Source organism: Beta vulgaris, chromosome 2, assembly GCF_026745355.1.
Source record: "Beta vulgaris subsp. vulgaris cultivar EL10 chromosome 2, EL10.2, whole genome shotgun sequence".
NCBI lineage: Eukaryota > Viridiplantae > Streptophyta > Magnoliopsida > Caryophyllales > Amaranthaceae > Beta > Beta vulgaris.
This window is the reverse complement of record NC_079203.1, coordinates 29925335-29997423: the sequence shown is the minus strand read 5'-3', so window position 1 is coordinate 29997423 and position 72089 is coordinate 29925335. Positions and strand designations below refer to the sequence as shown.

Below are 72089 nucleotides of genomic sequence, written 5' to 3'. Positions count from 1 at the left end.
TTAAGGGCTGCAAACATGTGTATATGCGCACACGAAGGCTCCTCAGCCGCGACCATCCCTATCGGTTTAAGAAGAAGGCATTCGATGGGACGGTTGAAGAAGAAGTTGCTCATAGACCATTAACTGGTACTGAAGTTTATAATCAGGTGAAGGGCATTGAAACAGTCTTTGGTAAACCTGCTAGTGAGGTTGATGACCTACAGGATTATGGAAAAAACAGTCCATTTTTTGGAAACTCCCATATTGGAAAGATCTAAAGGTCAGACATTGTTTGGATGTCATGCACATAGAGAAGAATGTTTGTGAAGCTATTATCGCGACACTTATGAATATTCCGGGCAAGACAAAAGATGTTAAGGCGTCACGACTTTACTTGGAAAAAGAGGGTTCGACCAGAGTTGTGGGCTCAGAAAAGGGACGGAAGGAAGAAGAAAAGGGGAGGAAAGGGTTGATGATGAAACTCAGAAAAGTAAAAAGGTGGAGGATTCGGAGAAGAATTATTTGCCACCAGCTTGCTACAGATGTCGCGTGCAGAGAAACGGATTTTTTGCGAGTCATTGTATGGCATTAAGGTCCCTACTGGCTACTCATCGAATATGAAGCGCTTTGTTACCTTAAATGGTGAGTTGAAGTTATCGAGTATGAAATCGCACGATTGTCATGTCATGATGCAAGTATTCTTACCGATTGCAATTCGTGGGATACTTCCAAAGCATGTGAGGCACACCATTACAGAACTGTGTTCATTTTTTATCATATCAGCAAAGTCCTAGACCCGTCGACCCTCGATTCCTTGCAGCGAGTAGTTGAAACTCTATGCAAATTTGAGATGTATTCCTCCCCCCCCGCATTCTTTGACATTATGGTCCATCTCATTGTCCATCTAGTTCGAGAAATTAAGCTGTGTGGTCCAGTGTTTTTGAGGTGGTGCTATCCTTTTGAGAGATATATGGGAACTTTGAAGGATAAAGTTCGGAATCCTGCACAACCAGAAGGTAGTATAATTCAAGGGATTGTGGGTGAAGAGATCAGTAATTTTGTGGCTGAGTATTTTGCTAGTGTTGATCCTGTTGGACTTCCGACATCCCGACACGAGGGCAGACTTGAGGGCAAGGGTACAATTGGTTCAAAATTGATCACACCTTCCGTAGAAAAGCGTAAACAAGCTCACTTATTTGTATTGCACACGTACCAGATGTCCATCCTTATTTAAGTGAACATATGGAGGAATTACGTGTTAGCAATCCTGGAAAAGGAGTGAGGGCATTGACGCAAATGCATAACAAGACTTTCATTGATTGGTTTCATAAACGAGTACTCAATGATTTGGATGAAAGTGTTCCTGAAACAGTCAAGTGGTTAGCATTTGGTCCTCGTGAAGCTGTACGCTCTTATGAGGGTTATGATATTAATGGGTATACGTTTTGGACTGAACGTCAAGATCTGAAGTCAAGATCGCAACAAAATAGTGGTGTTTCACTTGTGGCGTCGTCTACACAATACAAGCTCGAAAGATAAGTCGCTGTACATGCTGAAAGCAACTATTATGGGCGAATACAAGAAATATGGGAGCTGGACTACTGTACTTTTAATATTTGCCTCTTGTGTTGCAGTGGGTTGACAATAATCGACGTTGTGTAAGAAAGATGATCCTTGCGGTTTCACTCTTGTTGACCTTAGTCGTTCTACGTGAAACTGAGGAGCCATTTGTAATTGCATCACAAGACTGATCCTGCTGATCATAAGTGGTCAATTGTTGTACCTGGTAAAAGGAGTATCCTCGGTATTGGTGATGTTGATAATGAGGAAGAATATGATGCATTTGAGGACCTCCCCCCTTTTACCTATCCTAAAATAGTGTGGAAGATGATGTGAATATGTCGGAGAACTATATGCGTGTAGATCACACGGAAGGGATACATGTACTTGAGGATCCTAAGAAAACGGCGGAAGTCAATAAACATGAGACATAAACTCAGGTCTGTGTAATTTCTCCAATTTGTAACTATTGTGTAGATTTTAGGCTATTTTCGCCTTTTCGTCCAAATGTACTTATCGAGTCATTTAACCCCAAATTTCTTTGAACATTTATATGAGGTATAATGTAACTAGTGTGTAGAGTTATTAGGCTTTATTTGTTGTTGGTTGCATTTCGGGAACGAAAAGGCATTTCGGCTATTTTGGCCTTTTCGCTCCCAAATCGTACTTATCGAGTATTTAACCCCAAATTTTCTTTGAACATGATCTATATGAGGTATAATGTAACTAGTGTGTAGAGTTTATAGGCTTTCATTTGTTGTTGGTTGCATTTCGGGAACGAAAAGGGCATTTCGGCTATTTTTGCCTTTTCGCTCCCAAATCGTACTTATCGAGTCATTTAACCCCAAATTTTCTTTGAACATGCTTATATGAGGTATAATGTAACTAGTGTGTAGAGTTATAGTCTTTTCATTTAACCCCAAATTTTCTTTGAACATGCCATTTCGGGCCTATTTTCGCCTTTTCTAGTGTTATAGTCTTTCATTTTTGCACATCCCTCCCCCCACTGCCCCCCCTCCCCTGCACACCCCTCCCCCCCCCCTTCCCACTGCCCCACCCTCTGTTGCACCCCTCCCTCCATTGCTGCCCCTCCCTGCTGCACCCTTCCCACACTGCCCCACCCCCCGTTGCACTACACCCCTCCCTGCTGCCCCCTCCCCTGCTGGCTTGCTGTCCCCTCCCCCACTGCCTTGCTGCCCCCCTCCCCTTCCTGCCTGCAAAACCTCCCCACTGTAGCCCTCCCATTCCCCCCTGTTGCACACAGCCCGCCCCCACTGCACCCTCACCTCCCTCCCCCCACTGCACCCCTCCCTCCACTCCCCCATTGCCTTGCTGCCCCCTCCCTCCCTGCCCTGCACACACCTCCTACTGCACCCCTCCACTGCCCCCTCCCCTACTGCCCCACCTCCTTGCACCCACCTCCCTGCCCACACCACCTGCTGCCCTCCCCTCCCCACACCACCCTGCACACTCCCTCCCACCCCTGCTGCATACCCTCCCCTCACCCACTGCCCTGCCTGCACATCTCCCCTCCCCTACACCCTCCACTGCCCCCTCCCTTGCTGCTCTCCACTGCCCCTCCCACTGCCTTGCCTGCACAGCTCCCTCCCCTACACAGCCCTCTCCCCACTGCACAGCCCCTCCCCTGCCCCCTCCCACAGCCCCCTCCCACAGCCCCTTCCCACTGCACAGCCCCTCCCTACTGCTGCCCCCTCCCTCCCCCCACTGCCTTGTTGCACAGCCCCCTCCCTAAATGTGAATTTTTATTTATTTTTATTAATGCGTAAATTTGTACAATTTCAGGGACATGGCGGAAGTGCATACGGATACGAGTGCGGAACACACTACCGAGGATGAGTCTTTCGATATGAGAAAGGAACGGGGTAAATTGGTTCGAGCTTGTCGTGAAGAAAAAAAGATGCACAAAGCTCTAGGAAGTCATTGGCGACGAAAAAGAGAAAAGGAAGGGGACCTACAAAGTCACTAGGGAAACCCACCCTAGTGACTTTGGAGTTCGATCATTTGGGGCAACCTTGTGGAAAATGGCATCAAAAGTATGCCATGCAAGTTGGGATTTGCATGCGTAAGCTCTCCATTCTCCACTCATGGAAAGAGGTGCCCGAGACATTGAAGAAGTGTATTTGGGAAGATATTATGGTAAGCTTCACGTACAATAACATTTAGAATCTTAATTATTTTGTTAAATATATGCGTAATATTTACTAATTTGTGAACTGCGTTATTTGTAGAATCAATTCAATATTGAAGATGATGAAGCCAAGAAGAATGTGTTTCTATCCGCGGTTGCCTAGAGATTCAGAGATTTCAAGGCTAAGTTAGTGTCTGGGTGGATCACCAAGCGGAGATAAGTAGTGGGTACAAAGAAGAAGAACATCTACGGCGGAGAAACACAAACCGGTTTTGAGGCTTCACCGGACACAACATCTGCACCCTCCAAGTTACCATATCAGATATGGAGGAATATCAAACCTGAAGAGTTGGAAGCATTTGTTGAAAAAAAACAACCCCAGAAGCTATTGTAAGAATATTTTACTAAGATTTAATACACTTAGATCCAATATTATTGTATAACACCATACCTAACCTTTGTTTATACTTGTGTGTTTCAGGCAACTTGTGAGAGAACTAGCGCGAGTGCAAAAGCTAGGAAGTATTATCATCGTCTCGGTGCTCATTCGTACGGTCAGGCGAGAGATACGTGGATGTATAGCCATTACCCCATGATAGGGTCGACAACGGCAACGGGGACTAAGACGACAGTTGCACAGCCTCGGCAACCATATAAAGTCTTCGATTGGTGGTGTTCGATGCATGGGGTTAATACAAAGGGACAGAGAGTCTTGCTTGATCCCAGAACACAACATATAGCTAACGCCATTGTAAGTACAGATTATATGATTATATAACGTATATATAATATAACTTGTGCGCTCACGAGCATTTCTCTCTTATCCTTATGTAGATTGGCTTGAAGGAAAAGGAGGCAACTGGTGAGTTCAATCCTAAAGGACACATTGATGCATTGCACGAGACTTTAGGATGGGACCATTATGGATGCATGAGGGGCGTAGGAGGTGTCCGCTTCGGGTTGAGAAAGGTGTATGGTGATCAACTACTACGTCAAAATCTAGCGCAAGTAGTGTGAATTCGGCAGCTTCAGTAGATGTGGAGGCTATGAAACCTGCAATTCGGGAGGAGCTCAGAGAGGAGATGACACAGAATTTCAACGCCATTTTGGCGCAAATGGGCTTACCGACTTTTGGTGATTTTAAGCAGGGCAGTGTTATTACACCTACGCAGCCTGATCCAGTTCCGGAGTGACGGTAATCACTTAATCCCTTTGTTTTGTTAAACAACTATTGTTCTTAAATGCATGAAATTCTTACTATATAGTTGTTTCATAGACTAATCATAAATAGAATTTTTTTTTAAAGGAAGAGACACCATTTGAACTATTAGCTTGAGGAGATGGTCATGTTAGTTTCATTCTCGTTGCTTATGGCACTGCACAACCCCCTAGGGACCGAGTACGATTGCACAACCAGCCAGTGGATGATATTCACTATGTGGTCAAAGTTTCAGAGATTGTGTCTGGTTTCGAAGAATTACCTCTTCCGCTGCCGAAGCCAGAAGTTGGTCTACATTCAGTGACTGATGCCCTTGGCAGTTATGTTATATGGCCGCGTGCATTGGTGCGGTTTTTAGATGAGGTACAATAAATTAACATATATAACATACATATATATATATATATATATATATATATATATATATATTATATATTATATATATATTATATATAATATATATTATATATATATATATATATATATATATTGTTGTTTTCTTTTATAGTTCCTATGATTGTCAGTAATATCTTTTTAATAGAACTACTTACTAGGTTTCGGGGAAGGCCGACAAGAAGGGAAAGAAGGCATGTTCACCTCAGGAAGGCCGACGTGGTGAAGGTACACGAAATGTGGAGAAAGAAAATGTTTCTATGGCAAAGTGTCCACTCGTTACGGAGATCGAGGTGGTGCAAGGCCTTAGTTCTCTATGCTTTTGGTTACATGAGTGCGCTAGCGATGTAGCCGATGATGCAATCATTGACGCACCAACAATTCCACTACTTTGAGGATTCATCGACCTTCATTTCGAAGCTTGATATTATAGAATTCTTATGTGGGATAGAGTTGAATGTTTCCATGATACAAACATTCATGAGGTAATTAATACTTTAGTATATATATTCATAAACATATGTCTTAAGTAGTTTTCAATTCAACTTTCATAATAATTAAGTTTTCTTTTAATTAATATGATTTCTCAGGTTATTATACAATGAATTGATTGCATCTAGTGAGCCATTATTTGGTTGGTTATGTCCAAGCATAGTACGAGATGCTAGTTGCTTACAAAACAAAAACGAGTTGAAAGAGTATCTCAGTTCATCTTTGAAAGCATCTTCTCGTCTTGGATATAAGATCATTCTTGTTCCTTATATTGAAAAGCAGGCTTCTTAAACTCACTTTACTTTAATTATTCGATAATTAAATTGACCTATTAGTTGTTCTATGATTAATAATAACAATATTTTATTGTTGTAGGGCTCATTGGACACTGATTGTGATATGTTTGTCAAGTAACGAAGTCTACCACTTTGATTCTTTGCGTAAACGACCAACACGATCCTTACTAGTCAAATCATTGTTAAATAGGTAGCCTAATCAAAACTCAATATATGCGCACTTATTAATATTAATATACATCTAATCTTATAATAATGTATTGATGTAGTGTGATGAAGGATGCTAGTGCAACAGGACTTCGAGCATCAAAATCTCCTGTTTGGAATTCAGTCGAGGTAACATGACTAATTTTTTTGTCCTTATATAGAAACAAATAACATCTAACATGAATGTCATTTATTGCATCCTTTGGTGAACATTTAGTGTCCGCAACAACAAGATGGACTTGCATGTGGGTATTACGTCATGAGGTACATGTTCGATATCGTCAACCGTTGCACTAAAGTTGATTATCTTCAAAAGGTATGTAACTTATTAGTATATGTTAGAATCTGCCTATTTTTGCCTTTTACGCTTCCAAATCGTATTTATTGATTCATTTAACCCCAAATTCATTTTGAACATGATTATATGAGGCATAATGTAACTATTGTGTAGATTTTTAAGTTTGCAATTGTTGTTTGTTGCATTTCAGGAACGAAAAGGTCAATTTAGGCCTATTTTTGCCTTTTCGCTCCCAAATCGTACTTATCGAGTCATTTAACCCCAAATCATCTTTGAACATGTTTATATGAGGTATGATGTAACTATTGTGTAGAGTTATAAGCTTGCATTTGTTGTTTGTTGCATATCTGGAACGAAAAGGTCAATTTAGGCCTATTTTCGCCTTTTCGCTCCCAAATCGTACTTATCGAGTTATTTGACCCCAAATTTTCTTTGAACATGATTATATGAGGTATAATGTAATTATTATTTAGATTCTTAGGCTTGTATTTGTTGTGGGTTGTATATCGGGAACATAAATGTGATTTTAGGCCTATTTATGCCTTTTTGCGTCCAATTCCTATTTCTCGAGTCATTTAACTCCATTTTCTTTTTGAATATGATAAAATGAGATATAATATAACTAGTGTGTAGAGTTTTAGGCTTGCATTTTTTTTTTGATTGAATTTCGGGAAGGTATATGTCATTTTTAGAACTACTAATTAACTACGGTAAATGATTGAATTCTTATATTATGTGTTTATTCCTTACTTGGTTGTTTTGCAAGGTTTATAAGAATAACACACCAAGGTTTAAGGCCTTCACCAAAGAAGAAATAGATGAAGTTCGAGATAAGTTGGTGTCCCACATTACTGATGATTGCTTATGATACATTTTAACCCGAATCTACTAGTTTGTATCAATTCTATGTACACTTTTTACATTATTGAACATACAATTGAAGTTAATTATTACCTTTTTCCACTTGTCATATATTATTGCATTTTCATTGGCTTTTTTTTGTGTCGAAGGGAGGTTTTGGGTGGAGGTGGGGGTGGGGTGGTGGGGCTGCTGGGTGGAGGGGTTGGTAGAGGGTGGGATGGGATGGGGGTGCAAGGGTGTGGCAGGTTAGTAGGGGGTATGCTGAGAGTGGGAAGGCTGGCAGGGGGTGTGCAAGGGGTGGGAAGGCTGGCAGGGGTGTGGCTGGGTGTGGCAGGCTGGTAGGGGGGTGTGCAGGGGGTGGGAAGGCTGGCAGGGGGTGTGCAGGGGGTGGGAAGGCTGGCAGGGGTGTGGCAGGCTGGCAGGGGGTGTACAGGGGGTGGGAAGGCTGGCAGGGGGGGTATGCAGGGGGGGGTAGGCTAGCAGCAGGGGTGGGCAGGGTATGGGGGTGGGAAAGGCTGGGTGTGGTGGGAAGGGGGTGGGCTGCGGCTGTGGGGGGATCAGATTTTATTTTTTAAAAAAAAAAATTAAAACATAGGGCTGCGTTTTTTTTTCAACAAATGCGACCCTTGTAACCTTAAAGGTTGATTGAACATAATATAGGATTATTTAGAAGTTCAACTGAATTATATATTGATTGAAATAGTAATTTAGAGATCATTTGACTAATTTTTGGTTAATGTGTACAATTAATTTTTGATTGAAATAGTTCATATTTTTATTTAAAAGGTTCCTCGATATCGTAGGTCATGGGAATACGAAGTTGCGCCCGTATTTCGTCTACCAAAGGGGATGTTGGTTTTGTCTGTGTATGTTGATTATGGTTATGCTTTATTGATCCTTTGATGATCCATTTTGGTGAACAGACTTTCTAGAGCAATAGTGCATTGTCATCTACAGGTTTGGAGATGATGCATCATTGAGTTCGAGATTGGAGAGATTGTGTAGTTTATTATTTAAATATCGTACTTTGGTTTACATACTTTATAGTTGGTTTGATGAATTAACATTGACATTGTTGGTTGATTGTTTGAGTTGACTTTGTTGTTAATGAAATTCCAATTCTAAAGTTATTTATTATGTTTTCTGCTGCAAAATTCTGAATAAGCCGATACGTTATCACACGGGCGATAATGCTATGATGATTCACTAAGGTTTATATTGAAAAGGTGTTTTGAAAAAGAGAGAATTATCAGGGTGTTACATTTTTACTGCTTCCGTACAATAGTGTTTTTTTTCCTTAGTTTCTTTTCTCGATGGCGAGCAAAGGTTAAGTGTGGGGGAATTTGATAACACGTATATATACTCATTTTTATGTGATTTATTTGTGTGTTTCCATCATATTTTCCCCATATTTAATCTTTTAGAGCTGTTACTCTTTGTTTTTCGCTATTGCTCTTCTCGTGTGTGTTTCGTTTTGTTTTTGTAGGATTATGGCGTTTTTAGCTAGGATTATTAGAGTTGATTGGAATCAGCACAAAAGCTTCGATGATTGCAGAGCATTCAGATTGATTGATAGCTTTATTTTGCGATGCTTTTGAAGACCTATTGCAACGAATTGGACTTTTGATAGCAAGAAAGTACAAAATAAAAGCAGCACAAATCACCACCCTTTGGCGGTCCTTTCAAGCTTACCACAAGACTGCGGCGGTGTCCAATTTCAAGATTACGTAATCCTAGTTTTGGAGTATTATAGAAATCCAAATCCTAGTCGAACTCCTTGTATTTTCATAGCATAAAAATAGGTTTTAGATAGATTATTATGGGCGATTGATAAAAACATATCACGTAATATTATGGATGAGAGAGAGTTTTGAGTTTCTTCGTTATTCACTGCTCATCAACGCCATTCTTCATTTTTCTCAAGTCCTTGAGTTCGACATTGAAGTTTTCAATTTCATCAATTAATTCAAGTGCTATTTTCTCTTCTTCACTAGTGGAAAAAACATCAAGTGCTCCGGTTAGAAACGCTACAAGTGCTCCGTATTTCACCCGTAACAGACCCCATACGTGTAACACCCCGATAATTCTCTTTTTCTAGAAAATACTTTTATAATAAACCTTAAAGAATTACCCAGGCATTATCGCCCGTGTGATAATGTTTCGGCTTACTCAAAATTTTGCAGCGGAAAACAACTTACTAAAACAACTTTATTAAAACTTCCGAACCAAACAATGTCAGAACTAAAAACGCACCAACTTAACTATTGTCTGAAAACATAAGTCCCTACGAAAACAACTTAAATGATACTAGTAATACAAGAGTCTCTCCATTCCAGATTCCCAATGAGATGCATCTGCAAACCTGCAATGTCAATGCCGTCTTGACTCTGCTCCCCAGAAGGATCACCACAGGATTAATAGGCAAAGCCATGATCACACACACAACAAGCACGTAATCAGCAAAGCTGAGTACTACATATTAGGCATAAATAATCCTAAACATGATACTACAAAATAACAACATGCAGGAATAAATAATAACATATGCATATAATAATCTGCAGACAACTTTTACTGAACTAAACTTAAACCAACTTTTTATCACTTAAATGAAATAGTTATTAGGACGAGTTAAATAATACATAATTAATAATCACACAATCATAACAGAATTCCTTTTTATCTTTGGATTAACAAGTGATCACAACTTATCAACAAATCGGTAGGCCACTTTTACTCGCTAAAAGTCTCCTACTACGAAATCTCCGCCTAGAAAATAAAATAATGAAATAAATATCTCGAACTAAAAATTTACAGCAACTTTAAAACGATTAAAACCCCCTTAAACGTGTTTTAAAATCGTTTTTACATACCAAACTTTCGTTATTTTTAATCCCTAGTATAGTACAACTATTCTAGTGATTAAAAATCATTTAAAACTCTTAAAATACTTATTTTTGAAATTACAGCATTTATAAAATTTAATAAATCTTCTGAAAATATATTCAATATATATAAAATTATGTACTAACCAAATCTCATGATTTATACTTTATATATATAGTTTCTTGTAATTAAAACCTAAAAACTATAAATTTCATGATAAAACTAAAAGGAAAAATTGACAAAAATAAGCCAACCTTTGGCCGATCTGCCACAATTAAGCCAACCTTTTGAAAATCCAGATTTAAGCCAACTTTGTAATCATTTAAACCAAATTTAGGTCATTAACTTTAGTTTACCTGCTAACACGGGTTCCAACAAGTTAATTATGATTAGTGTTAATTAACAATGATTAGTTTTAATTATTTACTTTGTATATTTAATTTTAACGTACATATGGTAATTTCTTTTTTAATTGATAATGATTAATTTAATTTTTCTAATTACACAAACCAATTTCTTTCTCTTGCCTGACCCTCAATCCCTCTCTCTTCCTATTGCCCGCCACCAACGAACCTCACCCAACCACCACTGCCACCAGCAAACCCATCCAGCCACCTCTCCCACCAACGACCTCCACAACCATCCCTACCAACGAACCCACAACAACAAAGCCCTAATAATACAACCATCACTGTGACCACCGCCGCCACACCATGACCACCACCATATCAGCCACGACCATCCCCCTAACCACAATCCCGCCCTACCCCATCCAACCACATACATACTCATCTCCATAAATCGCCACCCGAAATCCCCACCACCCCTTAACTCGTTGCGGACGAAACCCACCACAACGAAACTCCCTAATCGAACCACCCAGACCCACCCAAACCCTCGAACCACCCAGCCAACCACCATCCAAAACCTTAACCACCAAAAAAAACCTACCCAACCACCACGAAAAACCCCCATAACCAAGCTACACCAGCCACCATCACAAATCCCCACAACTCATCTACTACTAATCGAACAACACCCTATCAAAGGATCTCGTCCAAAAAAAAGAGAAGAAAACAAAGAGAAGAGAAAGCAGATTCGATGGTGGCGTTGGCACTTCGCGGCAGCAGTTAGGCGAGTAGTGGTTGCGGTGGTAGTAGGCGGGTATTGGTTGTGGTGGTGGTAGGCAATTAGTGGTTGCGGTGGTGGTAGGTGATTAGTGGTGGCGGTGGTGCTGAAGAGAGTGAGAAGGTGGAGAGAGAAAGAGAGGAGATTAGAATAAAGAGGGGAGAGAGAAATCAGAATTAAGGGGAAAAAAAACAAAAACAAAAAAATCAAAATAGATTACCTGTGAATCCGGTTTTAAGTCATCTGACTTAAAATTGGCAAAACTGATAACAAGGTTGTATTATATCCGGATTTTCAATAGGTTGACTTAAATGTGGAAGATGTGCCAAAGGTTGGCTTATTTTTGTCAATTTTTCCAAACTAAAATAACTTAACATATTAAATCTGAAATTTATTATAATAATAAACATAATAACCGAAATATGTTTAGGCATATAAAACAGTAATTTAAATCATAAACATGCTAATTATTAATAAAATAACATAAAACTAGTACTTTAATGGAATCTTAGAGAGGAAGAAAGAAAAACAACCACAACAATGATGAGGAAGGGCGCCGAACAGTAGCAGCCACAGCAGGGTCGGCGGTCAGTCGGTTCTTGGCTCAAAAAAAAGACTTGTGACGTTTCTTGTTGAACAAGAAACGTCAACAAGAAACGTTACTTGAAGAAGAAGAAGAAATAAACTTTTGAGAGAAAACTTGAAGAAACGACGCACAAGGAGGAGAGAGAGTAAATGCCGAGTGGAGAGAGGAAGAATGACGTGAGAAGAGGAGAGAAATAAGTGTGTAGGGTAAAATAATTGGGTTTTTAGGATATTTATATAAAGGCTTGTACTTGTGGGCTTAGGAAAAGAGATTTTAATTAATGAACCTTGATGACTAATAAGATGGGCTATCTAAAACTTTAGCCATCAAATTACTCTTTCCCTTTTTATCACTTTTGGGCTTCCGATTCCATTAACCACCTTTTCAATATACTTTTAATATTTAAAACTCTTATTAAAACATGCTTAATTAAAATATTTCAAATTTTATTAAGCTATGAAAAATAATTTCAGTTGACTTTTAAAATAGTCAACCCTTTTTAAAAGTCAAATCATTTTCCAAACTCATTATTTGGATTTAAATATAACTACATAAATACTTTAATATATTGGAAAAATGGATCAGAATACCCCCAACTTTGGCCCGTCCGCTTTTAATACCCCCAACTTTGGATTATTTTTAAATACTCCCAACTTTGGGGTGGTCCGCCAAAAATGCACCCAGATGACTTGTAACCTGTTAACAAGGTAATTTTTTTATTTCTCTTTTATTTTTAATTTTGACTCCTACCCACCACCACTTCAACCACCCCTCCCCCACCCCAGACCCTCCCTCTCCCCTCCCCGGCTGCAAACCCTCATGCTAGCCCAACATCCCCCTACTCCCACCACCCCAGAACCCCCCCACTCCCATCCCTAGCAGTCCCCCCATCCCTCCACCCCCGCACCCCTCGCCACTCCCAACCCAGCATCCCCGATCCCCCACCCCACCCCCCCCCCCACAGTAGCAGCCCCCCACTGCCCTAACACCCTTCGGAAACCCCCCTCCCCTAACCCCGTCGAAATCTCCCTCCCCCTCGATTTTCGCCACCTCCTCGCTACTCCTAACCCAGCAGCCCCCAATCCCCCAACCCCCACCCCCCACAGCAGCATTCCCCCCCCCCCCCACTGCCCTAACAACCTTCGGAACCCCCTCCCCTAATCCTCGTCGAAATCTCCCTCCCCTCCCCCTCGATTTTCTCGGTTTCTGACCTCTTCCTTCGTCACAGTACTGAAGTCTTTCGGTGGGGGTTTGCTGGAAATCGAGGGGGTGCAGGTAGTGGGTTTCGAAGGGGTTAGGAAAGGGGGGAATTCGATGAGGTGGTGGTGGTCAGGAAAGGTGGCAGTGGGGGTGGGGGTGGGGGGATGACGAGAGAGAGAGAGATGAGCAGAGGGGGAGGTTTTTTGGTTTACCAGTTCATCCGGTCATAACAGGTAAATGGTGCATTTTGGCGGACCACCCCCAAAGTTGGGGGTATTTAAAAATAATCCAAAGTTGGGGGTATTAAAAGCGGACCGCCCAAAGTTGGGGGTATTCTGATCCATTTTTCCTAATATATTTATGAAAATCCTTTAAAATTGTGGGGGATTACAGTCTACCCCCCTTAAAAGAAGTTTCGTCCCGAAACTTAACACAAAACCCTCGTACTTTCAAAAGTTTGAAGTCAACATTTCGAAAACTTTTGAAAAAGGTAGTGCCTCTCGTGCACTTTCCCATTTTTAAAACACTTGTGTTACTTATGAACACTTTTCTTATGCGGAGACTCTACTTCTTTTGCACTAACATGTGCAAATTGCCCAACATAGGCATACATATGCATGAAAATCTCATAAAAATAGACAAAAAGCGCGAAATTTATCGCATTCTACCCCCCTTAAAGAAAACGAGTTACGCCCTCGTAACTCACCTCAAGGAATAGGTCTGGATACTTTTTCTTCATATCCTCTTCGGCTTCCCACGTTGCCTCTTCTGACTCGTGGTTAGACCAAAGAACTTTGACAATATGAACATCCTTGTTACGCGTACTACGCACTTTCCTGTCGAGAATCTTGACAGGTCTTTCCTCATAAGTGAGGCTACTATCTATCTAACTCTTTCAGGCTCTAACACATGGCGCTCATCAGGGATATAGCGCTTAAGTTGGGATATATGAAACATCATGCATCTTTTCAAACTCCATTGGCAATGCCAATCTATAAGCTACTTTCCCAATGCGCTCCAAAATCTCATATGGGCCTACATATTTAGCACTCAGCTTGCCCTTTTTCCCAAATCTCATAACGCCTTTGGTGGGTGATACTTTCAGGAATACTTTATCACCTACAGCAAACTCGTCTTCGCGCCGTTTTAATCTGCATAACTCTTCTGCCTATCTTGCGCAGCTTGAATTCGAGCCTGAATCAATCTAACTTCTTGACGGTCTCCTCAATAAATTCGTCCCCAAAACTATATTTCACTAAAGTCATTCCAGCAAATGGGACTTCTACACTTCCGTCCATATAAGCCTCAAAAGGTGCCATCTTTATACTCGCATGGTAACTATTGTTGTAAGAAAACTCAATCAAATCTAATTGGTCCTCCCAACTTCCTTGAAAATCATTAGCACAAGCTCGCAACATATCTCCATAGTTTGTTAGTCCTCTCAGTCTGACCATCGGTCGCAGGGTGAAAGGCGGTACTCATTTTAATGTTGTCCCAAGGTTTATTGGACCTTTTTCCAAAACTTAGATAGAAATCTAGAGTCACGATCCGAGATAATGTCCTTTGGAACTCCATGCAATCTCACTACATGCTTGATATAGGTTTAGCGAGTTGCTTCTTTTCCATGTCTCCTTAATAGGTATGAAACAGCGGACTTGGTCAGTCTATCCACATAACCCAAATGGTATCATTTCCACTCCTCGACTTGGGTAAGGCAGTCACAAAGTCCATAGAAATAGAATCCCACTTCCATCCAGGAACCTCTAGATTGGATTTCCCCATGGGTCTCTTATGGTCTATCTTCACTTTCTGACAGGTTAGACACTTAGACACATACTCAGCTACCTCTCGCTTCATGTTGGCCACCAATAGATCACCTTAAGTCCTTATACAACTTGTCACCCCCAGGGTGCACAGAATATGGAGTATTATCCCCTCATCCATAAGACGTCTCTTAAGGTCATTGCACTTCTGTGGTACACACCACCTCCCTTTAAACCTTAGACTCCCATCATCATGAATCTTGAAGTCTACTTCCTTCCTTGCTTCATTTTCTCTTTATCTTGTCTAGTGCTCATCCCCGACTTGACCCTCATAATCTCATCGAAAACTGATACTCCCAAAGAAAGATTACTAAGTCTAGCCTCACTTTCCCCAGGATTTAAAATTTCCAGATTCAACCTTTGCATATCTCGACATAACTCCTCAAGGACTATCAAAACACTCAAGCTATGACTCGATTTCCTACTCAAGGCGTCAGCCACCACATTGCTTTCCCCTCATGATACTGGATGTCTAGATCTAATCCTTAATCAACTCTAGCCATCTTCTTTGCCTCATATTCAAGTCTTTTTGGTAAATATGTACTTCAAACTCTTATGGTCTGTAAATATCTTGCAAGTTGCTCCATAAAGATAATGTCTCCAAATCTTCAATGCAAACACTATGGCAGCTAACTCTAGATCATGGGTAGGGTAATTAGCCTCATAAGGTTTCAATTGACGCGAGCATAAGCTATTACCTTACCATTCTGTTGCAACACACAACCCAAACCATTTTCGAAGCATCACTATAGACCTCAAATCCCTCATTCCCATCAGGTAGGGTTAAACAGGTGAGTGGTTAAACGATCCTTCAAGATCTGAAAAGCTTCCTCACACTTCTCATTCCACTCAAACTTGGACTCCTTTTTCATCAAATTAGTCATAGGTCTTGCTATCTTCGAGAAATCTCGCACGAATCTCCTATAATAGCCAGCTAAACCCAAGAAACTCCTAATGTCTAACACACTCTTTGGAGTTGGCCACTCACTCACAGCTTGAATCTTAGCAGTATCTACTAAGACTCCTTCCTTAGACACAAAATGACCCAAAAATGCTACTTTCTCCAAACGAAACTCACACTTAGAGAATTGGCATATATTGGTTCTTCTCAAAGTTCTCCAAAATAATCCTCAAATGTTCATCATGCTCGTTTCATTCCTCGAATATATCAAAATGTCATCAATGAAAACCACTACGAACTTATCCAAAAACTCATGAAAGATCTTTATTCATCAAGTCCATAAATATAGCAGGAGCATTGGTTAACCCAAATGGCATTACAGTGAACTCGTAGTGACCATAACGCGTTCTAAAGGCAGTCTTAGGTACATCCTTATCGCTACCCTCAATTGATGATATCCTGAACGTAAGTCAATCTTCGAGAACACACTCGCTCCATTCAGTTGATCGAATAGGTCATCTATTCTAGGCAAAGGGTACTTGTTCTTGATGGTAACATTGTTCAACTCCCTATAGTCGATACATAACCTCATACTCCCATCCTTTTTCTTTACGAACAATACAGGAGCTCCCTAAGGTGATGCACTAGGTCTGATATAACCTTTATCCAAAAGTTCTTGCAATTGCGTCTCCAACTCACTCATCTCAGGAGGTGCCATTCTATAAGGTGCCTTAGATATAGGTGCAGTTCCAGGAACTAAGTCTATGGTAAACTCAACGGCTCTTGCAGGCGGCATACCTGAAATTTCACTCGGAAATACATCCATAAACTCATTCACTATTGGAACATCCTCAAGTTTTAGTTCAGCTTCCTTACTAACATCTTGCACGCTATAGAAAAATAGCTCACACCCCTTTCTCATCAACTTCTGCACTTGCATAGCAGAGATCACTCCAAACTTCTTGGGTTTCCCAAATCGTCTATATGAGGTCAATTTTCCCGAAGGGTTTCTCAACACAACTTTTTGGACTTCACAATCAATGTTGGCCTTGTAAAGACTCAACCAGTTCATCCCAAGAATCACGTCTAAGTCTCCTAAGTTAAACTCGATTAAATCGGAGGGAAAGACACTCTCTCCTATCTTCAAAGGCAAGTTCTTGAACAACTTAGTACACTTTACGACTTCCCTAGTAGGCAAAATCAAACACTTCGAAATCTACTAAACCTAATTGAATTTTCCTCAGTCAAACCTTGCTCAAATCACTGAGCATTTAACTCCTCAGTGGCTATTACCTCAAATGCAAACCTAGCTATGAACTTTCTATAATACTCAGAGATGGTCATGCTCTCCATCCTAAGATTGATAAACTCTTAGGCCTTTAGCTTCCTCATAAAAGCACGGTAAAATTTTCCTCTAAAGCAGCAATTAGACCTGGTTATTGGACGGGTCGTGTCAGGGTCAGTGCGGGTCGGAAACGGGTTGGGTCATAAGAGGGTCACCTCATAAAGGGTCGGTAGCGGGTCGGGCCAAATGGGTAGAGGGCTTATAGCGGGCCGATAATGGACGGGTCGGTAAACGAGCAAGAAAAACAAGGAGCAAAAAGAGCCAAAAGTAAATAGAAATGAATGCGATTCCAAATATGTAATTGTTTTTACAAAACTTATTTTATTTTTTAAAATTATTGGGTTTCTTTGTTGACCCTATAATGACCCTATCCAATAATGACCCTGTCCAATAAAACCCTGTCAAATAAAAGCCCTGTAAAATTGACCCTAACCCTTTAACCATTGGGCTATCCTGTCCAATAACCACCTCTAGCAGCAATAAAGGATTCCCAAATAAACTCTTTCATAATACTGAGTCTAGTCTCATTCTCTTTCTACTATAAGTCAGTCTCATCTTTCAGATACAGTATAACTTGACCTACTTTCACACTCTCAGGACAGTTCACTGCCCCAAAAATCTTTTTAAATGCCCTAATCTGACTCTCCAAGAGGATAGGGTCGGCTTAACCCTTAAGGTACGACGGTTTGATCTTAGCGAGTCTCTCAAACATGTCCCAGCAGAACCGGGACGCTCAACTCTTTCGAGTCCAATTATCTGCCAATAGGGGAATAGCATAGTCTAAGGCATCATCATCGTTTGACACTCTACTTCGCAACTGAAACTTAATGTAACTATACTTTAGGTTCCAGCAGAACTTACATGCCCATCTAAGAAGGCAACATTTGATTTGATCATTAAAGATCGCATCAACAAACAATTCCACTAAGTTCCAACGTGAAGTGTTCTCTAGTAGTCACGTAATCATCCATGTAAAATATATTCACATCAACGTGCAAGTAGAAACAAGCAAGCACGAATATAATCACATGATGAAAAGAATAATAAAATAAAAAAAATATTCCCATCACGTGCCCAGAATAAATTCTTACTCACTCATATAAATAAATAATAGATTTTATTCCTCAATCGATAATAAGAATATTTTCTCAATCCAAAATAACCAACTTATTCCTCAACAATAATAAGATGCTAAAGGAGGAAATTTAAGCCATTGTAGCTCAGCTACTTAGTCAACTACTAGTCTTAAAGCATAAATAAATACTCTATGGAATTACACCATCATTCTCATCCTTATCTCCTTTATACCTTTATGGAGTAAATATTTCATCTTCAAAGTCTCCAAAGTCTTCACTATAATAATAGTAGTAACAATAATAACTTGAGTTGCTAGATCTAGTAGATCTTCAAATACTTTTGGATTGATGTCCATTTCGTCCATCTCTAAAACACTTACATCGCTCAGATAAAGTCTCCAAATAACATTGTAGATGTCCTTTCAAGTTTGCACTCTAGTACAATCAAACTCTTGAATTACTTCATATATCACTAACAAGGATGCCTACTTTTAACACATAATGCATAATGCTCTCTAAGCTAGTGTAACTATAACTTCAAGGCTCATAACATCGAACATTCTCATCATCACTCAATACAATTGGGTTATGATAGCTTCCTACTCTACTATCTTCTCTACCTGACATGACTAGAAATCTATAGCAAATAAACCATATTGGTTTAGCACCCTCTCTAACATGTTCCCACAAAATAATTAGGGTAAACAAAAACAAAGGCATGAAAAATATAACACCTTAGCAGGCAAGAAGGATATAACAGTTAGCAGGGAAGAAAAAATATTCATGCATCAATAGCAGGCACTAGTAGAGAAAACGCAATTTGCGTCGGACCTGAGGCGCCCATTTGCGTCGGACTTTGGTGCGACGCCAAAGCCCTCGACGCAAATGACAAGGAAACGATCTGCGTCGCTCGGGAAACGACGCAAATGGATGAGCATGTGCGTCGCACCTATATACGGTGCGACGCACATTCCCTTCCAACCAGGCCACCATGAGAAGACAATGTGCGTCGCACCTTGGCCATGTGCGACGCACATTGCCCTGCTGCCATGCTGCTGAGAAGGCCATGTGCGTCGCACCTTGGCCATGTGCGACGCACATGGCCTTCTCAGCAGCATGGCAGCAGGGCAATGTGCGTCGCACATGGCCAAGGTGCGACGCACATTGTGTGTAATTTGCGTCGCACTTAGTGCCATGTGCGACGCAAATTGCTCATATTAATTTTTTTTTTTTCGATTTTTTCAGATTTTCTGTTGGTTTGTTTACATATTACTAATATTCGATGATTCAAACTAAACAAACATTCATATTAATAATTGTGAGGGGAAAATTCGGCAGAGTCTCCTTTGTAATATGGATAACCCAAGAAATCGTTGGGAATATATATATATATATCAAAACCTGTTTCAATACATCTCAAATAATCCCAAGCAAGCAAACCAATGTTGCCATATACTCAACCAAAGTTGCAATTATGTACATCTACTACACTTACTACACTAACACTACTTGGCCTTTCTTCTCTCACGAGATGTTGAAAGAATCGCGCAAAATTATCTTTGATTTCGTTGATATCTTCTATGGTGTATGGTTCAACGCTTTTAGGAAAATCCTATAAATATGTTAACTTAGTTAATAAACTTTAAAATCATATTAAGTAACCAATTTACAACATATACATACCTTCTTCAAATCATTTGCCTGATAGAGGAAGCGGACGATTTGAAACATGTATTTCATAACGAAATAGCCGCATTCATCTCCTCCCGTTTGTTGAGCACACTACACCACATTGAAATACACATATTAGAATCAAAAAATTAAGAAATATTAAATAGAACTATAAAATGCATATCAAATACAAAACCATAAGAGTTTTACCTTCATAGATACCCAAGACAATTTTGTTGCCTTGATACCTTCAAGGAGCAGGAATGATGTATATGCACTACAACAACAACAACAACAACAACAACGACGTATATGCGCTAAGTACTATAAAAGAATTACTAGTTATAAAGTATTTAAAATACATGTAAGAATTATAAGAATTATTAACTTACGTATGCAGCGGTTCCTTGATAGCTAAGGATCTATCTGATCTCCTAAGCGAATCAAATACATATACCGTTCTTTTGTTTAGAGAAAGGACGAGAAGAATCCAATGTTGACTAAAGCATGCAACAAAATGTGATAAGTTCATATATAAAGATAAAAGGGAAGCATACTTTTCAATGTACGAAAGTTGGAAAATATATAAAGCATACTTTTCAATGTATGGAAGCATGATGTATTTCATATTTCGATTGGCTCTCAATGTCCTTTGCATGTAGTTGATCGAGGCAACTGGTTCATGGTGTAGCATGGTCGCCGAAATCATACTAGGACACATGAAACCAATTTGCGTCTCCATTCACATCACTATCATCTGACAAAAGCCTACATCCCAAATATTTATAGTTAGATGCGAATAATAATAATAAATATCAAATTTGATTAGTTTAGAGTTTGAGAAATCGCACATCATAAATACTTGCAAAACGGATACATTAAGCCATCTCCCGTCAGAAGTTGGAAAACATCTTGTCGGGAGAGAATGATCATCTCATCAGAAGGATAGTTGAAGCAGGAACCCCTTCTAACTTCGATAGTAAAAGGCTCATCTGCAGGTTTTTGGCAAAACAAACGATGCATCTCCTTGACCGCATCAGACATATCCTCAAGTGACAGGCTAATCAATGGATCGATGTGCCTATGTGCAGACTCATCGGTGCAAGGATCATTACCAACTACTGTATTCTTTTCTTCTTCTTTGCACCTTCTTTAGGTATATGTTCCTAATTCAAATCAACTTCTTTTTAATTATATTATATATAAAATAAAGATTGTTTGGTTATTTATATAAATCAAATTTCTAAGTATATACATTTAGATTTCTTATTATATATTAAATCATAATACTAAACATAAGTTACCTGATTATCTGAAACTAGAAATATCAACTCTTTAGGCCATTCTATGACAGAACCCTCGGCTTGACTGAGTTTCGTGATGAATGGAGTAGAGAGTGGAACTGGAACATCTGCGTAATCCACATAATACTCATCAACACTCACTCTCATGGCCGTCGTAGCGTGTGATGATGACTCCTGTCGTGGATGAACGGTACCCACAGCTACAATGATCGGTCCCGAGACATCCGCTATTGCCAAGCGACATGGAACTTGACTCTTAACATCCAATAAGAGAAAAATGACATCAATTAAGTGTTTTAGAAGCATAATATAATAATTAGAAATATAAAATGACAATATACCTGCAAATCCGCAAATGGATCATTGCCCCCGATTGACAGCTACTAGGAACGACTGGAGTGGAAGGAGTCGGTAATGGAAAACCCATTTGCGTCGCATAAGCCATAAACCTTTGCGTCACCAAATCATCTATCTTCGAGTTCATCTCTTCAATAGTCTGCTCTCTAACTCTTTGACTCACTCTAGCCTCCAATGCCTGAATCTCCTCATCATCTAGAATGTTAGGATCAATCACCTTGTTAGAGATAGTTCTGAAGAAGAAACACAATTTTGTGATTGTATATCTTACTTGGGAAGGCAAAATTCCTCGTATTGCAACAGGTAATATATGCTGCATCAAGATATGACAATCATGAGATTTCAAACCAATAAGTTTCAAGTCCTTCAGTGAAACAAGGTTTCGGAAATTTGACGAGTATCCAGCAGGAACCTTTAACCTATGCAGGGACTCACAAAAACTAGTTTTCTCCTTCTTAGACAAAGTGTAGCAAGCTGGTGGAAGATAATAGCGTTGTCCCCGCTCCTGAGGTGCTAGTTCAGGTCTGCCCATCTCAGCCATGTCTTTCCTAGCTTTAACTCCATCCTTTGTCTTCCCGGGCATATTCAACAATGTCCCGACAATGGCATCACAAACATTTTTCTCAATGTGCATTAAATCAAGACAATGTCTGACTTCCAAACATTCCCAATACGGAAGGTCCCAAAACTTAGATCTTTTCTTGTATAAGTTCTTTGAGACACATTTGAAGGGCTTGCCAAAAATTGTTTCAATATCCTTTACCCTATTAGAAACCTCTTTTCCACGTAAAGGTACAGGGGCTTCTCTCATCTCCACTTTTCCATTGAACAACTTTTTCTTCCTACGGAATGGATGATCTAAAGGAAGCCATGTACGATAATGCAGGTACACATTCTTTCCACAGTGATGTAACCGCTTATCAATCATATTCTCATCACAAATAGGGCATGCCTTTGCTCCTTTAACCGTATACCCTGACAAATTCCCATAAGCCGGGAAATCATTAATCGTGCAAAATATCATGGCACGCAATGTGAAGTCAGTTTTCGCATACGCATCGAACATGGAAACACCTTCATCCCACAACAATTTCAGATCTTGAAGAAGCGGGTCAAGATACACATCTATATCGTTTCCGGGTTGCTTAGGACCAGAAATAAGAAGCGATAGCATAATAAATTTACGCTTCATACATAACCAGGAGGGAGATTATAAATTGTCAGTAGAACCGGCCAAGTGCTATGTTGGGTACCTAGTGTGCCAAATGGGTTCATCCCATCTGTACAAAGTCCAAGCCTAAGATTTCGAGGTTCTTTACCAAAATCGGAAACTTTCGGTCGATATTTCTCCATTGCGGAGAATCGGCCGGATGTCTAAGCATCCCATCTTTCTTCCTCTCGTCCGCATGCCATCTTAGTAATCTAGCATTATTTTCATCCGAAAATAAACGCCTAAATCTCGGAATGATTGGTAGATACCAAAGAACTTTCGCCGGAGTTTCTTTCTTTCTCATCCCCTCATCATTATTCTTTTTTAATTTGTATCGAGACTTTCCACACCTAGGACACTCACGCAAATCCTGGTACTCGTTTCGATACAACACACAATCATTTTGACATGCATGTATCTTCTCATATTCCATACCTAATGGACACAACAATTTCTTTGCCTCGTAGGTAGAGTTGGGCATTTCATTCCCTTCAGGTAGCAATTCTTGTAAAAAAGTGAACAACTCACTTAGACTTTTATCTGTCCAACTATGCTTCGATTTCATATTGAACAATGTAAGGATTCCAGAAAGTTTAGTGAAATTCTCACACCCCGGATACATAGGTTTTTCCGCTGCACTTAAAATACTATCATACATATGTGGACGATCGGTTCTTTCATCCTCCAAATTGTGCAACATCTCATCTACTCTATCATTTCATCATCTACCATGTCATTTTCATCATCTACCCTTTCATTCTCATTATAACCATCTCCTTCAATCTCAACCTCAACCTCATCAACATGCAAATCATCACACAAGCTAGTGGAGCTCATACCCACATCATAAAACTCTCCATGCCATGTCCACCTAGTATAGTTACTCTTAAACCCACGACGAATCAAATGATCTTTAATTTGATCCATATCACGATACCCCCTTGAGTTATTGCAATCACAACAAGGACACAAGACTAACTTTGACCCATTCTCCGATTGATGTTCTAACGCAACTCTGATAAATTCATTAACCCCTTGTAGAAATGTCGTCGAAATTCGATTACCATACATCCAGTTTCGATCCATATTCATACACTAGAGACACCAAACAAGAATACAATCGATCACATCATTCAAAGTAGTTTATCAAATGCAGTCATGACCATTTGGGTCCTTATCACTCCAACCTAACCCATCCTTGAGTTTCTCATCTCACTAGTGAATGAACATTTGGTTTTCAATTCTAAGAAAAATTCGGCAGCACTTCCCTACAGTTCTCCAAGTACACGATGAAGATAGTAGTTAAACTATCAACATATGTACCCAGAGAACGCTTAGGGAAATGAGCCGGATCTTTCTTAGAATCAAAAACCAAACATTCATTCACATCCTAAGTGAGATAAGAAACTCAAAGACAGTCCCAAACCGGGACTATTCAAGACTTACTCCTAATGAGTAAGCCTCGAACGGGTATCTAGGCAAATGATGCACATTGCAATAAAACAACACAAACCAATCCATTCCTTAGATTTCCCTCCTCACCCCATTAAGGTATGTCCAATAGGTTTGGTTATGCATGATCAACATATATTTTCCCAATCACATAATAATCAAACAATTCACATATATACATCCTAAATCCAAATAATGGTTACATTAACATACATAAAAAAAATAACAAAAAATATAATACATACCTCTGCTCTCAAGGAGCAGCGAAGACGAGCACAAGTGCACAACGACGCGAGCTTGGAGAACCGGCAAACCCACGAGGACTAAGGTGGCAACTAGAATACAATGTAAAGGAATGACATAAGTTCCAAATTCAAGAATTCCAACTCATAATCAAAACACATAATTCTAAATTGATTATTCAAGAAACTACATACTACACAAATTAAACTATAGAAATGCAATTAGACAGAGAAAGTAAACATTTGATTCTATATTATCCTAGAGAGCTCTTATTCTTCCCACCCCCCCCTCCCCTCTCTCTCTCTCTCTCTCTCTCTCTCTCTAACACCAATCCTTTTTTGTTGAAAAGAGGCCCGGCCCCATTATTGTATCACATCATATCATATCTTCAATAAAAAAGAGTGACAATAATCTTAATTCATCTTCAAGCCAATCCAAGCTAGGTTGAATTAACATGAGGTATGTTATATCAATAATAGATCCTACTTTAGCAGTATATTGTGGTCTGATTTTCATATTAACATACATCTCTTGTATATATGCATCTTTTACATCTAAAATCCATATGAATTAACCATCTCCAACCATTTATGATACATTTTTTTTTTGAATGATCGAAAAATGATTGAGAATACTTGAAGCTAAGCTAGTGTACGTTTATATATATGCATCTGATTTGTTACATCTAAAGTTCATGTTAATTCATAGTTTTCATTTTCCATCAGTCCATTATTTACTAAATTAAGGATTGAAAGTGCATGAGACAAAAAGAAAACAGAAGTTTTTGTGTTCAATAGCATAAATCAAGAATTCCATACATTATCGGCGGCGGGACCGACGGCAGCAACTCAGTCCACAGTGGCGGCGGCACGAATGCGTAGGATGGCAGCAACCGAGAAGAAAGATGAAGTTTGGGGAAGGGCAGGGCACGCAACTGAGGGTGAGTTCACAGTGACAAGGCACGTACGCACCGAGGGCGAGTTCGCCGGAGAAGTGAGGCGAAGATGGTGAGTTCGCCGGAGAAAGCCCTTGAAGCCGCGAAGGATGGCGGAGAATACCGAGAGTGAGAGATGAGAAAGAGTTAGCCGAGAGTGAGAGTGAGAGAAGAGAGATGGTTAGCCAGTGGGAGAAGCGACGGTCGCCGGCAAGATAATGCCGTTGGGAGAAGCGACGACCGCCGGCGAGCGTGAGGGCGAGAGTGATGAACGAGGGTGTCGCAGGAGAGAGAGAGAGAGAGAGAGAGAGTAGAGCAGCAGTTGTAGAGTTAGGGCTCGAAAAAAAAAGGCCGTTGGGAAAATACTGAGTTTTACAAAAAAAAAAACCTAATCTGCGTCGCACCCTAGCAACGTGCGACGCACATTAGTCTTGCTTAGCCCACTACACGCGCCTATTTGCGTCGAGCTAGAGTCGCATGCGACGCAAAACTCTTATATGCGTCGCACAAATGTACCATGCGACGCATATTGCTCGTGTTCTAGTATTGTTTTCGATGTTTTGCGTCATTCGCTATTTCACATGCGACGCAAATAAGTGTTTTGCGTCGCTTCCGTGTCTATGCGACGCAAATAAGGAGATGCAAATCGTCCTTTTTCTAGTAGTGAGGGAAGTATAATAATAATGCATCATTACAGAAAGGAATGATAATGTGCAGATTTGCAGGGAAGAAAAATAATAATGATGCTGAACTAACTTTTTAATGCAGGCATATAATATTTCTATCCTATATGCCCTTCTTAGGGTGCGTTCTGTTCAACTTAAAAAATTAAGTTTCAGGTCCAATAAGTTCAGATAAGTTCAGATAAGTTGCAATAAGGTCTAATAAGTGCAATAAGTTCCAATAAGGTCTAATAAGGTCCAATAAGTTCCAATCAGGTGCAATAAGTTCCAATCAGGTGTAATAAGTTCCAATCAGGTCTAATAAGGTCCAATAAGTTCCAATCAGGTCTAATAAGGTCCAATAAGGTCCAAATAGTCAATGTTTAATAAACATTTGTATTATTGTCCACTATTTTGTTATTCATAAATTTCATATCACTATTAGCGGATTATGTTATTATTAGAATTTTAATTAAAGTACCACAATGATTATATAGTATTATACTTGTATCAGTGTCTATTATTTTATTATTTATTTGTATTATGTCTATTATTTTATTATTTATTTGTATTATGTCTATTATTTTATTATTCATATTACTATTAGCTGATTATGTTATTATTAGAATTTTTTATTAAAGTATCACAATGTATAGTATTATACTTGTATTATTGTCTATTATTTGATTATTCATATTGCTATTGAATAATATTTTAATCATGGTCAAATAATTAAGGTTAACAATAATAATAATAATAATTATCATTACAAATATTTGAGAGGTGTTGAAGCTACTGTGTTGAGAAGAAAGGAGAAGAAAGGAGAAGTAATAAGAAGAAATCTGAGAGGTGTTGAAGCTACTGTGACTTTGAACATTTTTTTCTCTTTCTTCTAGTAACATTCAAATAAATGAAAGGTGAAGAAAGCTGAAGAAATGAATGAAGGAGTTGTTGTTAGCAATAAATGTTCAGCTTATTTTCATTGATTAGGAAAAGGAGAATCAGGCCCATAATCAAGCCCTTTACAATGAAAGTTCACTGCCTTTTGCTCAGCTTAAATTAGTAACTACTAGTATTTTATAAAATTAATTTTTTGATTTTCTACTAGTGTTTTATAAAATTAAAACAACACTATTAGATATATTAGTGATGAAAGTTATGTATAGGCAAATATATAAATAGTAATTTTTTTGTTAAATTAATTATCATAAGAGATAATTAATAATCATTATTTTTTAAAGGACGAATTATAATAATTATTATTCCATAAAAAATTTTGGGTAGTATTTACGTTAGTGGTAATATTTATGTTATTCATGGTCAATGTTTTTTTCTAATAAGGTCAAATAAGTTTCAATCAGGTTCAATAAGGTCTAATAAGTTTCAATCAGGTCCAATAAGGTCTAATAAGTTTCAATCAGGGTCAATAAGTTCCAATAAGGTCCAATAAGGTCAATCAGGTTCAATCAGGTCCAATAAGTTTCAATCAGGTTCAATCAGGTCCAATAAGTTGAATCAGGTCCAATCAGGTCCAATCAGGTTTAATAAGTTCCAATAAGTTCAGTTCAGGTTCAATAAGTTCAGTTCAGATAAGTTCCAATAAGTTCAGGTCCAATAAGTTGAATAGAACGCACCCTTATACTACCCATTCTCACAATGCAATACTATAAACCTTAAAGGCATGAAAAAAAATAATGCAGACACTTTTATAAATAACATTACTTAAGTGTCTAAAAAAAAAATTTCGAATAATAATTTTTTTTTTTCGAACCTAACAATTTCCGAAAAAAATAAAACAAAATTTCGACTCGGCCAAATAAAAAAAAAATTTCGGACTCAGCATTTATTCGAAAAAAAATTTCGAAGTTCGGGTTTTTTCGAAAGAGAAAAAAAAATTTCGAACCTCCAATTTTTCCGGAATTTTTTTTTTTTTGTGTATAATAAAAAAATTTTCTGGTATAAAAAATATTCTATGTTCAACTTTTCGAAATAAAAACGTAGGAGCAATACTAAGGTTTCCTTCAAATAACTAATAAGCTAGGTAACTTAATAAGCTAAAGTCACTTAATACGCTAGTTCGTTAGGCGCCTATAAGTCTTAAACTAACCTAAAGCTCCCAGATACCACTTTGTAACACCCCGATAATTCTCTTTTTCTAGAAATACTTTTATAATAAACCTTAGAGAATTACCCAGGCATTATCGCCCGTGTGATAACGTTTCGGCTTACTTAGAATTTTGCAGCGGAAAACAACTTACTAAAACAACTTTATTAAAACTTTCGAACCAAACAATGTCAGAACTAAAAACACACCAACTTAACTATTGTCTGAAAATATAAGTCCCTACGAAAACAACTTAAATGATACTAGAAATACAAGAGTTTCTCCATTCCAGATTCCCAATGAAATGCATCTCTGAACCTGTAATGTCAATGTTGTCTTGACTCTGCACCCCCGAAGGATCACCACAGGATCAATTGGCAAAGCCATGATCACACACACAACAAGCACGTAATCAGCAAAGCTGAGTACTACACATCATGCATAAATAATCCTAAACATGATACTACAAAATAACATGTAGGAATAAATAATAACATAAGCATATAATAATCTGCAGACAACTTTTACTGAACTAAACTTAAACCAACTTTTTATCACTTAAATGGAATAGTTATTAGGACGAGTTGTCTTGCCTACTAAGATGAAATGCGGGAGCGAGTCCGCATTTCAGAGTGACCTGCGATATCGAGAAACCTTTGAAATAAAGAGGGATGGTGATCAATCCATTCCTAGAAAAGCTATGGCACGCTCACCATAACCCCAACCCTTATGTCCAACTCCAGACGTGCACCAGTCTAAAGTCTATAACCTATTCTCGTTTCACTTTACGTTGAATATATATTATTACTTGTGTTGACACAACAACCAAGCAAATAACACATAATTAATAATCACACAATCATAACAGAATTCCTTTTTATCTTTGGATGAACAAGTGATCACAACTTATCAACCAAGACTCCTTTAGTTCCTTTTTAACCTTTACCAACTTACTTGTTGAACCTAGCCAACAATAAACTTTACCTTTATATAGGTAGAACTTGTAACTTACCAAATAAGGTCCACGGTCCTCATAAGATAATAATAATACTCAAGAATCCATGTAAAACATGATTCACTCTAACTTACATTAATTCTCTCACGAATTAATAGATAAACTTGAATTATCCTGCTTGCATCAATCTTCCATACAAACATTTATAATCATAAACACTTCTAGTTTACATGTAGCACACAGGCAAATAACATGTAAAACAATTCCAGTAATCATATATATGAACAAATAAAGTCCTATACATGATACTAATTAATAAATAAAATACTCTTAGAGCATGCTTCTAAATCACATAGCACGTAGACGATGTACGTACCTTGTATAAACAAATCGGTAGGCCACTTTTACTCGCTAAAAGTCTCCTACTACGAAATCTCCGCCTAGTAAATAAAATAATGAAAATAAATATCTTGAACTAAAATTTGCAGCAACTTTAAAACGATCAAAACCCCCTAAACGCTTTTTAAAATCGTTTTTACGTACCAAACTTTCGTTATTTTTAATCCCTAGTATAGTACAACTATTCTAGTGATTAAAAATCATTTAAAACTCTTAAAATACTTATTTTCTGAAATTACAACATTTATAAAATTCAATAAATCTTCTGAAAATATATTCAATACATATAAAATTATGTACTAACCAAATCTCATGATTTATACTTTATATATATAGTTTCTAGTAATGAAAAATCCTAAAAACTATAAATTTCATGATAAAAACTAAAATAAACTTAACATATTAAATCTGAAATTTGTTATGATAAGAAACATAATAACCGAAATATACATATGCATATAAAATAGTAAGTTAAATCATAAACATGGTAATTAAGAATAAAATAACATAAAACTAGTACTTTAATGGAATCTTAGAGAGGAAGAAAGATAAGCAACCACAATAATGGAAGAAGGAAGGGCGCCGAACAACAGTGGCAGCAAAGAAGGGACCGACGACAGCAATACTCGGCTCTTAAAAAGATTTGTGGCGTTTCTTGTTCAACAAGAAACGTTACTTGAAGAAGAAGAAACAAACTTTGAGGGAAAAACTTGAAGAAACGACACACAAGGAGGAGAGAGATGAATGCCGATGGAGAGAGAGAATCACGTGAGAAGGAGGAGAAAATAAAGTGTGTAGGGTAAAATAATTGGGTTTTTAGGATATTTATATAAAGGCTTGTACTTGTGGGCTTAGGAAAAGAGATTTTAATTAATGAACCTTGATGACTAATAAGACGGGCTATCTAAAACTTTAGTCATCAAATTACTCTTTCCCTTTTTATCACTTTTGGGCTTTCGATTCCATTAACTACCTTTTCAATATACTTTTAGTATTTAAAATTCTTATTAAAACATGCTTAATTAAAATATTTCAAATTTTATTAAGCTATGAAAAATAATTTCAGTTGACTTTTAAAATAGTCAACCCTTTTTAAAAGTCAAATCATTTTCCAAACTCATTATTTGGATTTAAATATAACTACATAAATACTTTAATATATTTATGAAAATTCTTTAAAATTGTGGGGGATTACAATACGAGCACTTGAGCATTTTTCAAGTGCTCCGGTTAAAAACCGGAGCACTTAATTTTACAAGTGCTCTGGCTGCACTAACAACAGGAGCACTTGATGCTGTTTAATTGCTTAGACTAGGTCAAGTGCTCCGATTGATAGGAGGCAACCGAAGCACTTGTGCTTCATGTGCCCCGATTGTTATTAATCAACCGAAGCACTTGTTTTATTTTTTATTTTTTAAAACCAGCGCTAGTTATATATTATTAGCTTCTAAAAGTGTATATTAGAATTTACAATAGAGTGCCTGCAACCTCATTTTCACCACCATACTTAACCTCCTCTTGCCCTTCATATATCACCAACATAATATGTACAATGATACAAAAAAGTGCACATGAAATTCAAAATCCAACAAAGAAACATTCAAAATCAAAATACGTACTATTATATATATATATAAAGTGTAGAATTGAGTTACAAAACATTACCATAGATTTAAAGTACGCGTTTACAACGTATTTAGAAATTATATTCATAGACAACAATCGATAACGAAGGAAGCAAACTTGTCTCGAACTTTATTAATTTCCTCAACAGTAAATGACTCCTCCCTCGGTGTGTTGTAAATCTAATAATTAATAAGATCAAATAAATACAATTATATATATATATATATATCATAGCATGAAATTTTTGGTCACATTCTTTTCTATATGTTGTTTAAGAACTACTAGGACGACTACAAGTCTATAATTTGATCTATCTAGTCAAGTTTCTGCAAGTAAAGGCCATTTCAAAACTGTTTTATGTCAAATTCATCCATTTCGTACCATATCATGTAATTTTAGGTTACATTCTAATCTAATATGTTTTTTAAGGACTACTAGGACGATAACAATTCTAATTTGATCGTTCTAGTCAAGTTTGTGCAAGTGAAGGTCGTTTTAGACCATTTTAAGCCGTTTTGGGTCAAATCCATCCATTTCATACCATAGAAAGTAATTTTAGGTTACGTTTTGGTCTAATATGTTGTTTAAGGAGCATTATTAGGACGATTACAACTCTAATTTGATTGCAACATCAAAAATTTGTTATGTTTGTACATATTTTTTGAAGTACATGGAATTGTAACAAGTCTTGGGTGGATAATTTACGGTGAACCTAAACTGACTATATCACACAAAGACTGACTATAATAGAAAACTAATTGCATCATGCAAAAGGTGATTATTATTTCATTTCGTTGTTTTGGCTTCATAATAAGGAATTGTTGGCTCTTACAGTAGATCGTAGGAATAGTTTAGACGAATTTGATTTTCTGAGTGGACTGTGTGCATGTTTCATTATGGCATTTTAGCCATTATTGAAGTTGTAGTTTCACTCAAAAAGCGTTTAGCTAACAACCCACTATTCTGAGTAGCGGTTTACCGGGAAACAAACTATTATCCAGAATAGCGATCAAGTATAGGAAATCAAAAGTAAACCGCTATTAGAATAGTGCCCGTTAAATACGACATAACTTTAGTCCTAAATAAACAATCGTAATTTATTTCTCACCTTAACGCAAAGTATGAACTGTTTCTTATTATCCAGGGAAAAAGTTCCAAAGACTTGTACAAACCAATGAAGTAACCCCGTCCCCAACCGCAAAGATGAAAATTTGAGAAAACGACCTAAATAACCCCCCAAATCTGAATCAATTAAGGCTATGTTTGATTCACCTGAAATTTTCTGATCTGAACTTATCTGATCTGATCTGATCTGATCTGAACTTATCTGATCTGATCTGATCTGATCTGAACTTATTTTTTCTGATCTGATCTGATCTGAACTTATTTTTTCTGATCTGATCTGATCTGATCTGATCTGATCTGATCTGATCTGATCTGATCTGATCTGATGTGATTTACAAGATCTTATCTTATATAAAATATATTATTACTATTATATTATTACTTTGTAAATCATTATTATGCAATACATTATAAGATCTTCTTTATAGTAATACTATTATTATCATTTTATTTCTATTACAACTTTTACACAACTTTTATTAATAATAATTATTATTATTATCATTATTATAAGCACAACAATAATAATTATAATCATAATTATTATTATTACTAAAAATGATTATATAACTCAAGTCATTATTTTATAAGAGCACTTATACAATGTTATTTCACACTTTCCCTTAAAAAAAAGTTTCACACTTGAGAAGTCGGCAAACTCAACTCTTTTTTTTCCATATAAAATAGAATAAGATATACAAACAACTATGACTTGAGCAAAAAATAAATAAATATCGTGCAACTTCAAATAGCTAGAGAGATTTGGAATTCGGTAGGAAGAGGTATATCGAATCTAAATTTATAATTTGTATCTCACACTTAGCTTATTTTGAAATGTAATCCGAACTTAGTAGTTTCGTTGTCATGAATTTGAGATATCATATTTTGTATATTTCTTATTTTTGCATCAATCTTATGTTCTTAACACGTGGCTTTTAATTTTCTATTATTTAATAACAACAAAATAACTTAATATAATAATAACAATGACATTTATAATGGTAACAACAAGATTAATAATAATTACCAATATTAATAATTAATAAGTACAACAACAACAACAACAACAATAATAATTCTTTTGAACAAATGTACTTGTAAATAATAATACTCCCTTTGTATTTTTTTATTTTTCTCACTTAGAATCTTGACACTATTCACAATTAGAGATAATCTTTTAGATTTTTCTCAATATATAAGAAAAAATATAGTCATGTTGGGTCTTGTTTGATTCGTCTCAATGAGTACTTTATTAATATTCAATTATTATAATTTTTATTAATATGTAGTGAAAGATATTTAATAATAATGAGTTTTTAAATATAAGCATGATCTGATCTGGTCTGATCTGATCTGATCTGATCTGATCTGATCTGATCTGATCTGAACTTATTTTTTCTGATTTGATCTGATCTGATCTGATCTGATCTGATCTGATCTGATCTGATCTGATCTGATCTGATCTGATCTGATCTGATCTGATCTGATCTGAAATAAGCAAAAATGAGGTGAACTGAACATAGCCTAAGTCTTTCCCCACTACACTAAAATCACACTTGAGTGACAACAAATCCCCCTAAACGCCTGCCAGCTAATACGTGCTCACACACCGAAGTTTAAGAAATTCTACATCTCCACATTCCATTTACATTCATTCAACCTTTCTCAGATGCCTTTTCTCTTTGCACACCCCCAAAAAAAAAGCCACCCTCACTTTCTCCCTCAAATGCAGCATACATACATATTGAATTCATACTAAACATTAACGATCTCTCTAACCGCACATAATCAAATCTCATCTACATTATATCACTCTCTAACTTCGTAAATTATGTCGAGTAGTTACAACAGCCCCTCTCGCAGCCCCGGAAGCGGCGGCGGCGGCGGCGGTGGCAGCTCCACCACTATGACGACCGCAGCGGCGAGGTTGCAGCTTGGCGCAATTTCGCGATTGAGATCTTCGTCTATGAAGAAACCACCCGAACCTCTTCGTCGTGCCGTTGCTGATTCTCTCTCCTCTTCATCGTCTTCATCTTCGTTTTCTTCTATTTCTGCGCTTTCCTCACATCACCCCTCTACCAGCCCTTCTATTCACGCTTCCGAAGCTTCTCGTACTCTTCGGGTTCGTACTCTTTCATTTTTTTTTATTATCTAATTTCTCATTGTTTTTGATTTCGTACTTGATTTTGCTTCGTTTTCTGTTTGTTATTCTACTATGTGGATGATTACAAGTTTCGATTTAATTTGCTGAAAAGTGCTGTTTTGGAAGAGGTGAGAGAGTGCTTTGGATAGAAATTACTTTGCGGCTAGTTAAATTAATGGCAGTAGGGGTTTGATTTGTTAGGGATTTCCTTGTGCTGTAATTTCCCTGGGCCGAGTTTCCGAAATTGTACATGGTGATTGTGAATTGGAGAATGCAATGTGGGACTCAAGTATTTTGAGGGAGGAGTAGTTTTTAAATTGTGGCAAAAGCTCCCAAAATTAGCTTTTGAGTAGTATTTTTTTTGTACATTTTAATATTTTAACAGCTATTGTGTCGAAAACCTACATTAGATGGCTATTTTGACACCTAAATAGCAATCATGGAGGGACTAAATGGTAAGTCTAAGAAACACTTAAATGCTAAGAAAAACAGTTCAGACCAATCCGGCCGGTATAAGTCAAGCTTTTGTAGCGAAAGTTTTAGAAAAACTGAACCCCGAAGAGTGAACAACAGTTATAGCGGTTTCAGTTTGTTTTAGATCAAACAATTAGTTTTTCAGTCTGAGCCTAATTTTTGAACGACCATACAAACGACTCATATGTACATCTTGATAAGCTAAGTAAAACAACCAAACGACTCATATGTACATCTTGATAAGCTAAGTAAAACAACCAACAGCTCATTCCAGACAAGGACAAGATACCGACTATCGGTATCCTTAGCTTTTGAGACGATAAATAGAATACCCATTTGCTAATCATCAAATGAAGAATAAAATTTTTGAGTTCTCTCTCCATATTGAATATGCCACCAAAATTCTGTACACTGAGGCACCATAAAATTCAGAAGAAATGATTATCGGATGTTCACCATGTCTGCTGATGCTCCTACACACTATGGTTGCAGTTTGTTGTGATTTCACTCCATAATTAATTAATTATCTTACCCTAGAGCAAATAATGGAAAAATTATTGGTGGAATAGCCAACATACAATGTAATAAACATTCACGAGCTTTCTCTTCAATCTATGAGAATCAAAGAAATTGATGTTATCCATCTGCTCGACAGCATTGTTATTCATTAGCATGACAACATCATCATTATCTCCAGAATAAAGTAGAGGAACAACTGTCTTTGTGCTCATAGCCAAAATGATCCAGAATCTTTCTATAGTATCTCCTATCTCAGTTGTCCATTTTACAAAATATTCTCATAAAATAAGATCTCAGTTCGTTTGAAATGTGTTAAAAGGAAGCATTTTTCCAATTAAGTCTGGATACTTTAGTGGAACTTGAAACAATGCAGCTGGAATGTGAAGGTTGGAAACCATAATTGCATCACCTATCAGGCTATCACAATGTAGACTTGTACACAACATACCAATTGTTACAGATTGGTTTGTTAACTTGCCTGATCAATATTTCCAAGTCGTAAAGGATTGTGATGTATACCGCAGCTATACAACCATTGCAAGGCAATCTGGGCTCATGAATGACCCATATGGTTTTCGCGTGAATAACAATTCTTTTATGTGGTAACGCAATAAGTATGCATCTGTGATGCACATTCGGATTGTTGAGCGAAGTAAGACCTTGGTTCTGGGTTGTATCCCGTTTGTCTATATTATCTTGCTACATTTGCTTTATACATGCTTTCTAAGGGAAGTTAAAAAGTAGAGAGAAAAAACTGGGTGGGTGGATGTAGGGCTTACCTTTATCGAAAAAGTAGAGAGATTTATTTGCCAAAATAGGTATGCAGCAAGTAAACATAGACATCGAAAAGGGGTATATCTAGCAAGTGAAAAAGGACGAAATGAGTACTTGTTGGACATCTCGCATGGAAGTTTATTTCCTGGATGTCTTCTCTGTTCTTCAACCTTGTCAGTTTTATGATAAGGATGTTCAAATCATGCTAGAGGTCTTGCCATTAGGCCCATTCGTACAGTGAGTGAAGCTCTAAAGGCAAAGTGGCTCCAGAGGTTTGCTAATGAAGATGAAGCATTGTGGGACAACATCATCAGCTCAAAGCCTCAAATATGGTGTTGAGAATTTTGTATGGTAGAGCAAGAATAGACCTTCCTTTCATGATGTAGGTGGACGAAAATCCATTAGAGCAGGTTTGCCGTTGTTGGTTTCAAGTCAAATAGTGGTTTAAGAGTTCTGTTTTCTTTATCTCATAAGGATGTTTGAATTACAAAAACATTAATGCAACATGGCAACTAGAATACTGGACTTTACATTTCAAGACTTCCTGATGACTGGGAAGAAGAGGTGGTCTCGAGAATCTTTCTGCTAAGAGGTTTATTTGGAGGGTAATGACTTGTTAGTCTGGTGAAGTGTGGCTCTTTCTGCGTTAAGCGCTTTTGTGGTCTCCTTGAAATATATATATTCCTAGTCTTCCTTGCTTCCTTGCTATTGATATCGGGATGACGAAAGCTCTTCCTAATTCTTGCTTCTTTGCTGGGTCTATAAGAAAGATCCAACTGAGGATGTTCATAAGACAAGGAATTGCGTTGCCAGTCGCTGTAGTAGTTTGTGTCTTTAGGAGAAAGAGTCTGACAATTATCTTTTATTGCTTTGTCCTTGTTTTTTTTCCTGATCTCTATCCCTGCTTGGGATGAATTAGGTAGAACTTTGTTATGTAAAAGATGCTATTGTATCTTGGCAAGAAGGATGAAGTAAGGTTGGTTTGCTGAATCGAGGAAATTTGGTTACTCCACCGATCTGGTGGTGCACTTTTAAGGAAAGAAACCAGCTGGCTCTGAGGCATAGCCTCCCTTCGTCAAGGTTTTGAGTTTTGAAGCTTTTCTATAGCTGGGGGCAAGTTCTAGGTTCTGAGCAACCCTTGACTTTTCATTTATTTAATTTTCTGGATAAGTTACTCCATGAAAGTTCAAAGGAATAACGTGAACTACTTTGAAGATATCTGGAGAGAGGAGCCACATTTTTTTGACTTTTTACCATAATCTTTCAGCCTTTCCACACTTCATGATGCTCTTGTGTTTGCTTTCCATGTTATGAAAACGTGCTATCTTTGTATGTGGAGGTCTCCCATGTCTGGGAGATAGAAGACCTTTTATTTTTATTTTTATGTGTGACATTCCAGCTCCTTAATTATTTGAGGTGTATGAGTCCTGAGTGTGGGTGGCTGATTAGCCAGGGGCCTATTCAAGCATGTGATTAGTTGCTTTCTTTATTTTCATGTGGTGGATGATTTTCGTTTTTGGATTGCCTGATACATTTTGTGGGGGTTTAGAGGGGCTCTGATGATGATTTTATGGTGTGCGTGGTGGAGCAATTATCAATTATCTTTTTAAGAGTAATCTTTTGATTTATTGTGAGAAAGGTAACTTATAAGCTATTTTGCTTCCTTGTGGGCTATTGAAGTATAGATGCTCGGGCCTCTAGGAGTTACTGAATTATAAACTGTAGCCTTAAAGGAATTGGATGAATATATGCTAATTGGTGTTGTTGAAGGATAACTTAGTCTCTTTCTTGTATTCTTGGTCCATGGTTCATATATATCCTTTTTTTTTTTTCCTTTTAAAAGAAATTGTTTGATTTTAGATACCTGTGTATCCATTGTTTTAGTGGTGAAACTGGCTTGAGAAATAACTGATATATGTTTCTGCATGGATGGTAATATGCATCATCACTACGCCTACATGTTGGATGATTAAATAACTGATGCTCATGGTGAATGTCAGGATTATTTGGCAGCTCCATCGACGACTGACCTTGCATATTGTGTCATTCTAGAACATACCCTTGCAGAGAGAGATCGCAGGTAGCAACTTTTACCCATCGTTTCATTGTTTCCAACTTATGTGGTTATAGATACTTGTAATTTCCGCTCCTGTGAGCTTCTTGCATTCTTTTTTTTTTAGTTTGGATTAATAATATTCCTTTTGGCTTCTGTTCATTGCTGCCTATTTTTCATTTCTCCATGTGTCTAATAGTTCTAGATTCTGATATTAGTAATTAGTGTGCTTAAGAAATTCTGGAATGCAGTATGTATACTGTATGTGAATCTCTATATACTCCTCTCTCCATGTGCATAGGTTTGTTGGATTCTCTTTTTTTTTTCTTTCCAGAGAGGAGAGAAAGAAAATATATTTTTATTTTTATTTTCAAGCAAATGGTTCTATTTGGCCCTAGTGATGCTGTGGACATCCAGACCTCACCTTACCCTTGGTGGGATCTATAATGGGTAGTCCATGTATAATGTGTACTTTCAATTGGGGGCAAGGAGTGGTGTACTTTCAAACGGGTAGTCCATTGATCTAAGGATATTTCTGATGTCGAGTGGGATAAGCCAGAGTCCTTATAAGTTGAATTAGAAGCAAATGGAGATATGTTTTTGACATGATAGGGTTCATGAATTTGAAAGCTTACTATGTAACTCTTGTTAATGATTGGTGTAATCTGTTTTGGTATAATGTATATATGAATTGTCTCTGAAGTCTGAAGAGAGAAATTTTCTTCTCCTTATCTGGTGTTATAGCCAGATATTTTGGTTTATTAAGCCCAATTCAGCAGCAGACATAGCCCATTGTAAAATTCTGACATGCTAATGAATCTCTTTGTCAAAATGCTAACTACCATCTGTTGGAGACGTACATGACCTGTAACTATCTCAAATATCTATTTATGTTTGATAGAGATCATCACAATAATGCTCCAACTTTGAAACACTATAACATGAAAGTTCTCTGATGGTTCCGAAGAGGTGATTGACATAGCATGCTATGCAACTACACAGGTTTAAAAGAACTCATAGAAAAGTGAACAAGCTGAGACATGCATGAAATGATAAATTCTTTCTTATCTTTCTTTATCTCTGAACATTGAGGTTTTATGGAAAAATACTCGATGTGCAGGTGTTTTTTCCCCCGTTGAATGACACAAACCTCTTATGAAACCATAGGGTATGGAATAGGATTGGTTCTCGATTCAGTTTCTATAAGAGCTTGTTTACTAAGAACTTCTTGCTCTTTATTTATTTATATATTTTTTTTAAAGTACTCAAATCCTCTGTTCCATGTACCTTTTTATAGGACTGCCTTTATATACTCTTTAGAGACCTTTGAGCTACTTCTTACTTTCTTGTTTCTTCCTATCTCATCCTTCCATCTGCCATAACCACTATCTTCCTTCACATTCTGTCATTGTCCCTTGACCCCTAACGCTGTCTTACCTTTCTCAGTTTCTATCTCCCCTTCAGCTAACCATTTATCACTGCAGCTACCTTGCTTGCTCTTCTCTATACTTTATGGTATTTAATTCTAGTATCACCTCATCATGACCACACTATATAGGATTTTGTGCTTACCGCGACATGGAAATGAGGCTGCGACAGCCACAAACCATCTGCATTGCTCGTGAAAGTGGTTCTGCTAACGTTCAACAGTTGTGATCCAATTCAAGATGTAATGCTTGGATTGTTGCATGGGAGGCGACTTCGATTGTTGGTTGTACTAATCCACAAAATTTCAATGACAACTTGAAGTGCTTGCTAACATGGATATGGTGATGATTCGAATTGGTGGAATCATATCCAGTCTGTTCATATAGGAGTATCTGTATCACGTAAGAGTTACGACATGAGTATATGGGTGTACTTCTAGACCGATGTGCTAAAATTGTAATTATATCCTTGGACACTGTTCAATATGCTTTATTTTGCTCGCATGCAGGATCATCTATTAGGCATATATCTCCATTACCTTTTCGGTGGGCTTGACATTGTCTTTAAAGTGGCCATTGATCTGTAATTCAGAATAAGCTGTATAAGAACTACAAGATGTTAGTAATTTCGGAAGTTGAGATATTCTCTATTGTTCCAACTTACATATCTAATTGTTGCATGTGGTTACTTTTTATTTCTTTACCCTTTAATATATACCCCCTATCTCATTTTAATTTATGCACTTTGCACTTTGGCACTATCAAATGCTTCGCTTTGATCATCATTTATGTTTTATACATAATGAAAAAGTTGTCATGTGGCGTTCTCGTTAGATTCTACATATCTTTTCCAAAAATCAACTTATAATAATTGCCTTTAACCAAAAATCAACTTATAATAATTACCTTTAATAATTAAAGATATTAATGGTCAAAGTCCTGCATTGCCAAGCGTGAAAGTCTGGAACAAAAGTTGTAATTGTCTTCTTTAGAGACATCAGATATCTATGATTTGATGGACTTCCAGGATAATAAAATTCATGCCACTGATTCTAATTTTATTCTCTGCAGCCCTGCAGTTGTTGCAAGGTGTGTGGCACTCTTAAAACGTCATCTCTTACGGTATGTTTATCTTCTCTTGTATTTCTTATTAGTTAATATTGATACTAGCTTTTTTTTATCAATCTAATGATATCATTACAGCGGTACTAGGACTTTATCTTCTTTACAAGGCCTCATTGTGCTGCACTGTGGGTTAGAGCTATTTGCTTGTCATAATGTTCTCAGCTATCCTTATCTGTGCTGTGGCCTGTGTAGATGGCACTTTCTTTCAGTCTTAGGCTCCAAGACCTAGCTGAACTCTTGGCGCTCTTTCTTTGTTAAATTGTAACTTATTTGGCCCCCTAGATTATTGAGATCAGTGCATACTTGGTGCTATTCTGGAGCAGAGTTACCTGTTTCCTAGTATGCTGGGTAATGAACATAATTGGTTGCTCTATATTCACCTTACAAGATATTCCGTGTTGTAGGATTTAGCTTGCTAAGTTATTTGAACTCTTCATATCACCCCAAGTACCTTATGTGGATTTCAGTAGCAAACAACGGTATCTTTGGTGTTTTTATTTATGGAACGGAAAAACAATAAAAAGGATTGCTTTAATCCTTGAAGTCTTGGTTCAAGGTGGAAAGTTGTGGTCTAGACACAATCTCCTCTCAAAGTCTAGGTTTGAGTTTTGTGGTTACCCACACGAAGGACTCTCAATGAGCATTCTAATTTTATATACTATCAAAAACTTATTCTATTAATGATAAATGTGCCTTTATATAGGAATTACAAACCTAAGTATACTAGGAAAAGGGAAGTAAACAAAGATAACTAAGAAACACAAGATAAAACTCTATCGAAACCTAACTACCTTAACTTGGAAAACCTTTCCCAAGTAGGAAAGTAAAACCTTAGAAACCAAATACTACTGGATTCCTAATCCAACTAGAACTCCTAATCCAACTAGAACTTGGACTTCTGATCCCAACTAGGATTTGGACTCGTAATCCCATAGGATTTGGAGTTACAACATTTACTCCTAACAGAAATAGGACTTCTAATCCTAATTAGAACTAGAATTACATGCTCTAATTCTAATTAGAACTAGGATTACATAAGAGAGTCCTAACTGAACTAGGTTTCCTTCAGAAATCTTAAATGGCTTCCAGAAACCTTTTTGAACAATAATCCATGCTCGGTTACGCGTCAGTACCCATGTTGAATCTTTTTCTTGGACATGGGTATGGACCCTTGATACTTCATTTTGGACCAAAAAACAACATTTGAGTCTCACAGTAGCATACATAGCCATGTCCAACACCAATAACTGAGTCAAAGTAACATGGTTATATGCCACCAATCCACCATTTCCTAGTAGTTAATATATCTTCCATTTAGATTTATAATAATTTAAGTAATGGCTAATGGAATGGGTAATTTTAATTTTGTTAGAAAAAATAAATTAAATATGTGTGTGCAGGGCTAAATGTAGAAAAATTTCTGATACTGCATGTTTTCCTGATATTGCTCAATCTGGAACTCAGCCCTTACTTGTAACAGAAAAGGGAAATTGCTACTTGAATTGTCAAAATTTAGTCCCTGGCCGTAGTTTTGCTAGCGAGTTTAACTTCAACTTCCGCACACCAGTCTAATAGTCAAAGGATGAGTCAATCATACATGGTGTAGAAATTTTCTTTTCTGCACAAGAAAACAAGTGGGGAGAAAGGAAAGTTCCATGGCATAGTTGACTTCCAACCCCACTCAAAATATTTAGAGAAAGGAGAAAGCGGAAGAATAAATCATCTAGGCTGCAAAGCTATGATGCCTGGGTACGCCTCCCAGGGACCATTTCCCGTACCGGGTATGGTACGGATTCGCCCGGGATTCGTACCCAGAACGAATCCATTGAGCCGGGTACGTGGGCTGTTGTTGGGGACGGAAAATTCGAACGCGGGGACGGGCTGGGTACGTATTTCACACTAAACCCGCGTACCCAAGGTCTTCACCGGTTTCCTCTCGCCGGTTTTCTTCTTCAACGCAGGCCGGAACAACCCTCTCGTCATTTCTTCTTATCGATTCTAAGGTTTTGTATTATAGGGTTTTGTAAATTTGTTCGCTGATTAAATTTACTCGTTTATCTTAGAATTGTTGACAAGAGGAGAGAGAACGAAAGACGATCAGAGGAAAGAGAAAAAGAAGATCAGAGGAGAGAGAAGGAAAGAAGATAAGGGGAGAGAGAAAGTCAGTTTCTGGTTTATTTTTTTTCTTTTGTACAGTATGTGGGGGAAGGGGAAGGGTAAGGGTGATTAAAAAAGGCACGTGAAACGTGAAAGTGAGTGGTGTATTATACTACTTTACAGCTGTCTTTGGTCTTTGCACAACTTTATTTAGTATGTTACCGCTTTTTTTTTTTTTTTTTAAAACTAAAATCAAATTATTTATAGGAAGGAAAGCTTTTTCTCAATAGTTTCATACGCAGGTCTTTGATATTTTTGTACAAAAATTTAATGGAGATGTAGGAAAAATTGAACTTAATATTTTTCATTAAAAAATATTTTTTTTTGCCGAATCCAAGCCGTACCCGTTTTTTGAAATTTTAATTTTGCCGTTTTCCGTCCCCGTACCCGTACCCGTATTGGTGCAACCTAGCTGCAAAGGGAACTACCAACTAAGACCACCGCTGCAGCCATCTGATGTTGGAGAATTGAATTGCAGTGTGAATAAAAGGCACCATTAAATTCTCCAGAGGCATCTTATTGAATTTAAAATTCATAGACTTTATCCTCAATATACAGATCCTTAGATCTAAAATTTTCTTGATATTTGGTCCTTCTAATGCCTATTAATCCACCTAGCATGAATAGAAGGCCACGTTGGAGATGCTCAATTGTGGGATACATTTTTAAGAGCACCAACATTAGTGAGGTTTTTCTTAATTTCTCTCTTCTCACCTCATTAGTGCACATCACTTTCCACTAACTTTATAACCTACCTTTCCCGTTTCACAATTCCATACCTACATTCATACCTCCCCTTTTACCTTATCTCTTCTACTTTTCCATACCCCACTACCTTTTTTCTCTCCTACTTTCCAACTTCCACCAATATCAATAAAATAATTTGAATCGTCACATTAATTTTAGATAATATTAATTAAATGAAAATATCGTAATTATAATGAAATAATTACCTTCTAATTAATCGAAACAATTCATGGATTGTATTACGTTAACAAAAGCTTTCTTTTTATTAACACTAGTTTAATCGCTAATCGCTAATTACACTAACTTAGTGTGCTAGGTGAGGAATTTTGTGAAGTACTGGTGTACAAGCTTGGAATGTAGCAAGGAATTGAGGATTTTTTAGTTTGTTTGGATCAAAAGGAATGTTTGGATTTTATTGGGAATTTGGATTTTGTTGGGAATGTGGATTATGCTGGTAATTTGAATTTTGTTGGTAATTTGGGTTTCTTTGATATCTATTTTCATAATTAAGATGATTAGGATCCATAATTATCAAATAAGATTTAAGAAATGCTTAGTAAGAGATATAGATGAGATGTTATGGAATTTTGATGTGTTAGAAAAATATCTCAAAGATTGGTCTCTACAAAAATATGGCCGTTGGTATTTTTTTTATTCATTATATTTAAAAAATTATGTTATATTTTGTAAACGGTAATACTTCCTCCGTTTCTAAATAAGTGCAACATAGAGAAGTGACACACAGACCTAAGGCATCTAGAGAGAGAAAGTTGGGGACCACACTTAAAAGAGAGATTAGGCAACTTAATAAAACACTAAACTAATTACCCAACAACTTTCTGCCCCACCAAGTTCCACCTGCCACTTGTCACCCACCACTACGCCACCACCGACCACCGCCACCACCATCGGAAAACCTTTCCCCCAAACCTGCCCACCGGAAACCACCCTCCCTACCTTCCCATGGGAAAACCGCCCACCGAAAAACCCCATTTCCCTTCCCCAATACCGAAACTAACACCCTCCCTTGGAAACGACCCCCTAAACCAACCCTCATCCCCTTCTAAACCACCACCATCACCGGCATCTTCTGTCTCTCCCCATCACCACCATTGCAGCAACACACCGACCACCATTAATTACCCAGAAAAAAGAATTCTTAGATCTCGAACCCAGAAAAACCAAATAATTTTCCTCCAATTTCACACACGAATCAGTCAATAAACCCTTAAAATCACCCAAAGTAAGCAACCCAGATTCCAATTCGAACCCCAAGAACCCGTCAAATGAGCGGTCCTTGGTGGTGTCAGGTTCGAATTGGCACGAAGAACCCAGATGCCAATTTTACACACGAAGAACCCGTGGTATTGAGGATGGTGGTGGTGCCAGTTGGTGGCGTCGGGTTCGTGGTGTTTTGGTGGTGTCATCGAGTTGGTGGTGTTTTGGTGGTGGCGTCGGGTTGGTGGTGTTCTGGTGGTGGCGTCGGGTTGGTGGTGGTGTGGGGTTGGTTGGTTTAGTTGAGAAGATGGAGAGGAGGGGTTGAGACGCTGAGTTGAGGAGAGAGAGAGAGATGGGTAGCTGAGATGAGGGTGGGTAGGTTGATTAATTAATGGTTTTTAGGTTGGTAGATGATAGATTAATTAAGTGGTTGAGGGAATTAAGTAGTGGCATTTCTGTAAATAAAAGGAAAAACTTTTCATTTTGAGCTATGTTGCACTTATTATGACATTTCCTAAAATAAGAAGTGTTGCATTTATTTAGAAACATAGGAAGTATCACTGTTGAAAAAGTTAAGCATTTGACATATGGCATGACACGAATGGTAGACGGTCTAGCGCGCGCTGTAGCGGCCAAGTGTCGTGTGATTGGCGCGCGTCAGTTTTTCTTTAAATTAAAAGAGGAAAACCCTGATGTCGTTGGGGAATTTCGGGAATTTCTCCCATTTTCCCTTTCCACTTGGTCCGCGCTAATTGCTTGGAGTTATTGGAAGCATCCACATTTGTTGGTTTTCCCCAATTTCCCACCAACGCTCTAAGGGATCCAGATCATGTATGTTGTTTCTCGAAAGTATCTTTCTTATGGGAACATCCCTAGATATCAAGAAAGCTGATACACCTGAAGCTCATACGTGCATACCATAATGCAGTTCATCGTGGGGTTAAGCGATTTTGGTAACTCTGTCTTGGAGTTCATGAACTTAGTTGTGAGCCAAAACTATGTTTCAAGTGCTTCAGGAAGTAGATTATTGACAAGTAGGTCCATTGAATTAGTAAGATCTAAAAAAATAAATGAACACTTTAAAGGCTATAGACTATTTACTTGCTTGAACTTCCTGGATGCTAGATACATCTAGTTATATCATCCCAGCTCAGAAAGTGTTTGTTTATTTTGTTGTTTATCATAGGTGGTATATGATGTGCTCTTACGTGATGTTTCTTTTGACTCAAACCTTTGTGTTTCTTTTCCTTCTCGTCTTATGGTCAGATATAAGCCTAGTGAAGACTCGTTGCTGCAGATTGACAGATTTTGTGTACACATAATAGCCGAATGTGATATTGGTTTGAGCCGGAAATTATTGCCATGGTCACACTCGTTAAATCAGCAGTCTAGTGCGGCAAAGGCTCCGGTCAATGGTGCACCTTTGCCTGTCTCTAGCTTTGCTTCTGCCTCACTTATCAAGTCACTAAATTACGTTCGCTCCTTGGTGGCACAACATATTCCAAGACGTTCATTTCAACCAGCAGCTTTTGCTGGAGCCCCTTCAGCGCCAAGGCAGATTCTTCCTTCATTGTCTTCTTTATTGAGTAGATCTTTCAATTCTCAGTTGAGTCCTGCAAATAATGGAGATTCATCAGTAAGGGTAGACACTACTTTATCTGTGCCTAGCCAAAGAAAGAATGAAAGTTTTGATGGGATTAAAGATCTAGAATATATTACTGCTGATGTTCTAAAATGGCGTTGGAGAAGTGATCAAGACTCTGCTGCTACTTTAATTGACGGGTAATTTAATTATTGTGTATTCTTCCTTCAGCTGGCATTGTATTACAGGTCTGTGATTAAGTCAGGGTTTGTTATAAGGTTTCCATGTATTGCAAACCTAATCTTTTAATTGTTTTTGGTGGCAGTGATCAATATTCAAACACCCAAGACTTGACGAGATCTAATTTGCTTGACGTGGGTGCAGCTGCCCTACTTGTTGCTGACTTGGATGCCAAAAAGGGCCAACCATGGAGGCACTTTGGTACTGCTGACATGCCTTATCTTGATCAACTGCTGCAGCCATCCTCGATGTCATCAGTCACTAACAGTGCCTCTGCTCGTCAGCACTTGAGAATCATAACAGCATCCAAAAGGACCAAATCTGGGTCTCAGCAGATATGGCAAGTTCTTTTATTATGCTTATCATTTCCTGATCTCGATTAAATGTTTAATATATTACCTTTTCTGTCTGTACTTCTTATACAGAAGTAGAGGCATTCGTTATTTGCTTTTGTAAACACTTCGTTATTTGCTTTTGTAAACACTTCTTGCACATGTACGCTACTAAATCTAATGTAGTGGCCATTTGAGAGAACAGGGTACAGCTCCCTTTGTCAATTGGACAGGAGGGAAGATGATGTGGTATGTTCCCGTCTTCTTACTCAGAAAGAGTATAGCTGACCCTTTGATGAGCTTATTGTTGTTCTCAGATATTATGACTGCTATGTGAAGGTTAGGCTGACTATGTTCCGCTAGTGATTTTTGCTGAAAATATAATTAGGATTTAGATGGATGGTAGTGGCATAGTTGATATTCTTAGTTCCTTTAGTAGGGACTGATTTTCTTTGTCGGTGGGGATGCACCAAGGGACGTCTTTCAGGATTTTGGCTGGAAAAAAATGGGGTGGACGTCTTAGTTTTAAAAAGCGCGCCTAGACTCAAGGCGAGTCCAGGCGCTCAGAAAAACGCATCTGAAAAGTCAGGCGAAGCGACCTACAGAAAGCGCTTCAAGGCGTGTACCTAAGGCCGCCTCCAGAGAGGTGCTAGGCACAAGACCTTGGACGCTTTATGTAGAAACGTGAGAGAAATAGGGGAAATCTGAGAAAAAACATAAAGTTGACCAGAAAAATTCACGAATTAAGTCTTGATAGAACATTAATACTCTTATTCGACACAAACCCCTCTGGTAATTTCATGTTTTGCTATAATTTCAGTTCAAACTAGAAACCCTAATTTCAGAAAACCCTAATTTGCAATTCATCAAAATTGGGCTTCACCTACCTCATGTATTATGACAGAGATTGCCGAAATGTCTATACAGATGGACGGCGACGGCATTCACACCTCCCCGGTTGTCGCCGTGTTATTTATCATCAGATCTGCCGAGTACACTTGCTTCTCTCTCTTTCTTCGATGTTCTGTTTTCTTTAACCTCTCTCTTGCTGTCTCCTTCTCTAGGGGCTAGGGGCTAGGGGCTAGGGGCAGGTGAGGAACAAAAATCCTTTGTTAATACTTTTTACTTGCCCTCTGCCAATCTTTTTATCTCTCCTACTATTTTTCAGTTCTTTTTCCTTATATACAGTTGCATTTTTTAAAATCCTCATGTCTTGATGCTTATACTTGATTTTGGGGTTTTCTTTTATTTGAAACTTTATAACATAAAAATATTTTCTTAAAAAAATGTAAGGGTGCACCTCGCCTACAGGATGTGTGCGCCTTCGCCTTCCGCCTTGCCCCTCGCTTCGACTTGCACTTTGCGCCTCATTGCGCCTTTCAAAACTATGGTGGACAGCTCTTCCCCCCTCTCTCTCCCCTTTACTTAGGCAATGGAATAAAATTTCATTTGTAACTAAGTTGTTTCCTTTGTTAAGCCGACCCAAGGAATTTCAAAGGTCCAAAGACCCATCAAAGAACTGAAATTAAAGAATACTTGAAGAGAGTGCTCAGGACGACATTGTTTTGCCAACTGTGATGGCTGGTCTCTTGAAAGTCATTTGTTTTTTTTGGATGGTGAGAAAGAATAATAGTAGTTGTGAGAGCGAACGAGCCCGCTATCATCACCTGAAATATACTTCATCGATGTTCTTTTTCTATATTATTTGTTAACAGGAAGTCCCACAAATTATCCCACATGGAATAAGAAGAGGGAGGATGACAAACATATTCCAGTAGGCTGCTCGACGGCTTGGCCTATTGTCCGTTGGTTTTAGGGTGAAACCGCAACTCCGACTCCTTTTATGTGAGTTTTAGGCTCCTTGGAGACAAAATAATACTCTCTCCGTCCCATAATATAGTGCTCACGTTCCTATTTTCGTGTCCCAAAATGTTGTGCCTATTTTTTTTTATCAATTTGTTTGGACTAAATTATCCTTAATCTCTACACAAACTTTCCAAAATTGCTCTACTTTTCTGTGAATACATGTGATCCCATTTATTGGTTTACACCATTCCAAGCAACATTTATTGCCTTTTGATTTTGTTTAAAGGAAAAAGAAAATGAAGAACTAGTTTCAATACAAAAGTATCAAAAAAGCACGTCATTAAATACATTTTTCAGAAATTCTACTAGTCATTTCATGTTCCTTAGTTTCCGCGAAAAATGAGAAGTGAGCACTATATTATGTGACGGAGGGAGTAATTTACATTGGAGACATAATCTCTATTTCTTAGATATTCTTGTAGGCTGTAGCTACCATCTCATATGAAAGGGTCTTTTTTTCTTTTCTTTTTGGGGAGAGGCAAAGGTAGCTCTTTTTCTTAGGAGAGGAGTGAGGTAGCACATAGCAGGGAACAACTGAAGTGTCTAAAGGTCTAATGGTTTAATGATGAATTATAATGCTTGATAGCGTGTAACGAGGTTTGATGCTGGGTAATGCAGATTGTTTCTATGAAAAAGTGACAATTTTGTCATTTGCAACTTAGATATGGTACCCAACCTTATAAGAGGATGCATGAGGTAGCCTAATGGCCTGTATTGAGAAGTGAGATTTGTTAATCAAGATTGTATCTATGGAAAATTAAAGGTTTTGTTGCGTAACAACCTAGATTTGGTTTCATAATCTTACGAGAGGATGATAGAGTTACTATCTAACACCCTTTTGTTAGAAATGGTGACTGGCGGTGTTATGATTTATCAATAGTGGGGTGGAATATGTGTGTGTGTGTGCGTGTCCGTTGGGGGGGGGGTGCGGGGGCGCGCGTGCGTGTATGTGCGCGTGGGGTGCGTGTGTGGTTTTTATTTGTTTCTCTTGCATTGTTGTTGGGACTGGCCTTATGGGGGAGTGTAGCCTGACTTTTGTGCTTCTTATGGATAACTGCATTGGGTTTTACTAGTTGAAGGAGGCTTGTTTGTGGTATATCTGGGTGACTGGCTATTGTAATTTTTTTATGAATGGTATGATGTAATGTGGGAAACTTCCAAATCCGCATGGTTTTTGTATTTATCGTATCCAAACAACAAATGCAGAACTTGGAATAAGTATGCTGTTAAAGTAATTCTGGCTGTTTATTTCAAACATCATTTATTTCGTGATGAAGGTGTTTGAGGTATTGTTCTTTGTAACTTGTTCCGAAATTCTGACACTTCTTTCCTCTTTTTGTTTTTGAAAATTTGTTAGGGAGGATTGTTCAGTAAGCACATTCCGGCCGCGGGCACGACCATTATTTCAATATCGTCATTACAGGTAGGACATATTAAAGTGCTTCAATGTTTGATTTTACTGCAATTGTAACCTATATCTTCATCATTGACTGATTGGTGTTACCAGACATCTCTCGCTTTTCTCGTGGTTTACATGACAATAGATTAATTACATATTGGGTCCTTCAGTTGCTTCTGTTTCCCTTGGATATATCCCACATAATAATTTCCCACTCGTCTGTCGAACCACGCACAGATGTGGCAGTATCCTATATGGTTCTGCAAAGCATCGTTTTGTCTTTGTTCTGTGTTGTCTAATGGAGGAAGTCTCTCAATGTTATAACTTATAACCTATGTGATGCTGTTTCTCATTTGTTGTGTTGCTTACTGTTTTCGGGGTATCATATTGTCTCGTCATGCTTATCTGATAATATGAATGGATGCATGTGGCCGTATTGTTTTGTGTTTTTTTGTTAAATTCGAGAGGATGATGATACTGATGGACTATTTGATTTGTACTGATCCTGCTGTATTAAGTCTTCCCTGTTTCGGGAACAGTTTCAGGAAAATGAAGGTGGGTAAAAATATCCAAATGAAAGTGTTAGTATACCAGAAAAGAACGCGAAAGTATATTATTAGTATACAAGAATGAAATAATTGTTCCAGAAGATTTTTACCATAAAGTCTTCCTGTTGTACTCTACTCTAACATCAATTACGTGGAAATCACCTGTCTTGTAATATATTCTAGGAATGGAACACTGTGAATGGACTATGTTTTTACTTCTGTAACCTTCTAAATGGAGTGCAAGTTTGTGTTACTGCGACACCTTCATTTACCCCAGGTGTCGCTTGTCGATTCGTGTCATGTCGGTCCTTCATTTCAAGTCAAAATCTTGACATTTTTCTACAAAGTGGACAAGTACGATACCTGGACACCCGGATTTAAGTAGGCTCTTTATCTGAGGCTGAGTAGCATAGGTGCGAGGTCTGTTTGGTCTTTTGGGTGTTTGTTATGCCTTGTTACCTGCTGACAATCTAGGCCATGCTTCAATGCTTTCTATTGGATCTTCTGATGGTAATTACCGAGAGTAAAAAAGGGTATAATCTATCTAATAGGTAAAACTAGAAAGGTTTTATGAATATCAGCCTCATGCTTTCTTTTTGTGTTTTTTTTTTTTTTGTTTTTTTTTTTTTTGAGTTTTCACATACAGTTCCTGATCTTGCATGATTCAGTGAACAGCAGCCTTTGAAATTGAATCCTACTGAGGTGGGCGAGGTCATATCAGCTGTTTGCTCGGAGACATCCATGCCAAATGCAAATCTAATGACAATTTCGACCGGATTGAGTAACCATCGTACAAAGCCGTCCATTGATGTTGCTGTCAGTGTCCTTATCAAACTTGTTATTGACATGTACGCCCTATTGCACTTCCTATGTTGCTCTTTTTAAGTCTCTCTTTTGTGTAGCCTATTATAAAGTACATTGAATCTCAAACTTATTTTTTTTTTTGTCTTTGCTTTAGCGTCTTTCTAATACTTATTAGTAATCCTATTTTATTTGATCACATATCATATGATTATGGTTGGATATCTGTTAGATTGGTAAACAGATGCAATTATATTTACTTTGCCTCTTTCATTGTTCTTTTGCAACATAAAAGTTTGATGAATAAAAAAATATGTGAGATTCTGTTATAATCTGTTTGTTTAGTCTACAAAAGGGTTTCCCCTTTTAAATAATATCTATGGTTTCATGATTTCGGTTTTTTGGGTAATAGGTAGTATATCCGCTGCTCATTTAGTTGCATTTTTTTGTCAAGTTAATTAAACGTTTAATGTTTATCAAGGTTTTCTTAGATCTCTTGCTTGGGAATTTAGCATTTCCATAAACAACCTATTAATTCTTTTAGGTATCTTAGATTTGTTTTCTGCTCGTGTCATATATATTGTTGGACAATTAAAATTTCTTTCTGCAGGTATATATTGGATTCTGAATCTGCTGCTCCTCTTACTCTCTCTATGCTTGAGGTACCCAATTGACTACTTTATCTTAATCTTTGTATTTCCTTACTTTGGTATCTGTGCTTCTTATCCTCCAGGAAATTGTTTCCAGGATATGGTGTGTTCTCCCAAATTATCTTCCAGGACTCGTTCTTTTGACTTGATATTAAATCTTGCTGTTCATGCTCATCTACTGGATCCTGTTGTTCCCGATGGTGTATCCACCATTGATGAAGATTATTCTCAAGAGTTATCCTTGGACAGTGAAGCCCAAATGGGGATTCAAAGTAAGATAACAGATTCTCAAAAGAACACAGGAGACTCCTCAGCAATTGATAATTTTGAATCCTGGATTTTGAACATTCTTTACGAGATTCTTTTGCTTCTTGTTCAGGTATGTTATCTGCTGACCATAATAGCTTATCTTGATTTCTTATTACAGCAGAATTAATCAGTATTGCTTGGTCAAGTTTGAACAAAAATAAGAAGTATGTGCTACTCTTTTTTGTTTCCCTTGAAAATATTTACAAGCTGCTGTATCACAAAGGAATCCCTTGGCTTCATGATGAATTATGGGAAGTTAAAGGTCAAATGAATGTATGTTGGAAGGTGAAGTGATTTAGGTCAAGTGTTGCATCATAGCTTCTTTGGCATTACCCTTTTATTATTCATGCCTTCAAGGGACACTCTTTTGGTGCTATCTAATACTCTTTATACTTCCAGCGTTTCTTTTTTAAATGCAACACTTTGACTTCTGTACTATTCATATGCTAACTTCAACCATATTCTTTTACTAATTTACAAATACAAATGTTATCATGCAAGATGTTGAATTTGTCTAAATGTGTATCTCCTAAATATCAACTTCGAGCAATTTTAGTAGCAAATAAAAGATTTAATGGTCAAAGTTGTGAGTTGGAGAAGGATCAAAACTGAAAAGAATTGGACGAAGTATCTTTCTAGTCAATCTGGTGTTTTACTAGTAGATATTTAAAGATATTAATGGTCAAAGTTGTGCTTTGGAGTCTTTAAGAAATATTGCAACTAAAACAAAAAGGAGGAAGTATCTTTTTGCTACCTCGTGTTCTTGGCCTCCTAGCATCATAGACTTTGTATTGTGATTCTCCTTTCCATGTCTCTTGAGCATTTTGCGTTCTTGCTTTTTATGCAAACGGCAGCTCAAAACCACAGTCAACCTTTCGAGGTTCTTGCTTTTTTTGGCAAAAGACTACTATATATACAAAACCCTTCTTGAAGAATTCGCCTTTCCTAAGAGTGCAATAGCACTTCTCCCCTAACACTCCCTATACGATGTAATTTGTGTTCTAGAGAAACTTGTCATATTATTGCTAGTAAGGTATGTATGTATGTATGTAAAGAGAGAGAAAAGGGAGGGGGGAGAATGTGAGAGAGTAGGTTTGTTAATCACGTACCCTATGAGTTTTGTTTGTTTAACTACTCAATTGAATTTCTGGTTTACATTCTTCTGAGCTTATGTCCATCTTATGTGCTTGAATTCACAGATAGAAGAGAAACAAGAATCTGTCTGGGCATCCGCTTTAAGTTGTTTGCTTTATTTTGTCTGTGATGGAGGCAGAATACGAAGGAGCCGACTGAAGGGCCTTGATATAAGGGTGAGTGGTTTGGTTCTGTTTTTAGAAACTCCTTGATATAAGGGTGAGTGGTTTGGTTCTGTTTTTAGAAACTTCTTGATATAAGGGTGAGTGTTTGGTTCTGTTTTAAGAAACTATGCTCTTGCTTCAAATCTATAAAGCTACATGCACTTTGACAATCTATTAGCTGAAAGAAATAATTTGACGGCAGCTTTCCTCCTTCCTCCACCCTTTTTTCAGAAGCCTGCTAATTTGTTTCGGTTTGTTTGTTAATTGTGGTTATCTGTTTCTTCAAGTAAATAATTGTATCTTATGCGTTCAATCATGGATCCCATTGTTAATCTATGTGCCAAGTATTACTCTCCTGATACTATGATTTTCTTTAAATTGATCATTCTAGTTTAAGTTGCAATTCTTCGTACTTGCTAGTATGTATCTTTTTAAAACGAGACCTCAAACCGTTCGAGCTTGAAGATTTCTAACTTCTACTCTGTTTAAGGGTGTGATTGGTTGGGATGCAATGGAACAAACTGTATGACAAGTTCATACTAAATTATTTTTGGAATAATAATCTTCAATCTATATTATTGAGGTCATTTCTTATGCTGTTAACAAGAATTCTGTTATACTCTGTGATTCCATAATCTTGATTAACACTTTTCTTGGGTTCAATATTTGAAACATTTGTTAAATGATGTGGTTGTTTTTAATAATATCAGTTAGATCATTAGTATACATGTAAAAAAATTGTAAGCTGAGTCTTGCAAACAACTTTAGAAGGTTCAGAAGGGGCCAAGGGGGAATGTATTGTTAATCAAAATCTTTTTCTAGCTTTCTGTGCATTTTATATTGTGTGTTCTTGTCAGGCAAACCGTAAGTTTGAAATTTGGGTACTCTCCGATAAAGTGGTAACATTAAAAAAAATGAAAAATATAGATTCACACATTTATTGCTTTATCTACTTCATGAAGTACTCACCTTATATAATTTTTGTACACGACTTGAAGCCAAAAAGTAATCATGTCAAATTGAGGGTATGCATGAGAAAGATATTCAACTTCGTGAATAGAGGAAATAATTTTTTATGGATATAGAACAACTTACTCATTCCGTTTTGAATTTTGAAATAAGAACTTATTTCATACTAAATTTACAAATTTGTGATATATTTAAATGGATTTTTGTCATTTCAAACCAAAATTACATCCTTAGTTCTAGGTCTCGCTGTGCAAATTTCAGTCTAATTCTATAATGTAGTTCATTAATTATCTACCTTAATCATAGGAACTCAAAGAAAATGGATTGATGGATTATCCTCTTCTCGATGTTTAATCTATTGACTGGTATTTCTTCCTTTACTGCACAGTATAAGGATTGAGGAAGTCCCATTGGTCAGAACTGTAACTATAAGTCCTAATATAATTTTCTTGTTCTATATACCTTTTCAGGTTATTAAGGCATTGATAGAAGTGAGTAGAATAAGCTCATGGGCTGAAGTTGTCCATTCAAAGCTCATATCAATATTAGCAAGCATGTTCTATGATCTTCCTGATGAACAGGACATAACTACTCCAAGTATCCCCAAGTTTCTTCCAAAACAAGTTGATATGATTGGAGGGATTGATTTTATCTTCATTGAGGTATGCTGTCATTCATACAGGACCTTAACAGTAAAGATTCCATTGGTGCTTATCTAAGTCCCTCAAAACCCCTGTTCCTTCCAACAAGGCTGGACCTAAGCAGGTGAATGGGTGGTTGTATGGTTGCTTGAAATTCCATTATTGGTTCCGATATTCTGCCACAAGTTTGACCTCTTTTTTCTGATGGCTATTCACTTGGACCCAATAAAAAAACTTGTTGATTCTCGCAAAGTTTAAACGTGGCCATGGGATAATTCAACTTTTCCGATCAGGATTTGAGGATCTTCATGTAAAATGTGACATCTTTACTTTTTTTTTTCAAGTACCTGTTGCCCTTCTAAGTTTATCTTGTCACTCTCTTACTGCAGTATTCACTTGCTAGAACAAGGGAGGAAAAGAGAAACCTGTACTCTCTGCTTTTTGACTATGTTTTGCATCACATTAATGTAACAAATATTGCTACTGGAGTTCCTGAATATGCAACTGATGAGATTCAACCCCTTGCTACACTGCTGTCTCTTGCCAACGCCCCCGAGGCCTTCCATATCTCTGTTAAGCTAGGGGTGGATAGCATTGGTGAGATTTTGAGAAGATCAGTGTCTTCTGCATTGTTCAGATACTCAGACAGTGAACAACTGAACACTGTAATTCTCTTGCTCTTGCTTCCCTCTTTTTTCGTCTCATATATGATTTTGTATTTAGAGGTGTTGATATGAATGAAAGTTGTGTTTTTCATATTTTGTAAGTTTAAATTGGGAATATGTCAAGTAAATTGGGTAAGCCACACCTAGCTGCATGTGCCTTAAGTCATTTGCTGTATTAGCTTCCTTTATTCTTTTGGGGGGGGGGGGGAGTTTGAGACTTTTGCTAGTCTATGAATAAACGCCTCCAGTGATCAATGAACAATTTGGAAACAAGGGTTTCAAACCCTTGTTACTAAGTCCAAAGCTATACAAGGGCAGCTGTAATTTTTAATGTATTCTGAGTTTGTTACTGGTTTGTCAAAATTGTCGTTGCTCATGTAGGCTGTTATTTTTAGTTATATGTTAAGCAGCTTTAAGTTTTGGGATGCTCTCGTCTAATATCTTCTGGGACTGCCTTTAATTATTCAGATCCTCAAGAAGGTTATGAGTGAGTTCGATTCGATTATAAGTTCCTTTACTCATCTACAGAAAGAATTCTCTGATATGAGACAGCTTACAAAATCATGCAAATTTCTGAAAAGCATCGAGGATGGGGTTATAGGGAGGAATATTAGCAAGAAAGCTAAACTTTCATGGGCCACTTTGCACTCTCTTCTCCATTCTGATAGAATAGCTTGCCGCCAGAATGGATACATTTGGTTGGGTGATCTGCTTATATCTGAAATTAGTGATGAGAGGGATGGAGATTTGTATGCAAACATCAGCAGCTTGCAGCAGCAAATCACTTTAGTTGACCTGAAAGATTCTTCTGCTCTTTCTGATATTCCACTGTCTATTTGGCTTATGTGTGGCTTACTGAAGTCAAAGGACAGTACAATCAGAGCAGGCTTCCTGTTTGTTTCAGAAGTACTTCTCATGCGATGCAAGTGTCTGTTGGATGAGTATGGGCTTGAGGATTCAGCCGGAAGCAGTGGAGACCGTAATCAGGATCGCTGTCTTGAAAAGGCTAATTCAGTGATAGACATCATGAGTAGTTGCTTGTCACTGGTGGCTCAGATAAATGAGACAGATCACTTCAACATTTTGAAGGTAAAGTGCTGCAAAACCTGTTCCCACTTTTAAACCCTATCCTGGCTTCAATTATATATGAGTGATAAAAATAGTGAATAATGTACGCTTATCTGGTTGTTGGTTCGTGGTGGTCATGATTAACACTGATATGGTAGGCTTCTGGCTGTAAGCATTGTGTTCTCTCCATCCCATAAATTTGGTGATGGTTTATTGTTTTCCGTCCTAAAATATGGTCAAAATTGCATATGGATCATACTCAAGTATATATTAATTGTACATATGCTAGATAAAGCAGTAAATACATGTTTCTGTTTTTCTTTTTGGGTGCTTTCGGAGTATCACAGTTTCGTGCTACAGTGGGAGCAATTGTAATCAGGGGTTGGGAAGTTTTTTGTCACCAGTCTGGTAGTCAGTGTATCCTTTTAATGGCTTTCTTGTGTCCTAAGTTATGAGATTTCTATATGTAGTAGATTGGGGAGTAAATTTCAGGCCTATTAAGAGGGAGGATTTGTGTTGATAAAGGTGGGCACCCGCATGCCCCAATTATTTGTGGTTTGTGATGTTTAATATGAGAGCCTAATTGTGACATGAATTATGGCAAGTTTACGAGACTTCATATCAAACTGTCTAAAGGAACTGAGGAAGTAGACCAAGTGGAAAGGTTACAGTTTCCACATCAAAGTAGTGGTGTTCTTATACTCAAGTGTGCATGTGCTTGATTGCTGCTTCCAGTGAAATTTATGTCCTGTTAGTGAATACAAAAGATTGGAATGACCAAAAGGGATGGGTTTTTATAGCGTGGTAGTAGAAGTTACATCAATTAGGCTGGAGAAGCAGGGTTGTGCTTTATGTCCGCCATTCGAATATGGACTCTTTCTCTCTCATGTATGCACTGAAGCATCTCTGTTTACATTCTCTCTGCCTGATTCAAAGTGGAGGAGTAATAGGCTATGAAACTGTCTTACCCAATGTATTTCAGCTAAATGTATTTATGATTGTTCTCTGTGTTCGAGGTTATAGTCCTGTTAATTGATGTTGGGATTTTGTCCTTTCATTATATTTTTAAGTAACGAAGAACTATTATAAAAGATGCCAAGTAGATGTTGCTCATGCACAGGAAGCTAAAGCAAGAAAGATAGTGAGCTGAGGCTAACATGTAATATCCTATAATTAATGAAGATATCGAAGTATCACGTTGAGTCAAGAGCATACCTCTAATGAAAGTAATCTTTAGTCCTGAATCCTTGACAATAAGGATCTTTAGATCCACTGGGCTTCTCCTATTACACTACTGAATGCCTTGGGCGTGCTAGACAATGTGCTTTTTGCCAAGGTCGATCTTTTGCTTAGGTGAAGATTAAAATTCCATGTTTTTCTGGAAGACTCCAGGTAGTTTGTCCCACTATAATTTGCATATAAAGGTCTATCAAAAGTGTTCTACATTTGTTGCTGAAGGAGTTGTATTTCATGCTCAAGCAACAAAGTATTATTGCTAAGCCAATGGAGCTGAGAGACATAACTTCACTTAATTAAAGACAATACCTCAAGTTTCTATCTTGCTTGCTCAAAGTACGTATCTTCAGCAAAGAGCAAGTGCAAGACTATGATGTAACCACTTTCTATTCAGAAACTTGAACAGGTTTACTTCAATTAGTATATCCATCTACTTAGAGCACCCATCTCAAAAGAAAAAAGTTGGACAGAAAGTACTTTGTTTTACTTGTCGCTTAACTGGAATCTCACATCATATATTGAGTGATTGCTGCAATGACTTATTGTAGACTCGCAGTTCTGCAAATTGGCTGCCAATAGTTTTGTATGCTGTGCCTGTGCCTCGTAAGCAGACAATATCTTAGGTCCAAGGACTGTTTTAAATTTGTGAGATAGAATCCAGTTTTCGATTGTCTCTTAAGCAGCCATAATAACAATAATATATTAGCTCAGTTATGTGTAGTTGTGCACTTAGTTGTGTAGCATAAGCTAAGGCTTGGACTCGATTGGGTCAATAATGTCGAAATTACTACTTCTGCGTGAGCATATGACTTTTGCTAAATCAGTATGATCAATTGCAATCTCTGCAGATGTGTGACATTCTATTCTCCCAGCTGTGTCTTAAAGTCCCTCCAGCATCCGCAGATAAAGGCCATCTTGGTAGAGCTTCTAGCACCATTGATATAAACAATAAGGTCAATCCAGGCGAATGTGTCCCCCTGCATGATTCTATTCAACAAAGAGGACATGAGGATGTTGATAACTTCTATAGCTCATTAGTCTGTGAGACATCGTCAATGGCTGCTTTGCTCCTTCAAGGAAGTGTTGTTGTTCCACTGCAGTTGGTTGCGCGTGTTCCAGCTGTTCTATTTTATTGGCCACTCATTCAGCTTGCTGGTGCAGCCACAGATAACATTGCTCTGGGAGTTTCTGTCGGCAGCAAGGGAAGAGGAAACCTCCCAGGTGCAACGTCAGATATCCGTGCTGCTCTTCTCTTACTTCTGATTGCAAAATGCACAGCAGATTCTGATGCTTTTCAGGAAGTTGACGGGGAAGATTTTTTCAGGTAATTGTCTTGTATGTCTTTAGGATGGTTAAGTTGTCCATGAGTAGGTTAAGGAAATTGTTGCTTTCTTTTTTGCAGACAACTGTTGGATGATACGGATTCAAGGGTGGCTTACTACTCTTCTGCATTCCTTTTGAAGGCAAGAAATTTTGTTTATTGGTCTGCTTTTAGCTGTTTGTTTCTATCTAATATAAATATCTATGATGAATATTGACAAATAGTTCTACATGAAATTCAGAGGATGATGACAGCAGATTTCGACAATTACCAACGTAGACTTCAGCAACTTGTTTTCAGGGCTCAGCAGGTATTGTCTAAATGTCTGTTCTATCTATGTGAATGCTCTTGGAAGTTTTCGTTTCGTTTGCCTTTCCAGTATGCTACCATTCATCATACTTTCAAAAATACTAAAGTTGGGCTGACCCACCTTCCTTCCTTTCAAGGAGAAGGAAAATTAGTTTTGGGTCTTCTTCTGTTTTAGGCTACCTGTATTAACTACATATCTTTGTATGATGCAGAGCAACAATGAAAAACTGTTGGAGAACCCATATCTTCAGATGCGTGGCATACTTCAGCTGTCAAATGATTTTGGAAGTGGGTTGTGAGGAAATCCAAGATTTTGAAACTTCACTCCCTCCAAATGCTCCTGCTCTCCTTTCCTTTAGCTGGATGATGCAGATAAGGTGGCTGAGATTTGGGATTCCTCTGGCTGGTGTCCACAGTTGTTCAGTTCTGTAGGAGACATATCATGTCTTGGTTTTGCACATTAGCTGTTTAGAACATTATAGGCTACTTGGGCTGCACATCTCAGGTGAATTATCTGAGAAGATTTACTCCAGTAGCTAAGGTACCGGAGTTCAACATTGGGATGAAGCTCAGGATGCAAGGCGTAGTTATGACTTGAAATTACGAGCAGAATCGCTTTTCTGAGTAGCTCACATCAATTTAAGTTCCTATCCGCTATGGGTGCTTCACTCACAGAAGACTCTGTCTCCACAGGTATTCCTGTTTCCTTCTTAATTAACTATCTGGGTGATCGTTTGCATCTTTACATGCTGTAATAAATCCACAGCCTAAAGTCCACTTCACAAAAGATCATGTATGTTAGTGCACCCGAAATGGCTACTTCAATCAAATAAATCTGGAATCAAGGGTTCCTGGTGCAGACATTACTTTGGATGGGAGACGTCCTATATGAGCCAAAAGTCAGTCCCGAATATTGAACCCCTTGAACGATCCCTAAGATGCGTTAATCTGATGGATGACTGATATTGCTATCCATTAGTTGCATAAGGGTGTGCTCTCTTTGAACTTATCTTGATTTATCTGAACTTATAAGCCCTGAACTTCACTTATCAGAACTAATCTGAATTTATTGTACTTATGAATTGGACTTGATAGACCCTTATTGGCCCCAAAGAACTTATTGGCGTAAACTTAATTTATATGAACTTATTGAACCTTGGACTTAATATATCTGAAAACTGAAATTATAAGTGAAAATAAGATGAGGAGACCGATCCAAAGTGGACTCTAATCTGGTTTCAAAATCCAGGTTTGGCTTTGTATGGCACAGAATAATGCAATAGTTTTATGGCTTCAGAGGCTTTATTGTAATATATCAAACTTCCATTTATACGCTCTGTTTCCAAGAAAATATTACTCACAGTTCCAGCTTAAAATTTGCTGACGCTATCGTTTTGGTATTATGGCTTTAGCATTGTTGTTGTCGTAGCTTGAGATCTAATAAAGAACTAGGAATTTTTGCTAATATCTTATAGATTAGCATATACATATTCAAAATAGACACTATCAAGTTAATTGACGATGAGAAACACATGTTGTTCCAGCCACTTTTCCACATTTTGAAGGCAAGGTCCAAAGAAAAAGCAGTAGTGAGGTCGTGATGTGAAGGGCATTTGCTTTAAGACTAAATTATTTAAAACTGTAGATTTTAGGCTACGTATTGTTTGGACATTCAATGCCCTTGCGCCGTACTTTTTTAGATGTTTTTCCTTGTTTCCTGGTTATTTTTGCTTGGTTGGAACTTTTAGGTATGTGAACTCTTATTGGATGTATTCCTCTAACGACATCTCTTTTCCTCACCTCCATGAAGAAAAGTGTCAAGTATATTCACTGTTTTAGGAAAGTACTCTCTCTGTTTTCTTTTATCTTTCTCACTTTGAATCTTGACACTATTCATGTTTAGAAAGAATCTTCTCAAATGTTTTCAAGTTATAAGAAAAAACATAGTCATGTGGGGTCTTGTTTGATTCGTCTCAATTAGTACTTTATTAATATTCAATCGTTATAATTTTTACTAATATATAATGAAAGATATTTAAGTTTTAAAACGTGCATGGGAAGACGCGCACAGGAAAGTGAGAATGATAAAAAAAAGAAATAGAGGGAGTAACATTTTTCTCATAAAATCTGAAATAGACAGCCACTTCTACGGAATAGAGCTTGTAGGAAATGACGAATTAGGACAGTAGTTGTCTGCCCAGTTCTCTTTATTTATCTGATAATGATCTTTGACCTGCAGGATTAGTGAAACTATAACTTGTGATTGGTCATTCATGCATTAGTGTTGCATTTATGTCTCGTCCTTGAAGGTTGTCAAGCCCAAAGATCAATCACACAATTTAACTTATCTACCTGTTTCTTTTCATAAGTTGTCTGAGCCAAGTGCTTCTATCCCGTAGATTTTATTTGCTGATGACTAATTGCATTAGTGTTGCAAAGCTTGCTTGGTTATTAGACTTGGTAAGTTTACAGCCTTGATAGTAATCTGTCTCTGGTTTCCAGATCTGGATTTGATGCTTGGTTTGCTCGTGGAGAGTGATTGCACCTGGGTTTACCTTCTCATGTCCCAATCGTATGTCTGAAAGAAGCGGATCTTGGAAAAAGAGACTTGGAACTTTTGTTTTCCATATATCCTTACGGTGGTTTTTATTAGCCTGTGAACTCTCCTGGTTGCCGATATTAATGAAAGTTTAGTGGGGACTTTGTGACAGCTTGTAACAATGACTTCTTATAGCATAACGATCAGCCTTGCAGCTAGAGAATAGAGATGGATGGGAAAGGTGCACACCTCCACTTTTAAGGGGCTGCTACCACCAGAAAAGAAGTTGTCGATTTGATTAGCCTGACATCTAATATTTTTTTATACCCATGTATTTATTCATTAGACTTCCTCTGTAAATGTGTAGTTTTGTTTTACTACTACTCATATTTAGTTTTTGTAATAGGCTATTCAATTATTTACATATTCTTTATCATTTGTATGTTATCCAAATTTTTGACTGCTATTGGGAATATTGGCAAGTATGTTGTAATTTTTGACATGTAACTGTATAGTGAAATTATCAAGGCGAAGCTTGCATTAAACTCATGAAAGAAGCCGCCTTTCTGATTTATGTTGATCCAAACAGAAGTATATTCAGTAACTTCATGCATATAGAAATATATTTTAATGATGCAAAACACACCTTCAGAACTTCACCAAAACATAATTCAAAGCTGCGGAAAATGGTAACGTAAATATTTTGGATAACATGTAGCCTGTTAGCCCCCCATGGCTTAGTAGGAAAACAAAGGTACCGCGCAAGTGTAATCACTACAGATCTAAACTTATAACACGCTTTCCCTTTCTTAAATCAAGCCTGATGTACTTATTTACACAATTTTAATTCATGGTTGCTAAATACAACCTTACTTTACTAATACAACTTTACAAAATATCTAAAATATCCTTAGCCTTAAAACCCATTTCACCCATTTCTCTCTAATTGCTCCTCTCTTCACTCCCCCCTCTCTCTCCTTCCTTCTTCCTCCTTCGTTCTCGTGAAGATGTTTCTGATTCAATATATATTGATGATCTATGTATGAAGCAATACTATTCGTTTTTTGGGGTTTTTTTAAGGCTACGTTAGTAAAGTGAGGTTGCGTTTAGCAACCCCCTTTTAATTTATACACATGAATCTAGCAAGTAGCAAATCTTAAGGCTGGCAAAAGCTAACACGACACGATAACACGACCTGAAAAAATCGGGTTAGGGTTGAGATTTTCGACACGAAAGTTAAATTGGTCAACATGAACACAACCTGAAAGTAAAATGGGTTAGGTTAAAGTTCAATTTTCTAACACGAAACTAACCTGAATTGACCTAAAAATATAAAAGCCCAAAAATAAATTCATTTAGTCCGAAAAATTACCAGAATTTTAATTAAGCCCAATAGCATTTAGCAAACTTTGAGCCCAACTCTAAAATTCATTTAGGTTAGGCTGGAAGTGGGACGCTACACTCGCCGCTTTCTAGTTTCTTCCGTTTCATTTCTCAACTTTCAACTCTCACGCACTCTCTCTTAGTCTCTTCGTTCTTCTCTCAAAAAATCAGAAAAAATAAAAAATAAAACAGATCAGGTTAGGTTTCAACTAATTGACTCAAATAATAAACGGATCAGGTTAGGGTTGGGGGTAGCTGATCCGTTTAGATATGACCCGAACACGAACACGACACGACCTGATCTGTTTGCCAGTCCTACCAAGTCTAAGTATATTCGAGGTTACTTATTTGCTCACTTTGATTTAGCAAATAAGTTGAATGAGAGTTTTAGATGGGCAAAAAATAGCAGTGGATGTTCGTAGCTTACCCAGGTATTATTTATGTCCAACCATTATGTTTATGTGCTTAGTATTCGTTTTGATACTGATTATAAATGGTGGTAATGATATTTTTATTATAATAAAAGAATTATTATGTTAATATTTACGATGATGTTACTTTATTTCAAAATGATTTATTTTCTTCCTTAAGTTTCATTATCATCCATTACCAGTTGATGATGTGACATTGAGTGTTAATGAAAATTTATCGAGAAAAAGCACGTATTATGAGATATAGTTTCAAAATCATGGATATAAACATGATATTTGCTTACAATATTACACTAAAATTCATTATTATTACCACGATTTATTACCAACTACAAACAGTTGACGATGTTTTGGAAAAAGGAACTATAGGTTAGTCTTATGAATCATGTTCTGTTAGTAGCTTTATTCTAGATCATCAAGATCAAAAAATGTCGTATACGTCTTATACTTCATAATTTTATTTCTTTTTTGACCAATATATAAGGTAATTCAATGTTTCTAATGAGATAATTAAGTCATTTTCTTCTTGTGTTTGGCAGACATCAACGACAGGACACAATATGTATCGAGCAAGTGTTAGATATACGTTAGGTTCTGTTTTTTTCGATAATTGAGTGTTGAATAAATGTTACAAGCTACAACAATGATAAATTTCATAACTATACATATCCAAAATAATAGTATCTACCACAGGGGTGAAGCTACAAGAGGGTTAGCAGGGGTCCGATCCCCACGGGCCACAATTTTAGGTCTTTGCAGACCACATTTTCGAGTCCTTGTGCGTCACGTTTTCGGTCCATATATTTTTATAGTGACCCTGTAAGTTTTTTAGATGTATTTTATTAAAGTGAAAGTATTGGGTCAGACCGTCTGACGTATTGTTTACTGTCAGACGGGCTGAGCCCAATACATCTTCTCTCTGCTTCACTTTTTAGGTCACATTCTTCTTCTTCTTCTCTGGATTTTCATATAATCCTTCAAATCTGCCATAATCAATCTTCAAGGATTTGTTCAATCATTCCGTCGGTAAGGGGAACCGGAAAGCTTTACTTTTGGTGGACCGGAGTTTGTAAAATTATATTACATTCCTAGCAAAATTGGAGAACAAACAGAAGCAAACTTTGTAACCTCGAGATACAAACAGTTCAATTCCTCAAAAACATAATTGCAATGAAACTGGAATATCTAGGGTCCATTAATTGTTTAACTTGAAGTTGAAGTGAGCTGCAATAATTTCATAATCTAACAAAGAAGAAAAAAATCAGCTAAGAGGAATGAAGAAGAAGGAGAAAGTGAGAGAAAGCAGAGGTTAGTATTTTGTTTTTCAGTTGGACTTTGTTTTGTTTCAGTTGGACTTTGTTTTGTTTCAGTTGGACTTTGTTTTGTTTCAGTTGGACTTTGTTTTCTTTCAGTTGGACTTTGTGTTTTTATTTCAGTTGGACTTTGTTTTGTTTCAGTTGGACTTTGTTTTTTTTTTCAGTTGGACTACCTGAAAAAAAATGAAGACTACCTGAAAAAGAATGAAGACTACCTGAAAAAAAATGAAGACTACCTGAAAAAGAATAAAGACCACCTGAAACCCAAAGTAAGTCTAACTGAAGTACAAAAACCAACTGAAAAAAAAAAGAAGACTAACTGAAAACAAAATGAAGACTACCTGAAAAAAAATGAAGACTACCTGAAAAAAAAATTAAGGCTACCTGAAAAAAAATTAAGACTAACTGAAAAAAAAATTGGAACCACCTGAAAGTCGTCCGACCAAAGATTATGGTCGGACGAGTCCGACACAATACGTCCTCTTTATTAAATTGGTTATTATATCATATAAATACTCTTATTTGAATAGTAAAGTGGAAATTGGGAATGATATAAATTTGTTAAAATTATTTTTGACTTCATTAACTTTTGATTACTGGCTTCGCTCCTAATCTACCTAAATTTTTTTTTAAAAATACCCAATAGTACCCTTCTCTTACCCTTCTCTATTGCCGAGGGTTCAACTAACCTACGACTTACATTAATCTAGCAGAGCACTTCTTTTACCATATGTATTTTAAAAAATTAAACAGTAGTGAATCTATTGTAAGAACGCTTTATATTGAAATTATAGTAAATCACCTTATTTTGTTCCTTAAAAGAATTACTCTATAAGTTAATTAGGTCATTTTTAAATAATAAATCACCTCATATCTTCACTTATACTATAAGTGACTATTATTACCTTAACACAATAAGTTACTCTCATCTCATTAAAAATAATGATGAAACAATTATAAGATTTTGTAATTAGATAATATTTTCTCTATTTTTGACTTTTGCCCTATTCACCTACCGAAAAAATATAGTCATGTGTAATCTTTTTAGATTCGTCTCTATATATATATTCAAAATATCTATTTTTTATAATTTCTACATGTATGTGTGCTCTAAGCCTCGAAGGAGTGTTAAATATTTTAGAACAGAGAAAGTATAAATGTATAAATTGTATAATGTATTACATTCTAGTCAATAGTCAATTAGTCATGAGGGAGATGTGGTGGCTCCGTGAAATAACACCCGAAATTCCAGGACATTGCCCAAGGTCCAAATTTTTATCTCAATAATATGTTGGAACATTTACTTCTGGACTTATAAATCTTATACTCAGCCTTTAACCTAGTGTGTCAGGCTAGTGACCTAACACTCTAGCAAAAATTGGTCTTCGAATTTATTATCTTTCCTAAGTCAATTAATCAACGGTCAAAGTTGTTAATATTTGACCATAAAATGCTTACTTTTACTATCCAATAAGACACCAAAAGAAGAAAAAAAAAAACATACTTTATACTTCTGTATCACATACTTCCTCCGTTTCTTAATAAGTGCAACATAGAGAAAGTGGGGGAATACCAAGGAATGTAGAAAGAGAAAGTTGGGACCACAATAAAGTAGAGTAATTCAAGTGATGAAACAAAAAAGTTGTGGTCCCCTCTTGCTTTTTGGTGGCATATTTGTAATAATATTGAATTTTTTTACCATTTTGAGCTTGATTGCACTTATTGTGACTATTCCAAATAAGGGAAATGTTGCACTTATTTAGAAACGGAGGTAGTAATTTCTACCTCCTAACATAGTGAAGAGAGAGAGAGAGAGAGAGAGAACAGAACAGAGAAGAGATCATGTGCACAGTGGAGAAGCGAGGCAATCTGTACATCCTAACCCTAACAGGCAACAATGAACACCGTCTAAACCCAACCTTAATCACCTCAATCCGTTCATCTCTCTCCCAAATCAAATCTCAAGCCCTCAAATCCAAAACCCCATCCGCCCTAATTACAACCGCACACGGCAATTTCTTCTCCAACGGCTACGATCTTTCATGGGTGAACTCAACTCCAAATCCTACAATTTCGAAACAAATCGTCGATTCTCAATTACAAACCCTAATTTCCGACCTAATCTCATTCCCAATGCCGACAATCGCCGCCATTAACGGGCACGCTTCAGCAGCAGGGTTGATCCTAGCAATGGCGCACGATTATTTGGTGATGAGGAGAGAGAGAGGGTATTTGTACATGAGTGAGGTGGATATAGGGATGGTGATTCAACCATGGTTTTTTGCAATATTAAGGAGCAAGATTGGGGGGTGGGAAGGAAGGAGGAAGGTGGTTTTAATGGCGGAGAAAGTTACAGCGGAGACGGCGAAGAGAGAGATTGGGGTTGTATATGAGGTTTATGATGGTGTTGAGGGGACGGTTGATGGGGCTGTCAAATTAGGGGAGAAATTGATGAAGAGGGGGTGGGATGGTGTGGTTTATGGTGAAAATAGAAAGGGTTTGTTAAGTGAGGTTTTGGATTTGATTAGTAAAAATGATGATGATGATGATGATGCAAAATGTCATGGGATTAGGCCTCGTCTCTAGGCTAACCTTGATTCTTACGCCCAAGGTACTCTTTGGAGTATATAGAGGCTGGAGTGAGCTGTGTACCAATACACATCTCAATGTACTACTAAGGAATAAATTATAACTTGTGCTTATTGTATGGTAGTATGATTTCTAATGTGCTCTTGTGAAAATAGAGAGGCTAGTGTTTACTTGTGTCTTGTATGATAGAGAATTTGTAGGGATTCTTAAGTTTTTATAATGCTCATCTTTTGAGGAAATGATGCTTGATGTAAATAATACTAGATTAAGCTCGTGTGATATACAATTATGTGTTTATATTGAATATAATAAACTCAAAGGTCTAAAGTGTCATTTAAGATAGTCTCAAAATACGTGTTGAAAAATTTAATGTATTAGTACTCATTTCGATCGGCTTTTTCAAATTTGTGTCTCTCAAGGATATTCGGTAGCTTTTTAAAAAGTTGTTACAAAGGTCAAAAATGTCGTTTAAGATCGTCTCGAAACACGTATCAAGAAATTGATGTATTGTTAGTTTGTTACTCATTTTGACTAGCTTTTTGAAATTTATGCCCAGAAAATTCGGTGTTCGTTTTTTAAAAAAAAAAAGTCGTTTTGAAGGTCAAAAGTGACTTTAAGATCGTTTTGAAACACGCTCTTGAAATTACCGCTTTTACTAATGGTGATACGTCGCATCAGTTTTCCCAAAAACGTCATAAAGAAGGTAAAAGAAACACAATATACACACGCTCGAAATCTGTGACTAAGAAAGTGTAAGATGCAAGACCCACAAACATAATGGAAGATTAAATTGATTTTTCTAATAAAAAAATTGAATAACAAATACAAAATTTTACTCCCTCCGTCCCAAAATATAGTTCTCGTTTTCATTTTGGTGTCCCAAAGTATAGTTCTCATTTTCATATTTAGTTCCATATTTTTCCATAATTTGTCTAGAAAAATCGTGTCCCATTATTTATTTGCTTATTGAATTTTGTTTTTTCCTTTTTTTATTCAACCAAAATGTTATAATGCTCTTTCACGGGAAAATTTTCGGTCAGTCGTTTCTCTCTCTTAAATGGAGAGCCCTTAAAACTCAAAAAAATCCTCTGCATCACTTACCTAACTTAGTAACAAAAACTTCCTAAAAACTGCCCAAAACTATTCTGCCTTTTCTCTGTTAGACCGTTTTAGAATGCCTTCGATCCTTACTCTAGGATTCTTCTAAATGACTCCAGATTCTAACTTCAATACCTACGCCTTCCAAGGCCCCTCAAAAAGGATGGGACCGAAAATTCCTTCTGAATTTGGCGACATAAGTCCACATGATGTGGTTTTTCCTATGGTGGTCTATGGCCAATTTAAAGACTATAGAAGATTCTACAAACCACAAAGCCAAGAATGGGTGGACTCATGCTGGATCTCAAATGAAGAAATCAAAGTGGAAAAAATAGGTAAAACTTTCTTATTTTTCTGCACTCACATTCATGATAGAGACAATCTTCTATTGAAAAGTGTAGCAAATTTTCAAGGACCCCTTTTAGTGTTGAGAGGATGGTTCCTAGGAGCATCCCTTCGTAGTCTAAATTTCTCAAATATCCCTCTTTGGGTAAGGCTAGAAGGTTTACCTCTCGCTATTTACAAATCCCATGTTGCAACTAGAGCACTAACCAAACTTGGTCGAATTATAAAAATTTGACAAGGATTCCCTCTCAGAATTACCAAAAGATCATATTCTCGCGAAAGTTTACGTGCAACTTGATAAACCTCTACTTCTAGGGGTTTACTATGAATATAGTCCGGGCTTTCATGTCTGGGTCGCTTTCAAATATGAAGGGATTTTTATCTTCTGTAAGAATTGTGGAATGGTAGGGCACAAAGCGATCAATTGCAGAACATCTCTGGATGCAGCTCAGAGATCATTCGAAAACGCATGGCGGAAGTTTGTCGGGACCTAAACAATCTAATGGTGGAAAATCTCATTACTCCTTGTTACTCAAACAAAATTATTGGCTCAAGGAATTTTGAGATTCTTAGAACCTCAAGATTCGACCTAACCATCTACCCCTCAGATGACATCCCCTTCTCGGAATTCAACTCAGATTCTTCCTCACTGCATTCCTTAGACTCACCAAATATATCACCCCAACTCAAACCCAGCCCATGCATGAAAAAGAGAAAGTTTTTAGAAGGTTCTTCTACCTCTTCTGATGATAATTCACCAACTACGAAACCTATCTGGAAAAGAAGAAAGTTCCCACAACGACCCATTATCATTGGTATCCAAAGAGAGAAAAGAGAATGTTCCTAGAAAACGTCAGCTGAAAATAATAATAACCAAACTAAGACGGGACACAAAGCGAGAAGGGTTACATATGGAGTATAAGCCAAGTACCAACAAAATTTTTAAGCATGGACGAAAATGAGAATGGAGCTCGGAATCACCATGCAAAGCTCGTCTGTCGCAAATTCGAAACTGTCTACAGTGACAAGTAAGTCCAACTACTATTCATAATGTCAAAGTTAACTGTTCCAGTCTTTGTTCAACTTGCATTTACTCCTCAGATAGCAATTTTGTGAGGCTCAAGAAACCTAGACTAGGGAGTAGTTTTGCCTTAAATGGGAAAAACCGTTAGTCTTTTGCTACCCAAATCACGCACCTGATAATCCCTCTTCTTATTCTTCATTCCTCAGTAAAGATTCCCCAGTTCATTTAATTCCAATCCCCATGAAATCCCTTGAACTCCCAGTTAGCGAGAATGGGAAGTACACTTTCTGTAGAAGCCAAAGGAAAGAAGAATTGGCAGCTCTACAGTTCACTCGGAGGAAACAGTTATGGAGTCGTCTGACTATGGTAGCCAAACTATGAAAAGATGCAAAATGCAGAGGAAATGCAAAGGGAAAATGATCCTCAAGTATGGACTTGGTGAGGATGATCTAAGCCAAGTTAACTATGATTTCAACTCAGCAACTGAGGGTATGGTGGCAGGCCCAGACCAGCCACCCAACCAGATATGAAAGCTGGAGCTTGGAACTGTAGGGGACTTAAATCAGCCAAATCCCCTACAGTTTCCTTCCTCAAATGGTTGGTTGGCAGTGAAGCTTTAGACTTTTATTTTTATCTGAAACAAAATGTAAGTTGTCGGAGTTCGAACACATAGTTGTCAGTCTTGGCTTAGGTAGATTTTTTGGTTGTGACTTTAATGACCTTTCAGGAGGTTTATTTTTGTGCAGGGGTTCAATCTTAGATGTCATAATTCTATTTTGTATCGTAAAACTATGTATGCTGCATCTTGAAAGATGAATGTAATGTAGCTTATTATGTTGTCTATGTTTATGGAGCTCCTAATATAGGGGATAGACAAGAAGTTTGGCAAACCATTCGAGCTTTTATCTGGGCACACTCGGGAAAATTGCTGGTCCTGGGTGATTTCAATCAGGTGGAGTCCTCCTCACAAAAAGCAGGAGGAACTAAGTGCATACAAGGGGAAAAAAAGTTCATAAACTGGAAAGTGGATTGTAACATTTTCAAAATACCCC

General features: G+C 37.4%; 2 protein-coding genes and 1 long non-coding RNA gene across 4 annotated transcripts; 2 read left to right on the top strand and 1 right to left on the bottom strand.

Moving 5' to 3' along the window:
• Positions 1-20081: 20081 nt before the first annotated feature.
• LOC130590622 (uncharacterized) lies at positions 20082-20559 on the bottom strand. Its single transcript, XR_008968464.1, has 3 exons — positions 20463-20559; positions 20281-20347; positions 20082-20181 (listed from the first exon to the last, which is right to left on the bottom strand). It is a non-coding gene; the product is annotated as an uncharacterized LOC130590622 (long non-coding RNA).
• Positions 20560-34056: 13497 nt separating this feature from the next.
• Positions 34057-63423, top strand: LOC104887029 (hypothetical protein). 2 transcript variants are annotated; one of them, XM_010671611.4, is made up of 18 exons: positions 34057-34563; positions 38352-38431; positions 40903-40953; positions 46345-46860; positions 46986-47240; positions 50456-50521; positions 51714-51893; positions 52457-52508; positions 52594-52875; positions 54005-54115; positions 55543-55734; positions 56103-56378; positions 56847-57467; positions 59531-60006; positions 60085-60145; positions 60245-60313; positions 60525-61005; positions 62815-63423. In XM_010671611.4, exons 1-17 carry the CDS (start codon positions 34273-34275, stop codon positions 60609-60611), a joined length of 3666 nt encoding a protein of 1221 aa, XP_010669913.1. In that variant the 5' UTR covers positions 34057-34272; the 3' UTR covers positions 60612-61005; positions 62815-63423. The 2 variants fall into 2 exon arrangements, with proteins under 2 accessions (XP_010669913.1, XP_057248555.1); XM_057392572.1 differs by having other exon boundaries at positions 46986-47244; positions 50460-50521.
• Positions 63424-67762: 4339 nt separating this feature from the next.
• Positions 67763-68903, top strand: LOC104887028 (hypothetical protein). Its single transcript, XM_010671610.4, has one exon. It carries the CDS (start codon positions 67824-67826, stop codon positions 68565-68567), a length of 744 nt encoding a protein of 247 aa, XP_010669912.1. The 5' UTR covers positions 67763-67823; the 3' UTR covers positions 68568-68903.
• The last annotated feature ends 3186 nt before the right edge of the window (positions 68904-72089 follow it).

Excerpts from the sequence above, each read along its gene's own strand:
- LOC104887029 (XM_010671611.4), top strand. The coding sequence starts at position 34,273 with ATGTCGAGTAGTTACAACAGCCCCTCTCGCAGCCCCGGAAGCGGCGGC. Across the intron at positions 57,468-59,530 it reads ATCACTTCAACATTTTGAAG|ATGTGTGACATTCTATTCTC; the intron begins GTAAAGTGCTGC and ends CAATCTCTGCAG. Across the intron at positions 60,007-60,084 it reads GACGGGGAAGATTTTTTCAG|ACAACTGTTGGATGATACGG; the intron begins GTAATTGTCTTG and ends TCTTTTTTGCAG.
- LOC104887028 (XM_010671610.4), top strand. The coding sequence starts at position 67,824 with ATGTGCACAGTGGAGAAGCGAGGCAATCTGTACATCCTAACCCTAACA.